Below are 72,089 nucleotides of genomic sequence, written 5' to 3' on the forward strand. Positions count from 1 at the left end.
GGTTGTTGCTCCAATAATCAAGAAGGCCTAGTGCCTCGCTACGACCTGGAAGCTGAAATATTGAAATAAAATATTTAATTAACTTTCGGAAAAAGTATTAAACTTAAATAATATTTTGAAAGTTTTTTTAAATTTTTTTTAAAAATTCTAAAAATTCATTTTAGTTTGAATTTTTTTTTGGAAAATTCTAAAAATCATTTCTACTTAGAATTTTTTTTAATTCTACAGTTTACTGAGAAATTATTTTTTTGGAAAATTCAAGAAATTCATTTTAGTAAATTCTAAAAATCATTTCTGCTTAGAAATTTTTTTTAAAAAAAAATTCTACAGTTTACATAGAATTTTTTTTAAAAAAATTCATTTTACACAGAAATTTTTTCTGACTTAAGAATTTGCTAAATATTATTTTTATCCTGTTTTTACTGTGATCAAAGGGGGAGAGAAAAAGGTACAAGTTTAGGGGGAGTTAGGAAAATGGAAAATTAAAATTTTTAAATATTTTTCTAAACCGAGGTACAATTTTATTTATTGCAAATTTATGCTTAACATGTTAGTTTAGTAGTTTTCTTTAAAATTACTTTTTGTCTATCTTGACCCTAACTTGAACTTGGATTGATGCACATCAAAAAGGGGAAGATTGTTGGACCCCGTGAGTGTTTTGATGTGATCAACCAAGTTGGTTAGGTTCTGCTTTGTGTTTGATCCCTGTGTTTGAGTGTGCAGGAGCTTAGGAGCATATGAAGTCGAGCGGAAGACGCAGCTAGCGAGAAGGACGGTATGGGAAGGGAGCCGACGAGCTCGGTGCGTCCGAAGGACGAGAGAGCTGCGGAAGAGTACACCGGTGGGCGAGAAGAACGTGTGCGGCGTTCGAGGGACGTTAAGCTGGGGAGGAAGGATGCTCGAGGAAGGCCGGAAATTGGGTTCGGGTGAGCCCTATTTCGGTTGGCCAAATCACCCAAACAATCGGAGCATCGGAAGCCAACGCAATGGAGCTGGAAAAGAAGCACAAGATGGAAAACCAGCTTGAAGGCGCCTTCATGAAGCATGAAGGCGCCCTCAACATGAAGGCGCCTTCAAGCTTGATGAAGGCGGCTTCAACAGGTCAGATTTGACCGTTTGCGCTACGGATACAATTTTATCCGCTGACCGAGCTGGAGGCGCCTTGGACCATCGGGATAGAACATCCAAGAACTATATAAAGACCCTTGGACCTAGGAAATATTTATTCAACTCAGTATTAGATTTCCTAGCAACTGTTGAGCTTTCTAAGTGTGTAAAAGGTTTCTCCGCCTTCAGAGAAGGAGTTTTTCTTACTAGGTTTTTTCATCGCCTTGGATTAACAACCGTCTTGGTTGTAACCAAGTTAATTCTGGGTCTTCTCTATTTCTTTCTTCTTAATTGTTTTATTTTATTGTTGCTATTTTTGAGTTGAAAGTTTGAGGAGAGTATAATCTTTATTTGCAGGCAATTCACCCCCCTCTTGCCTGCCGCCGCTGCACCTACATATACTTCTTCCTTAATAAACCTATTCAAAAAGGCTGACTAGACATCCATTTGATATAATCTAAACCCTTTATGTGCTGCATAAGCCAGTAGCATCCTAATGGATTCGAGTCTAGCTACTGATGCATAGGTTTCGTCATAGTCCAAACCCTCAACCTGGCTGAACCCTTTGGCTACTAGTCTTGCCTTATTTCTCACTATATCACCTTGATCATCTAATTTGTTCCTAAATACCCATTTGGTGTCAATTATGGACTTATCTACGGGTTTAGGTACAAGTTCCCAGACTTGGTTTCTATCAAATTGGGCTAATTCTTCCTGCATGGCAATGATCCAGTCTGGGTCAGGTAGGGCTTCTTCAATGGTCTTAGGTTCAATTTTAGAAATAAGGGCAATCTGACTCTGGTTTCTATAGGAAGATCTGGTTCTGACTCCTAGGTTTGGATCACCCAAGATTTGGTCAGGTGGGTGAGAAGTACTTACTCTTGTTGGTCTTATATTTAGGTCAGAGGTTTGTTCCTCTGGTTTATTAGAGTTAGATTGAATTTCATCATCTTCAATAATTCTTGGGTTAAGATTTTCTGTATTATCTTCATTTGTTATTTTATTATCTTCATCAAATATTACATTTATTGTTTCTTCAACTTTTAGAGTATGTTTGTTATACACCCTATATGCCCTACTGGTTGTTGAATACCCTAAAAATATTCTTAGAGTTGTTTTTGATGAAAATGTTCCTAAGTAGTCTTTAGTGTTTAAAATGTGTACTTTACATCCAAAAACTTTTAAATAATTTAGATTAGGAACTTTATTATAATATATTTCATAGGGTGTTTTGTTATGTGATTTGTTAATTAAGATTCTATTTTGGATATAACATGCTGTATTTATCGCTTCAGCCTAGAATTGGTTGCATAGTTTGTATTCATTTAACATAGTCCGAGAGGCTTCTTGTAGGGTTCGGTTTTTACGTTCTACTAGGTCATTTTGTTGGGGGGGGTAGTAGGGCAAGAGTATTCATGTTGATACCCAATTTCACAAAATTCAGTAAAGTTATGATTTTCAAATCCCCTCCCCCCCTGGTCACTTCTAATTTTTTTTATTTGGGTGTCTTTTTCATTTTCTATTAGTTTACAGAAGATTTTAAATACTTCAAAGGTTTCACTTTTGTTTCTTATAAATTTTACTCAAGTAAATCTTGAGTAATCGTCGATTATCACTAAACAATATTGATTTTTACTTAGTGACTTGGCTCCATGTGAATCAAACAAGTCTAGGTGAAGGAGCTCAAGTATTGAGGTTGTTCTATTAAGGTTGGTTAATTTATGGTTTGCCTTAGTTTGTTTACCTTGTTGATAAGCATTACAAGTTGAGTTTTCAATAAATTTTAATTTGGGTAAACCTCTAACTAGACCATTTTGACTCATTTTTGCAATGAGTCTAGTGTGAGTGTGTCCCAGTCTTCTGTGCCACAACTCACTTTCCTCTTGTTGTGTTAGAAAATACTTTATTGAGGATGTTGGTAGGTTAATGATGTAGACATTATCTTTCCTAGTGCCCTTAAGTATGATTTCAGGATTATCAATATTTTTAACTATACATTCAGATTTTGTAAAGTGAACTGAATAACCACTATCACACAATTGACTTATACTGAGTAAATTAAAGTTAAAGTTTTCAACTAGTAACACTTTTTGAATAGTGAAATCAGATTTGAGTTCGATGTTACCTCTTCCGATTATCTTAAGTTTGCCGTCGTTGCCGAATGCAACAGACCCTAAACTCTTTAAGTTGAGCTTTGTGAACTTTAACTTATCTCCAGTCATATGTCTGGAGCATCCACTATCCAACATCCACTGATCCAATTCTTTATGTTCCTACACATAAAGTGTTTGAATTGGACTCTATTTGATGAAAAGAAAGTGAGGTGATTGAGTAAGTATTAGGATTGTGAAAGATAATTAAATGTTGAGGACTAATTAAGTTGATTGAGTTTGAAAATGAGGTTGATTAACTTTTTGAAAAATATTTAAGTTAAATTAAATTTTTGAAAAATATTTTAAGTTAATTAAATTTTTGAAAAATATTTTAAGTTGATTAATTTTTTTTTGAAAAATATTTTAAGTTAATTAAATTTTTGAAAAATATTTTAAGTTGATTAAATTTTTGAAAAATATTTTAAGTTAATTAAAATTTTGAAAAATATTTTAAATTTTTGAAAAATATTTTAAGTTAATTAAACTTTTGAAAAATATTTTAAGTTGATTAAATTTTTGAAAAATCTTTTAAGTTGATTAAATTTTTGAAAAATATTTTAAGTTGATTAAATTTTTAAAAAATATTTTCAGTTGATTAAATTTTTTGAAAAATATTTTAAGTTAATTAATTTTTTGAAAAATATTTTAAGTTAATTAAATTTTTGAAAAATATTTTAAGTTGATTAAAATTTTGAAAAATATTTTAAGATAAGTAGGTTAATTAATTTAAAGGATAATTAAGTTAATTAATTTAAATTTTAATTATGACTTTTAATTTCGAATTTCGAATTTCAGTTCGAATTTTGAATTTGAATTTGAATTTCGATTTTTTTTTTAATTTGAATTTAATTACGAATTTTAATTTCGAATTTCGAATTTTAACTCGAGTTTTGAATTTGAATTTCGAATTTTGATTTTTAATTTTGAATTTCAAATTTGATTTTCTTTTAATTTCTATTCCTTAGTCATCTCACCCGATCTAAATTTTCAATCAGGGAATCCTATAATTTTCGTGAGATGAATTATGGTTCAATTTTAGGGTTTGGTTTAACTTTGTGTTAGATTCAAGTTTAGCTTTGGGTTCAACAAGTAAGCATTCTTTGAATAAACTTCTGAGCTATGGTGAGTCACAAGGACATCATTAAAGTAACCATGCCTTCGAGGTTTTCCAAATAGTCATACACATTGAACTTAGTACAAAACCTTGGTCTAACTGGTTAGGATCCATAAAGGGTAGCTTCGGTCAGTTCCACTTAGCCAAATGCACCAGGTCGAAGTCATATCTTCCTAGACATGCGATGACTAAGCTTCCCCAACGTACTATCATCCAATACTTCACCAGTACCGTGAGTCAAGTTAAACCTAGCCCATTTTGTTCTAACCTTAATTACCCTACCAGGTAGACTATTCTTGGTTACCCTTATCGGGTGGATTAAGTTCGGAGGTGCCATCTATTTTGGAGCCTTCCCTTGGATTTTAATTTGATTTAATTTAAATTTAATTTAATTTAATTTAATTTTATTTAATTTGAATTTTAATTTGATTTAATTTAATTTGAATTTGAATTTTATTTAATTTGAATTTGAATTTTATTTTATTTTTATTATTTTTCTTCTAGCTCCCCCTGGATCATAGCCTCGATAAGGTCTGTCGAGGTAATGTATTTGATCCTTAGGGACCCAATATTGACTAAGTCCAACTTGATTAACTAGGTTGGACTTGGGTACCCATGCTTGGACTGATTTATTATTTTGTCTATTTACTAAGGACAGGTAAGATCTATATTTTCTTTTAGTTTTATAACCTAGCCCAGTTTTGTTGTAAACGACTCTTTATGTCCCAAGAATTAGGTTAAGCTTCTTGGAGCCCAAAGAGAACCATTCTAATGTATTTTTTAAATCCTTAACCTGAGTTTTCAGACTGGAGTTTTCTTCCTCAAGTTTTTGAACTTGAGTTGAATTTCCAGTTTGAACTGGGTCAGGCAAGGTTTTGGAGCTAGTCACTTCTTTAAGGACTGCTACTTCCTTTAGAAGTGACTTGACTTTAAGATTTGATTTTGCTAATTTGCGTAATAAGTAATTGACTAAGTTATTAAGTCGAGGAACACTTATAGCGGGGTCTGGCCCTTCAAAAACGGATACGGATTCGTGGCTTTGCTCGGACTCAGCTTCCAACTAGCTCTCGCTCTCGGACAAGTTGATCTGGTCCCGGGCCATCAGTGCAAGTAGACTCGTCTAATCGAGTTCGTCATCGTCGTCTTCTGAGGAAGATTCGTCCCATGTCGCCTTTAGCACCTTCTTTTTCCTCTGCTTCTTTGCATCCTTCTGACTAGGGAAGTTGGCCTTGATGTGCCCTTTCTAGTTGCATCCGTAGCAGATCACTTCGAGCTTGACTTTTGAACTGGATTGAACCTCCTTGGATTGTACTGCCATCTTTAGATCTCTTTTGTTGAAGTCTTTCTTTTTCTTGTAAAGCTTCTTCACTAGGTTCATGAGCTCGGAGGTTAATTCGTCGTCTTCAACGTCTGAGTCGGGTTCGTCTTCCTCCTCTGGTTCAGTTCTTCGCCGTGATCTTGGTTCGCGTGTTCGACTGGTACCTACAACCAAAGCAATGCCCTTCTCGGTTGGCAGTGTATTAGTCTGTTCATGCAGTTCGAATTCTGAAAATAATTCATATAATCTAATGGAAGATAAGTCCTAGGAGACTTTGTAGGCATCTACCATTGATGCCCACAATGTACTCCTCGGAAAAGCGTTGAGTGCGTACCTTATGATGTCACGATTCTTGACTCTTTGCCCGATCGCATGGAGGGAGTTGAGAATGTCTTGTATGCGAGCATGGAGTTGACTTGCTGTCTCTCCGTCCTACATTTTTAGATTATACAATTTATTAAATAAAAGATCTCTTTTACTAACCTTGGTGTCGGAGGTGCCCTCGTGGAGTTCGATCAGCTTCTCCCAAATCTCTTTTGCGCTGGAGAACGGTCCAACTCTGTTGAGCTCCTCCTTGGTCAGTCCGCACTGGAGGGTGCAGGTCGCTCTGGCATCAACTTCCACCTTCTTGATTAGGGTCGGTTCCCATTTTTTGCAGGGTGTCGGCTTGCTGTCTTCGTCGGTTGGCAGTTGTATTCTAGTCTTGATAATCATCCAAGTATCGAACTGGATCTTGAGGAAGGTTTCCATTCGCCCCTTCCAATATCCGAAGTCTTCTCCGATGAAGAGCGGGGGACGAACGGTGTTGAATCCCTCTTGTTGGGCCATTGATAATATGCAAAAAGAAAAAAAAAACAGAAATGTCCCAAGACTAGGTCTTGGATTAGCAGTGCGAGAAATAAAATTAATATCACGAACTCGAGTGGTGTTGCACCAACTTCGAGCTAAAACCGATTCGAAAAAATAATTAAAATGTAGCTATTAAGCTAGATTCTAATTGACTCCATTAAAATTGAAAATACCACTAAAAAATTGTGCGATTGGTGGTTGCACCAGATCAACGCGACCCCGCTCTGATACCAATTGTTGGATCGAGAAGCGTTAGAGGGGGGTGAATAGCGCTCGTGGCTATTTCGTTCCGGAAACGTAAATCGTTCGAGTAATTAAATGCTGCGGAATAACGAAAAGAAAATAAAGCAACACAGATTAAGTAAAGAAAAGAGCACACGCAAACACAAGTAGTTACTTGGTTCGGAGCCTGTGGCGACTCCTACTCCAAGGTCCGCGATCGTTGATTGCTTCCGGTGAGCAACAACTATAAGCTCGAATAATAGTTACAAAGTTATTACAATCTACTTGAAATGAAAAAGTATACCGACAACAAGAATGTGTAATTTTGAAGCTTCAGGTCATCGGGATCTCGTTGCAGCACTTCGAGATTGTCTCGGTAGCAGTTTGTAGCAGAAAGATCGCTTGGAAGTTGTTGTTGCAAGCTGCTGCTCGAGTCCCTCTTTTAAACAGTGTTGGAGGTGCCTCCAAGCCTGTCCGAGGCGCCTCCGGGCCGCCAAGTCGCACGCGTGGATCAGCTCTGATCTGGTCTCACCTTATCCCATTGAAGGCGCCTTCAAGCTGCTCCAGGGCGCCTCCAACGCCTGGTCCAAGGCGCCTTCAGCTTCCTCCGAGGCGCCTCCAGCTTCTCTGGATAGCTAGCTTCGGCTAGCACACGAGGCACCTCCAAGCCCCATATAAGCGCCTTGGACACTGTTCATCCGAGGTTACATGTGCTCCTTTTGTTCCTGCGAAATGTGTTAGTCCTAAACACAAACCCTCCAAAACAAAGTTAGTACAGAAATATGATAAATAATATAATCGACAGTCATCGGATTGTCCGGGTCTGACTTCGGATTTCCAACCGGAAACCCTAGGTCGACCCGACGCCTACTGTTCCCTCTACGGGGAATGCGTCCTCACCTACTCCACTCAGGAGATTTACCTGTTGCCAGTGCGATCCTCCAGATCGACTGGACTTTTGCTCAACGTTCAAAGCTTCTGAACTTTCTGCTGGACTTCCGCTTCCCGGCCCGTCCAGTCTTTCACCTGGTTCGCGATACCATGACTTTCCATCTAGGGTTACCCCCCTAGGACTTTTGCCTGAAGCTCTCGACTCGCCAAGACTTTCCGCATAAGGTTACCACCCCCTATGACCTAGGGTTACCACCCCCTAGGGTTTTCCATCTGCCTAACCGCAGCTAGGAATCATCGAATACCTAAACCAAAAAAGATTTTTGTTGATCACCTTGGATGGATAACCAAGGTTATCAAGAATGACCCTGAACCAAACGCACCCTTAGGGCTTTCCTGCAAGCTCCATGAACTTGTTAGATCACAACACTACTTAACTTTGAACCCTTTGCCATTATCAAAACTTGGGTTCGATCGTCTAATGCTTCCCGCACCAACATGAAGGGGGAGCGACCTCAGATGAATGCAACGAAACAGGGGGAGAGTCAGGCTTCAAGTCTGATATGGTAAGTGAGATATGCCTCTTACCTCCTGATCAACTTTATTTTGGTATTAAGACTGTGGCTAAATCCATGTATAAATTATAAAATAAAACAGACATAAACCTAGAACTAAAACTTAAAAAAATAAAGGCTAATAATCCAGGGTGAGGCTCCAGAATAGTTGGCACATCCAAAAATAATTTATCCGATAGGGTAACCAAAACCAACCTACCCGGCAGGGTAATTAGCACTAGAATAAAAAGTGACAAGGTTTAACTTGACCTACGATACTGGCGAAGTTTTGGATGACAGTACGTTGGGGAAGCTTAGTCTATGCATGTTTAGGAAGATATGACTTCGACTTGGTGCATTTGGCTAAGTGGAACTAACCGAAGCTACCTTTTACTGATCCTAACTAGTTAGACCAAGGTTTTGTACTAAGTTCAGTGAATAAGACTATTTGGAAAACCTCGAAGGCATGGTTACTAAAATGATATCCAGGTGACTCACCATAGCCCAGAAGTTTATCCAAAGAATGCCTGTTTGTTGTGTCCAAAGCCAAACCTGAATCTAACACAAAGTTAAACTAAACCCTAAAAATTTAATCTAACTCATCTCACAAAATTAAAGGATTCTCTAATTGAAAATTTAGATCGGGTGAGATGACTAAGGACTAAATTAAAATTAAACTAAATTATATTAAATTATTTTCTTTTAAACAATTATTTTTTATTTAAAAAAATCTTTTAAAAAACTTTAAAAATCACTTTAAAAATAATTTTAAAAATTCTTTTAAAAACATTAAAAATCATTTTAATTTTTTTTAAAAAACTTTAAAAATAATTTTAAAAATTCTTTTAAAAACTTTAAAAATCATTTTAATTTTTTTTAAAAAAAACTTTTTAAAATCATTTTAAAAATCATTTTAAAAAAATATTTTAAAAACTTTAAAAATCATTTTAAAAATTATTTTTAAAAAATCTTTTAAAAACTTTAAAAAATTTTAAAAAATACTTTTAAAAATTTTAAAAATCATTTTAAAAATTCTTTTAAAAAATTATTTTTAAAACTTTAAAAATTATTTTTAAAAAATTCTTTTAAAAGCTTTAAAAATCATTTTAAAAATTATTTCAAAAAATTCTTTTAAAAAAAAATAAAAATTCATTTTAATAATTTCTTTTAAAAACTTTAAAAATTATTTTAAAAAATTCATTAAAAAAAACTTTTAAAATCATTTAAAAAAATTCTTTTAAAAACTTTAAAAATTATTTTAAAAATTCTTTTAATAAACTTTGAAAATAATTTTAAAAATTATTTTAAAAACTTTAAAAATTATTTTAAAAGATTCTTTTAAAACTTTAAAAATTATTTTAATTTTTTTTTAAAAAAACTTTAAAAATTATCTTAAAAATTTATTTTTAAAAAACTTTAAAAATCATTTTAAAAATTATTTTTAAAATTTATTTTGAAAAATTTTAAAATTATTTTAAAAAATTTTAAAAATCATTTAAAAAATTCTTTTAAAAATTTTAAAAATCATTTTAAAAATTATTTTAAAAAAATCTTTTAAAAAGTTGCAAAATTATTTTAAAAACTATAAAATCTAGCAATTAAATAATAGAGGTTATTGGACGAATAACCTTAACGGAATTTTTAGAAATTTCCTGGGATTTAATCGGAGCTCGTATGACAAGTTCAAGGAGATGAATCGGTTAAGCCTAGATAAAGTCTGTTACGAATACCGGGAAGTGGGAGTTGATTAAGAAATCAACTTAGCGTTTAATTGTACTAAACCTAAGTATAGTTATAAAAAACTCCTCCGTGCCCTGAACCCCTCACGCGGCGCCGAATTCTCTCCTCCCCCGATCCCTCGCCTCGCGACACCGCCGCCCTCTCCTCCTTCGCCGGACCTCTTCTCCCCAAACCAGCTGACAGTCGCTGGCCTTCTTCCCTCTTGAGCCACAACCGCTTGCCCTTCTCCTCACGCCAACACTAGAGACGCCGCACCACTGCCGATCGCGACGAGCCCCAGCCGCCAGTCTCTACTCCCTCACGCGAGCAGCATGGCAGCCGATCGTTCTTCCTCTTGCGAGATCTCACAGACCACAGCCGGTGATTCTCTTCCCCGAGCTCTCACGTGACCTCCTCTCTTCCTCGCGCGAGCACCACAGCACCCGCCAGTCTCCTCTCTTCCAGCTGTGCCCTAATTGATCCAGCAGGTATAATACCTCCTGTAGGTATGGATGTGTACTTCCTTCGGTAGTTTCTCATAGGGAATTAGATGTTGTTCCTAGTTTCCCACGAGAGTTTGCTTGATTTTCTATTTTGTTACGAGAGATTGTAAAGGGTTTCGGTGATTGCATTGCGTTCAGGTAGTGGTTTTGGATTTACTGGAATGGATTTGGGAGTTGGATAACCGGTTTTGGTTCTTGCACTGCCTTTCGAATGAGTTTCGAATGATGAGGAGTTTCAGATGGAGAGATTTGGATGCAATGGAGCTTTGTTTTATTTTTCGACCAGGTTGTGATGTGGTGGATAGATATGATAAGTTGTAGTGAGGTTCTAATGGTTTTTATCCTTGCGATGGTTTCAAATCTGGATAATTTTGAAATTGTATTTTTGACTTTCATTTCATGTTCATGCTCTTGCAATAGTATCGGATCCGGACAGATTTGAAGTGGTTATTTTAATAGCTTTTCATTGTGCTTTTTCTTTGGAGATTATGAGGGGTGGATTGGATTTCGGTGTTTTGAACCGAACCGGGTGTCTAGGTTTGGTTGCTTGGTGCGTCTACTTCGTGATAGGCTGAGGGTTTTGAGGGTTGTTCTAAGATTGGGTTAGATATGGTTTGAGTACTGGTCTTAGCGATTTGACTCATATGAAAATAGCTAATTTGCGTGCGTTGGTGCAGGACGTTGATTGAGACGGTTGATGTGACGGGGCGTGATTTGGTTCAGAATATATATTAAAGGCGGGTACTTATTACTTTGATTCTTTAGTTCTTTGAACTTAGTGCATAAGCTAGTTTGGATAAAATCTGTTTTACCTTGACTCCACTCGTAATATTTCCTGTGCTTGATACTTCCTCTCAAAACCTTCGAGATATTCATTTTTATATCCATACAGTCTCTTGTTGCTATCAGTGATATTTAGCAGATATTAGATACCAACCTTGTATGCTTTGTTTGTTGTTACTTATGTACCGTATTAAGCATGTTAGCTTCATGTAGCATACCGCATACTTGACTTTTTTTGCTTATGTTTGTTTATATGATAACTGTTGCATTTGGCGCATCATATCATTGCATGCATGTCAACGACAAATTCTCCCTTGCGGTCGAGAGAGTCGTTGACTAGGGTCGCATCCTCGGCCACTCGAGAGAGTGGTAGCTGGAGTAGATGCCGCTTGTCCTGTCGTGCCACACTCGACCACTCATGGTTAGTGGTAGTTGGAGTTGCGAGCAGTAGGGACCCCCTTCGCTTTGTAGCTAGATAGCTACTTAGCACCTGTCCATCCGGTCACTCGAGAGTAGTGGCGGCTTTTAGGTGGTACAGTTGTCATCGATCCGTCCTCTCGACCATACAGGGGTCGTGGTGCAGAGAGGTGGGCGGGGTGACCATCCGTGCATACGCTGTTATTATATTTGTTTGGCTGCTGCTGTTTATATATGCTGTTGTTGCTTACTTATGCTGCTATGGTATACTTATGCTACCATCGTTTACTGTTGTTGTTCACTTATGCTGATATGCTTACTTGTTTAGATAATGATTTATTTATTGGAAATTTGTATGTACCTTACCTATTACCTCTGTAGTTATAGTAGTACTATAGCAAGTTTGTGCCACCCCTGACCTTCTATTGTTAGCCTAGGATATGACTTCAGGTATGAGCAGTTATTGTGATTTTATTTTAGTATCTGTTATTTCCTTACGAGACTGTATACTGTTGGCTCCTTTTCTATTTGTATATTATGTTCATGCACTATCTTCTCTTTACCTGCTGAGTTCCAATACTCACCACCCCAAACTGGTTTTTCTTTCGCCAGGTAGCAGGTAGATGTATCATGGATGCTTGGAGAGTCCCGACTGCCAATCCTGTGTCATATTCGAAGAAAGATTTTGGTTTTGTTCCTCTTCACTTGCATTTCTTATTTCGTTGGATTTGATGTTGTGAGAATTAGCTATGTTTTGATACTTGTTTTGTGGATTTTGCATTTGCGGGTTTTCTTTCCGTTATTCCGCTGTATTTTCAGTGCAGCTGTGTGGGCTGTTAGCATTTATTATACTGCGTGGGTGTTGTTGTTTTGTTCCAGCTGAATAGGTTTTATTATATAAACTGCGTGGTTATGTGTGTTTCAGCCGTGTGGGCTGATGAATATGTTGTTATGTTGTTTGGTTATGTATTTATTGCTTCAGATTGTCATCAGTATAGGGGAGATGTTATCAAAATTTTTTAGTAGGAACTCCTCTGGAGACATGATAACTTTTTGTATTCACTATTTTATTTAGTTTACTGTTAGACTAGTTGTTTTTATACCAGTCTATAGGAAATCCTGATTAAGTGATTTATCTTGCATTTTGTATTTCTGTGGAGAGTTATCCTCTTCATAAAAAAAGAAGGATGAGGATGAATGCATTAGACTGTGACAAGTGAAAACCGTGTCCTTTCCTCCAATTGGTTAGTAATTGATTTGAGGCCGCTTCGTTCCACAAGCACACATGAGAGGGTGTCTAATTCCGACAAATCCATTTGAGTAGAGAGGAGTCCCCTCACTTTAAAAATCAATTTAAAAATTATTTTAAAAATTCTTTAAAAATCATTTTAAAATCCTTTTAAAAACTTTGAAAATTACTTTAAAAATTCTTTTGAAACATTTTTCCTTTAAAATTATTTATTTTAAAAAAAATAATTTAAAAGTTAGGTATTTTATGAAATGATTAAATCACTCAAAATTTAAAATTTAAACTTAATTAAGTAATTAATAAGTAAATAAGTAAAACTTAATTATTTAAGTCTAACCTTATTTGAGAATTAAGGTTTACTTGATTAGGACCTAGATTTAACCTAATTAAAAACATTAAATTTACTCTTAATGACTCTACTTTAAAATATTAATAAAATTTTTAACTATTTTAAATTAAAACATAATTAAAAATTAACTTAAATTTAACCTTAACATTATTTAATTTTGTTTAATAACTTTAAGAAATTAATTCTAATGTTTGCAAGTCCTAAGTCAACGTAGCTTAAGTTAAATTTAATTAAAGCATAAGTAAATGAAAAAGTAAATTGTAACTAATATTTTCAATCAATTAATATGAAATCAATTAATACGAAATTTAATGAAATAAGTCAAGGTAATCAATAAACCATTGATAAAGATTAATTATTGAGTTAGTAACAAATTATTATGTAAACAAGTCAATGAGTAATTGATTATTGACTAATTTCAATAATCTTGCTTTAATCAGATATTTATACCAAGTATATAAAAATACTTATACGATTAATATACCTGATAAACATAAGTATTACTAACCCTAAATCCCCTAAATACTTAGGTAAAAAAAAATGGTGTTATGGCTTTGAACGTTAACATATCCAAACCGCAGTGTTAACTTAAGGGAGAGTAATAAAGGGAATATCAAAGTCAGGGGATATATAAATTAAGGGGGAGATATAAGTTAAGAGGAAGTATCAAATTCAGGGAAAGAATCAAATTGTTTTTAAATGTTTACTCAAACGGGGGAGGGTTAATTCAACTTATTTTCATACTTAGTACTAATTTGTTTTTCTGCTTTAAAAATATTGTTGAAAAATATTTCCTTAAAAATATTCTAATGTTTTCTTATTTTTTTAAAAAAAATCTAACTTTATAAACTTATTTTTGCAAAATCTAATTTGATAAACTTATTTTTGAAAACTAGCTTTTTTTTATAATCTTTTGTTTCTTAAAAAATTAACTTGTATACAAACTAACTTAGTTTTGAAAATTGATTTTGAAAATTAAATATTACAAAATTAGTTTTAAAAATTGGATCTTACTTAGTTTTGAAAATTGGATTTGAAAATTAAATTTTATAAACTTAATTTTGAAAATTGATTTTATCCAATGAGTATTGAAATTTGGATTTCTATGAACTTAACTTTGAAATTTAGAATTGGTGTACTTGCAAATTAGACTGTATAAAACTTATGTTTCAAAAGTGTTTTAAGTTTCCAAATTCATTTTGAAAGTTAAGTCAATTTTGTAAATTTTGTCTTTAAAAAATTACTCTAGATTTTTACAAAGTTAGTAAGCTATCTCTTTAAATTAGCTATTTTTTAACTTAGCTATTTTTGAAAAAGGTAAAAGAGGAAGTTTAAAACAAAATTTTCAAAAGTTTTAAACTCTCCCAAGTCAATCTGACTTAAAGTTTGTATTATTTTTTTAGTCATTTATAATTATCATTTATTCTATGTTTATTTTTTTATGAATATCAAAGGGGAGAGTTAGGTGGTTTAAGTTAGTTTAACAATAAAAAATTGGTGACAATACCAAATATAAAGACTAACTTAAACACCTTATAAAATGCTTGTTTTACTTGCATATTTTCACTAACTTAACCCAGATTGTCATTGCATCAAAAAGGGGAGATTGTTGATGCAGTTAGCACTAACGGTCTAACTCAAGTTTTGATGAATGACAAAGAAGGTTAAGTTAGTTTCATTGTTATCTAACACTCTGACTGAGTGTGCAGGCGAAGCCTAGCTAGGTCGACAAGCCGACCGGATAGCTAGCACAAAGCCTAAACAGGTCGACGGGCTGACCGGATGTCTGGCACGAAGCCCAGCTAGGTCGACGGGCCAACCGAATAGCTGTCACGAAGTCCAAATGGGTCGAAGGGCTAACCAAGCGTTTGGCACGAAGTCTAGCTAGGTCGACGGGCTGACCGGATAGCTGGTACGAAGTCCAGACGGGTCGATGAGCTGACCGGACGTCTGGCAGGTAAGTTGAGGTAAGTCACTAGCGGGGAGTGACTGTGAGGACACGTTCTGGGAAGGGAACTTAGGCACCGATCCAACTTAGAACCATTTCAGAACTCTAAGTTGAGATCTTGACTAGATTCCGGTCTCGGTGAGACGGAATCTAATTACTATTCCTTTTTATAACTATACTGTGCTAACACTTTATTTTGTAGGGTAGTTTGCATTTTACCTCGGACTAACACTTTTTTGTAGGTTGTTGGAAATGTGGAGGTCCGGGCGCCCGGAAGGGATCCGAGCGCTCGGAATGCAAAAGTTATCCTTATCGCACGTCGACACGTGGAGCTCGCTGGCTGGCTGCACTACGTTAGAGTCCAGGCATCCGGAAGGGATCTAGGCACCCGGAGCCTCCTATATAAGGAGGGTCAAGGCTGGAGCAAAGCACAATTCACTACAATGCCTTCCAACTCTTGCGCTGCTGTGCTGTGCTCCTGCGACACTTCTCCGACAAAGTGCTGCTGTTTTCTTTTTCTTATTGTCGGTATTATTTTCTTAAAAGCAATTGTATTTTCACTTGTAATACTCCTTTTGAATTGCTAGTGGATTGTCCAACGAAAGCACTCAACGAGTGTGGGCCTTAGAGTAGGAGTCGACAAAGGTTCCGAACCAAGTAAAAAATTACTTGTGTTAGTGTTGTTCTAATTTCGCTTTTTTCGCTGTGCACTCCTCGATAAATTTTTTAATCGCTATTCACCCCCCCTCTAGCGAATTCTCGATCCAACAAGTAGTAGATAAGGCAACACAATGTTATTTTCTACTAAACCAACTGACAAGTGATGAGCCAAGTAACTGACATCCACCACTTATACTTTTACGGTCTACTTTACAGCCAGCATAGTCTTAGTCAGAATAACCTATAAGTTCAAAATTGATTGTTCTAGGATATCAAATTCCTACATTTGAAGTTCCTTTTAGATATCTGAAAATTCTTTTTACGTTAGTTAAGTGTGATTCTTTAGCACAGATTTGGTATCTAGCACACAAACTAAATGCAAATAAAATGTCAAGTCGATTTGCATTCAAGTATAGAAGGTTACCTATGACACTTCTATAGTATTTTAGGTCAACTAGTTTTTCATTTGGGTTATTATCTAGGATTGTGTTAATTGCCATTAGAGTTTTTATTTCTTTGGTGTTTTTCATTCTAAATTTTTTAAGTAATTTCTTAATATATTTTTGTTTGTAGACATAATTTTCTTCATTAGTTTGTATAATTTGTAGACCTAAAAAGTAAGTTAGTTTACCTACTAAGCTCATTTCAAATTCTTGTTCCATAAAGGTTATGAATTCTTGTAAGAATTCTGAATTAGTTGACCCAAAGATTATGTCGTCTATTATTACTAGGCAATATAGACTTCCATTTATTGATTTGATCCCATGGGAGTCAAATAGGTCTAAGTGTAATAGTTCTAGTATTGAATTTGTTTGAAGTTGATTAGTTGATTTGTGAGTAGACTTTGTTTATTTTCCTTGTTAACAGACATTACAAATTATTGAGTCTAAATAAGGTAACTTTGCTAAGTCTCTAACTAATCCATTTAATTTACTTAGATTTCTAAAGTTTGTGTGTGATATTCTTTTATGCCATAACCAAGTTTCTTCCTTTTGTGTTAAATAACACTTAATTGAGGAAGTGATTAGGTTAATTACATAGATATTGTCTTTTCTAAACCCTTTTTGACTTATAGAAGAGCTATCTAAGTGCTTAATTAGACATTTAGAGGATAGGAACCTAACCTTATATCTAAAATCACACAATTGACTAATGCTAAGAAGGTTGTACTTGAGATTTTCAACAAGTAATACTTTTTTAACAATAAAATCATTTTTAAGTTCAATATTATCTATCCCAATTACCTTAAGTTTGTCGTTATTTTCAAAGGCAATTGTTTCTAAGCTTTTGTATGTTAATTGAGTGAACTTGGTGTGATCCCCCGTCATGTGTTTTGGAGTAACCACTATCCAATATCCACTTGATTTCCTACAATAGGTCGAAGTCATATCTTCGTAGACATGCATAGACATAGTTTTCCTAACCTACTATCATCCAAAACTTCACCAGTACTTTTGTCAAGTTAAACTGTTGTCCCTATTTTAGCTAGTTCTAATTACCTTATCGGTTAAGTTATTATTTTAGAGGTACCAACTAATTTGGAGCCTCCCTGAATTATTGAACGTTTTAAGTTTTGAGTTTATGTCGATTATTTTTATAATTATAGTATATTTGATTATATATTTTTATTTTGTATTTATTTAAGTTAGGTTTAAATAATTTCTTTTGTTTTATTTTTGAAGATTTAACTTTAGAGTTTAAGGAAGAGTCTTTTGATCTATTTTTATTTATATAATAAATTTTATCTTTAGGTATGTAATATTGATTGAGTTGAACTTGCGTGGTTAGACACGCTTTTGGGACCCAAGCTTTAATTTGATTTTTATTTTGGTTAACTAAAGATATAAAAGATTTGTTGGTTGAGCTGGGCTTATATCTGAGTCTGGACTTGTTGTAAATAGCTCTTTGTGATCCAAGTATCATGTCAAGATACTTGGATCTAGTTGTAAATTTTCAAGTAATTCCTTTAGTTTAATTATTTCATTTTTCAATATGAAATTATCCTCCTCCAGTTTTGCAACTTGAGTTGGAATTTCAGTTTGAATTTGTTCAGTTGTTGAGTTTAATTCAAATTGTTCATTAAGTTTATTATTTTCTTTTGTTAGTTCTTTTATTTGATTTTCATAAACAGTTAATTTCCTATTCAAGCATGCAATAATTTTAAAGAATTTTTTATTTAAACTAATATATACCTTATCGGAACCTTCATAAATGAGTGCAAACTAATGGCTCGATTCAGGTTTGACCCCGTGTTCCGATTCACTTTTCAATTCAGGTCCATGGGCCATCTGTGTGAGGTAGTTGGAGTGCTTTGGTTCTCTGTCGTCTGATTCATCTCCAGATGATTCGTCCCACGTCGCTTTGAAAGCCTTCTTCTTTTTCAGATTCGGGCAGTCAGTCTTGTAGTGCCCCTTCTTGTTGCATCCAAAGCAGGTCACGTTCTTGTTGTTAGAGTTGGAGGTGGAGTTGGTCTTCTGCAAGTCCTTGTTGGTGAAGTTCTTCTTTCTCCTGGTGAATATTTTTCTTACCAAGTTCACCAGGTGTTCTTCATCATCTGAGTCTGAGTCAGACTCGACTTCAGGTTCTATCTTGGATTTGGACTTGTCTTTTGATGACCTTGCAATAAGAGCAAGACCTTTCTCAGATTTGGCGTTAGTCTGTTCGTGTAGTTATAGTTCACAAAATAATTCATCTAATTTTAATTTTGATAAATTCCTTGAAATCTTATAGGCATCCACAATGAATTCCTATAGTGCATTTCGAGGAAATGCGTTTAAGGCGTACCTTATCAGATCCCGGTTCTCTAATTGGTAGCCGATTGTGTGGAGTCCATTTAGGATGTCTTTTATCCTCGCGTGCAGCTGACTGGCAGTTTCACTTTCCTGTATTTTGACATTAAATAATTTATTTAAAAATATATCTCTCTTTATTACCTTGGCGTTCCCTCGTGTAGTTCTATTAGCTTGTCCCAAAGTTCCTTTGCGTTTTCATGTGGGCTTACGCGGTTCAGCTCTTCTTTTGTTAGAACGCGCTGAATTGTATTGAGAACTTTGAAGTCGATCTGCACCTTTTTCTTCATTTCCGGATTCCAATGTTCTAGGTCTATTGGGATTTTGGCATTATCAACTGGAGCCTTGTATCATCTGGTGATGTTGAACCACTAGTCGAAGTCGGTCTTCAGATATACTTCCATCCGCTTCTTCCAATACGGGAAGTCGTCACTGTTGAATAGGGGAGGACAGACGGTGTTGTACCCTTCAAGTTGTGCCATTTGACAGCTGTAGAATAAAAACTAAAATAGGGTACCAAGACTTGGTCTTGGATTAGCAGTGTTTTAGATATATTTAAAATGATTCAAATACAATGCGAAAAACAAAAAAAAATCTAAAAATGATTCCCCCGGCTTGATTGGTGGTTGCACCAATTTAGAGCATAAATTGTTTTGATACCACTTGTTGGATCAATTACGCATATGAGAAGGGGTGAATCATGTGGTTTTCAAAAACTCATTTTTTTTTTCATATTTTGAAATCAAGGTAAAGTACGCAACAGAAAACTTAAAAACAAAAATCGAATCACCAGAAAACTTAGGTAGTTTTACTTGGTTCAGAGCCTTCGACGACTCCTACTCCAAGACCTAGGTCCTGCGGACCTATCGATGGGTAATACACTAAAATCCTCTTCTGATACCTCCGGAAGGGGGAATCGAATACAGAGAGAGTTCGGAGAAGTGTAACAGACTACACTTTCCATTTGTAGAATTTAAGTACAAATAGAAATCTTGTTACCGACACTTTAGGAATTTATGTGAAGGTGCTCATGTGTCAGAGTCGGTCTGCTGGTCACGATCGAAAGTCCTCGGAGCAGTCGTCGGACACAACAACTTCATAGCAGAGTCATAGTAGGAGCCTGGGGCAATTGGAACCTCAAAAGAACGCGTAGTAGCTCGTATAGTAGTTATTCTTCAATGCCTCCTCGAGATGGCCTTATAAAAGGCATGGAAGGCGCCTCCAATGAGGCAAGATCGATCCCGATCAGCCCGGTGCTTATCCATGACTTCGACCAACATTTATCTTGTGGAAGGCGCCTTCCATAGCTATGGAAGACACCTTCTATGAACAGTACGAAAGTGTCTTCACTGCTTGAATGCACCTTCGTACACTGTTCATCCGAAGACAATTTTCTTCCTTTTGCCCTGCAAAATAATGTTAGTCCAAGATACCCTGCAAAACAAGTATTAGGACAATTTAATAATAATAAATAGTATTATTAATTAGTTCCTGTCCTCCCATGACCAGGAACTAGTCAAGGTCTCAGCTTAGGGATCCCAAATGGACCTAAACTCCCTTCAACCGGGACGCACCCTCACTTGGTCACTCTCCTCCAGTGACTTACCTTAACTTACTAGTTTGTCAGACATCTGTCTGAACTTCGTACTAGCTATCCGGTCGGCCTGTCGACCTAGCTGGACTTCGTACCAGCTATTCGGTCAGCCCGTCGACCTAGATGGATTTCATACTATCTATCCGGTCGGCCCGTCGACCTAGCTAGATTTTGTACCAGCTATTCAGTCAGCCCATCGACCTAACTGGATTTCGTACCAGCTATCCAGTCGGCTTGTCGACCTAGTTGAATTTCCTGCACACTCAATCAAGTGGTTAGATCACAATGGAAGCTAACTTAACCTACTTGTCATTCATCAAAACTCGGTTTAGACCATTAGTGCGAACCGCACCAACATGTTGTCGGGTAGCGATTCAGTCATCTTATCTCGGCTGATGACCTTGTTTGTCAGAGTGGTCAGGATGTAACCATTGTCTTTCAGCTGGTCGAGGGTCCCGTTGATGGAGAGATTGAAGAGACAGAGCACCCGGTCGGTAAGCTGGTCATTGAAGGCGTCCGAGCGGAGGTAGTCCTTCTTCATTAGCTCGAACCGGCTGGACTCAGCACCTTGATAAACTTCAAGGGTCGCTCATGATGCTTCCATGTCCACCTTCAATCTAACTAGCTCTTCATCCTTTGTGGCAAGCTAGGCCTCTGCGGTAGAGTGCTCAACCGACCGACTCTTCCACTCGACGATCATGGTGGCCTCCACCTCCTTCAGGTTCTGAGCCAACACCCGAAACTCTATGGTTTTAATTTTCAGATCCTCTATAGCTTGGAGCTTCCTGGTGTTGGTCGAGTGGACCTTTGCTTCGAAGGAGTCAACTTGCTTGTTGAGTCGGACCAGCTGAGTTGCCTGCTCGGCACTCTTCCCCTTCTCCGCCTTGAGTAGCTCGGCACTCCGCTATAGGTTAAACCTTAGTTGGGCTGCTTCAACGCTCATTTGCTCCAAGCGCTCCTATGAAGCATTGGCCACTCGAAGCCCACAGCTGCTAGACTTCTTGCTCCAAATAGGCGAGTCTATGGCACATGGCCAGGCTCTCTACCCAGAACTACATCAACAAGAAAGTGGTAAGTGTCGAACGGAGGAAAAGTAAAAATAAGTGCAGAAAGTGTACATACCCCAGTTGACATTTGGGTATGACTGTTGATGAGCTCCCTCGGACTGATGACCGCCGCATGAGCCCGGACATCGACCCATATTTGTGAGAGCAACCCTTGAATCCTTATTTGATGCTTAGGAGTAAGGGTTGTTGGATCATCCATACTTCGATACTCGTCCATCGGTAAATTATGCCTCTGGCTGCTCAGGCTAGAGGGGTCTGAAGTCGCCCTACCCGAAGACAGGATGTTGGAACTGGGCGGATTCATGACACTTGGGTCGTCGGTAGAGATGGCGGATAAAGGCGATTGACGACGCGCAAACCGTCCCCTTGAGGAAACGCAGACAGCGACGATGTCCGATCGGATGATGTGGAAGCAGGGAGTTCTGTGACTCCCTACTTGAGAGGGGGAATAAAGGTCTCACCCCGCTCGGAAGAAGGTTGGGAGATTGCCGGTGTTGGGGCATGCAGGGCAGAGGTCGCAGATCTAGAGGATCCTTCCACTCGGCGCCTTTTGCGTTGTCACAGAGGTTCGCCGGAGGTAGCTGACTCTGAGGTGACCACGATAGGAACCATTGACGGTCGTTCAAGAGGAAGGTCAGCAGTAGTTGTCGCCCCGCTAGCTACCATATGGTTGGCTCCACCCCCGCTCTCCATCACTTGTGTTCCCTCCTCGTTGCCGAGGGGATCCTCATGTGAGCCTACCGGCTGCAAACTGAGGCTCCCCAACTCGGCCATGGTCACAATGTTGATCTCTGCAACCGTAATCTTGCACTTGTCAGCCAAATGCGCTCGCAGCATGATTCGAGCTGCACAAAAGGAGGAAAAATCAATTAGATTCAAAGGTTGGGAGAAGAAAGAGCATACCTAAGCTAGTCGGAAGCTTCGTGCGATCAGGCTCAAGCCGAACACGTAGAGGATGCCTATAAAATATCGAAAAATGACGAATAATGATAAGGGAATTTTCTAAAATTTTTGGAAATTTTTCTGAAATTTTTCGAAAATCGTATGGACGAGGTTACGGAGATAAAAACGGGGCCCCGGAAAGCTTGTTTAGGCTACCCCATTTAAACGAGGAAAAGTTAAATTATTCCTTTTTGCTTTTATTTTCTTATTTCTATTTCTTTTTTAATTTTTTTTCTTCTTCCACGCCGTGCCTGATCACTTCCCCAACTTCTCTTCTCTTCTTTTCTCCTCCCCTCACAGTTTCTTCTCTTCATTTTCCCATACCGTCGCCGCCGTCAGCCCGATGGCGCCGCCCGTGACACCTTGTCATCTCCTCTCCCTCTGCCCTAGCGACGACAGCCGGCCGACTTCCTCTCCCTGGGCACGCATCACCGCCGTCCGTTTCGACTGATTTCCCGTGCCCTAGGTTGGATTCACAGCCAGCCACTGCCACCACCGTCCCTGTCCGTTGCCGCCTCTTACCGCTGAGTGCCACTGCCGAGCGCGACTTGCTTCTTCCCTCTATTCTCGGCGTCTCGGCCCATCTACTCCTCTCGGCCTCGATCACGTTGGTGTCGAGGCTCTTCATCGTCGGCGCAGGGCCACCGCAGCCACATCCGAGACCTTCCCTTGTGCCCTAGTGCCGGTTGTCTTCTGATCTGCCTTGCCTTCTGGTCTGCCCTGCCTTCTGATCTGCCCTATTTCTCCACTGCCGAGCCACCTATTTGGCCGAGATTCTATAGTCGGGTCTTTCTCGGTCACTTCTTCAGACATTCTCAGTGAAGTCTCCGGCAGAGGAAGAAATTGGCAACACTTCAGGTAAGGCATTGTATTCGGTAATTAGGTATTTTTGATTTGTGATCTCATCTTGAACCGACAGTGAGGGAGAATTCCAACAGGACTTGCTGTGGTACTGGAAGTGTAATCGTAACGTGAAGTAAGACTTGCTGTGGGGTTGCTCTTGATTCTGGCAGCAACCATCTGGCTGTGGATCACAGTAGTAGTTTGGTGAAAAGAAGGTAAGGTGCTCAGGTTATTTTGGAAGTTTGGTTACCGAATTGGAAATGATTTCTTGAGTTTCATTTTGATACGGACAGTGAAGTGCAGGTTATTTATTGGGTTCCAGCAGTTAATCTTATTCCAGCAGTGGCATCCTTAGCAGTGGATCATTATTAGGGACTGTGAGATTGAGGTAAGATATTTAATTGGGTTGAATTAGGTATGAGTTGGATTGAGTAATTAGCTATTTATGTGTTGATTAGGGTTTTTGCCCTGATTTAGGGTTAGCGATTTTATTTAGCTATTTATGAGAAATTTAGCTAAATAAAATAAGTATATATATTGGTGACACAGGACTTGACGTGAGACGAGCATCTCGACGTCAGATTTGGACCGGATTGGACCTTCCTATTGGAGGCGAGTACTTTGACTTTATGTCATTTGATATGCATAGTAATGTCTTTAACAAATAACAACGATTGTGTTTTCTTATCTGCTTCGGTTGATCACTACCCGATCTGTTACATGCTTGTTTGTTTATTTGTTATGCACATCATGTTAGTACTTATCTGATTATACATGCTTATAGGGGTAGTGACACATTCATGTTATATATTATGTTCAGGACGTAGGGTTTTTGATACCTTATCTGATCTGTGTACGTTTGATTTGATTCATTGTCCTATGATACACATTTTATATTTATATATGGATATTGCTATACTGTTAAGGATATTGCCATGTTTAGTGTCATGCATCATCTCGCATGATTGCATGCTGTGCGATAGTCTGCTCCATTATTGTTGAGCATATTGCCAGTTACATGTATCTGTACACACCACCACTCATGGGTTAGTGGTATATCAGACAGGTGTGTGGCAGTTCTACTGTTTGGCTCCGTTGGTCCGGTGACTCAGCGTGGTAGCCGACAGACGGTTCTGCTCTGTTTGGCTCCGCTAGTTTAGTGTAGCAGCGTGGTAGCCGGCAGGCGGTTGGACTCTGTTTGGCTCAGTTGGTCCGCTCATGGGTAGTGTGATGCAGCGTGGTAGCCGGCAGAGATTCCTCCCCGTTATCGTGTACCGGGAGATGAGAGCATTGAACTCCCCCATTTATGATTTGGGGTAGGAGGATAGGTGTACTCCGACAGCATCCCGTCCACTCGGTCACTCATCAGGAACAGTGATGGTAGAGTGCATGGTTGTCACAGCCCTACCCACTCAGTCTCACCATTGTGTGTGAGATGGCTGACTAGCGTCAGGGGTGACCATGATATTTGCATCATATGCATGATGCATTTATTGCTTGTGTTTGCTGCATTTACTTGCTGCATTTATATGGATGCATATGATTGACATGCATACAGGATTTATGACACTCTCAGTCTGACGACCCTGTTGTACTTATACCCTGGTCCTGGTTAGTACAGTTTTCTCCTGCTTATTTCAGTCGCATTTACCCTTCTTGTATCAGGAGACTGTACGTATGATTAGTGCTGGTTGTTATTTTCTTTATTATGCATATCAATTGTTACCCGCTGAGTGTTGGACCCACCCCCCCAATCGCTTGGAGCATCTTGTCTGCCGGTCCCCACATCACATTAGAAGACCTGTCTCCGTTTTTATTTGTTTGCATTTTGGTATATGAAATTTCTGTATTTCGCTTTGTGTTCCAATTATGTTTCTGGAGTGTTGTTTTGTTGTGTGGTGTAAGCCTAGCCGGCTAGCAGTCTTTTATTTTAGTTTGTATGTGTGTCTGTTGTATTTCCGCTGTGTTTGATTCTGGTACAGCCGAGTGGGCTGTTAGTTTTACATATAACTGCGTGGTGATGTTTTTATTGTATCAGCCGAGTAGGCTGCATATAAACTGTGTGGTTGTGTGTTTATTCCAACCGTCTGTGGCTTAGGTATATTGTGCATGTAGAAATGATTCAAATTATCAGCCGTACAGGGGAGGTGCTGCCGAAATTTCTTCGGACAGGGACTCCCTCGGGGCGTGACAACGCCTTCCAACAGTAACTTGTGGATGTGGTACTTTTGACTGGTCAAGCTTGAAGCTGCATAGAGGTAGTCTGATCGGCTCTTGTACTTCTTGAGCTCCGGAGGGTTCGACACCTCTAGCTGCCAGTTGGTCGGGAAAATTGGCCGCATGGGAAAATGTACGAAGAAAAAGTAGTCTCTCCAATGCTTGATGGAGGATGACATCTTATCAAAGAAGACTAAGCCCACTCGGGCTTGGAAGAGAAAAGTCCCCAGCTCGGATAATTTTGGATAATAGAAATAATGGAAGAGCCGAGGAGTCAGAGGAATGTCGTGCTGGTGGAACAGGATGACGAACCCGCACAGCAGCCGAAAGGAGTTCAACACTAATTGATGGAGAGAAATGCGAAAATATTTACAAACTGCGAAAAAAAGAGTGGACCGGTAACTGTAGACCGGCGGTGAATTGGTCCCTAAAGAAGCATAAAAAGCTCGACGGTGGTTCATGCAGCAGGTTGAAAGCAGAAGGAAGAGAAATTTGATATCTATAAGGAAATTCATAAGCAGATCTCAAAGCCTAGAGACGAAGGTGGGGGGTTGTGAGGAGCTTGCCATTGAAAAGAAGGATGACGAAGAACGACGGAAAGATTCGATGGACAAGGCGAAGAGGCTTACACGAGGGATCACCGGAGAGGCAAAAGAAGCGAAACGTCACTGAGATGCTCAAAGACGAAGAAACGTGAAGTGAAGAAGATAGCAATGCACGTGGGGTTTATAAACCTCGCAGTTGATCAACTTAAGTCGTCCGATCCAGGGTTATGAAAAACTAGGAGAAGATCCAGCCGTTAAATTTAAAAAGGTGCATGTCACATCGCCAGCAAATATCCGCCTGTCACGTCAAACGTGCTATGGCAGAAAGAAGGACATGTGGCGCTCAACCACTAGACAACATTAACGAGGGTTAATTAAAAGGTATGACCGTGTGATTGGTTATAATGATTAGAGATTTGCACGGTCTTCAAGAAATCTGGATAATGTCAGGGTGCTCGGCCGAGGAGTGCAAGAAAGGGAAAAGGAATTTTTTCATCAAAGTGTTGTCGCCCATTACCCGAGCAGCACATATAAGCGATTATCACACAGTAGAACGATCGAGACATAGCTTGCTTTGAAAAGTTCGGGACAAGTGGCAGTTATATACCCGGTCCAGCAATGTGAGGCCGAACGACAAAAGCATGGGAGCCCTCGAAGACTCTATTGGTCCAGTCAATTGAACTTGCATCCTCCTTCGACTAGATTTAAAGGGGAGGTTTGTGATGCGGCGATAGAAGGGGGCCTACCTGGCACGGGGTCAATTGCCAGGGTGGAGGCAATGTCAAGGTGGTTAATGCCCGAGTGCCAGAGGGCCGAACGAAGGACAATGACAATGGCTGGTCGGATAGTCAAGGTCCGATCGGTGGGAGAAATGTCCGAGCAGACCACCTGTCTAGCTCGGGGATGACACGTGAGATAGCCGACTCTCAATACGGCGTAGCAGGACGTCGAGGGAGACAGGATAGCTGGTCCAAACTGGGAAGGACATGTTACTACAAAACCACCGCATAAAAGAACCACCGAGGTTGACAAAGCGAAGGGGCCCTGGCCGAGCGGCTACCCCACTCGGCCAAAAGTGGGACCTGGACACAGGCGGAATGAAGTCCTAGCTGCAGGCGTAACGAAGTCCCGGTCGAGCGGCTACCCCGCTCGGCCCAATAATGGGACCACTGATTTACCTCTCGACATTCTATTGGGAGGTAGTGCCGCTGATACGAGGCATGGTCGACAGGCAGATCGTACGGCGAAAGCTTCTACTGTCTTATCAGGGATATGCAAGTCTTGTTAAAGTATGGTGTCAGAGTTATTTTCTTGACAGACCCTTTCATGAACACATTGGAGAGCATGCCCATGCCTCGAGAAACATGTACATCGCCCACTAGGGCTCTATATTAAGAGGGGTCTATCACCGGCGGAGGTGCGCATTATTCTTGAGTTCTATTATTGCTATTGTTGGTCCGCTTTTCTTCACATTCCGGTGACTGACTTAAACATTGAAGGGTCAATGCCAGGAACTCCTTCCCTAGCTCGGCACTGACGTCATTTGTTTTGTAGAGCGGAGCGAAGTCCACGTTCGGTCAGCAAAGCCGCCACCTCCCAGCTTTCCAGCTTCATGCTTTTGGATATGATCATTTTGTAGTGTCGCTGAAAAGAGGCATGGTCGATAGGGGATCGTATGACAGAAATTTCTACTGTCTTGTCAGGGATATGCATGTTCTATTAAGGTACGGTGTTAAAGTTACTTTCCTAGCAAACCCTTTAGTGGAACACTGTATTGGAGAGTGTGCCCATGTTTTGAGAAGTGTGCACGTCGCTTACCAGGGCTCTATATAAAGAAGGGTCCATTACCAGCGGAGGTACGCATTATTCTTGAGTTCTACTGTTGCTACTATTGTTCTTCTTTTCTCCATATTTCGGTGACTGACTTGAGCATTAGAGGGCCAACACTGGGGACTCCTTCCCTGCCCTGACACTGGTGTCATTTGTTTTGTAGAGCAAAGCGAAGTCCTTGTCTGGTCAGCGAAACCGCCACCTCCCAGCTTTCCAGTTTTATGCTTTCGGACAGAATCATATATAATGTCATGTTATTTGGGGTGCAAAATTTGGGTGCCCAGTCGGTGACACTCATAGAAGTGACAATCGATGATTATTTTTTTTTTTTAATTTTAATTATGTCAATAAAATTTCATCTTTAGAATTATATATATATATATATATATAAAATTTTCTTAACCTCTATATTCATTTATGAGCCATTCCTAAGCACTTAATGTTAATTATTTTTTTTAGAATTTAGGTTTTAGACTAAATAAAGTGAATTATTTTTTAAAAAAAATTAATACAAGTTATCCATGGGTTGTTCAGAATAACAAAATCAGCATCGTACTCGTTTATCACCATCTGCATTTTTGACGCACAAAAGCAAAATAAACCGAGCATTTTTGGTTGATTCTTAGTGGATGTGGAAGCCCCATGGATTACTTTATCCTCTGTCATTGTTGCTAGGCGAACTGAACCATTTGGAATGAATGTTATCACTTTTTGCCATGTAAAAATAGAATTAGAACTCACGAAAGACACACAATTTACATTCAAAACAGCATACATGAACATTGGTTGATCATCCATTAACGAAAACTATCAAATTTGTTTAAATATTCAATCCCACGCTGCAACAAATTAATTGAAGAAGAGAGAACAGATGATGAGATTCTGAAATATTATATAGATGGCCAATTAAGAGCCACATAGACTCCGATCGCCTTTAGATAGTAGTCGTGCTGGCCAAAGAATCCAACAATTCGACCATCCGTGACCGGAATAGTGAACTCCTTGCCGCCTCCTCCCCCAAAAGGCCCGTGCGTATTTCCGAAGTTGGTCTTAAAATTGAGCTGAGAGATGCAACTTTCGCCGTTATACTCGCCGACGAACCCAACCATCGAGTTGATATATTCGCCAGGATCGAGTGTGAACTGCAAGAACGATCGATCGATATAACGATGTTTACTATCCATGTAGAGTGTTGGTCACTTCACGTACCGAGTGATAGCCGCCGCCACCGCTGGTGCCTACTCGCTTTGTTTCGACATTTCCCCCGTCGACAATGGAGATCTCCAAACTATCGACGATGTATCCTGCGTGGAGTGTGACCTTTGTGATTTGGGTTGCAGATCGACCAATGTCAAATTTGCAGTCGCCGGCGACTCCCCATGGCCCAACCTTGATGGTGTTTTGAAAATCTAAAACATATATAATTTCATTATTGAATTGGCGTGGAAGGATGTAAAGCATTAAGAAGAGAAACGGTATAGGAGAATTGATGCTTACTGATACCTGTGAAATCCTCAAAGATAGAAACTACTTGGCCTTCCAATGACTTCAGGTCGCGCTGCCACTGCTGGGTTTCCTCACTTGCAAGTCTTCCCTGGCGCTTGGCTTCTTCGATCTTACTTTTGATATCATTTCGTTCAGCTTTAAGCTGTTCCATTTCTATCTTCAACTTCTTGATATCGGTTTTGGGCTGCCCACCGGATTTCCATAACCCGCCGAACCAATTGTTGCAGATTACGGTGAAGTTTAAAGTGGGACAAACCATGGCTAGCTAGCTAGCAGCCGGCCGATCGAGGCTTTGGTAGCGATGGAGGATTGACAAGGCTAGAGGAGAGACATCTTTTTTACAGACTCAAGAGACAGAGAGACAAATGCTCCCATGGACCGATGCAGGGAGAAGAAGAGGTCTACCATTACCATCGTTGGTTGAATCAGTCAGAGTCCTTTTAAAACCGGATAAACAGAGTCAATACAGTCCAAATAGAACACATTAATCAATACAGTCCTCTCTTTCTAGTATTATTATTATTTTAATATCTCTTCTCTTTCTATTATTTTAAATAGAACATTTTAATTGCACTGACCCATTATAACTTCCTAATTTACTTTTTCACATATGATTATAAGATCAGTCATGTGAAATTGTTTGATAGCAGATTTCATTGTTGACTACCATTTGTATATTTATCCAAGGGTTTACTTATTTGTTTGTTAAAAATAATTTATTTGTGGAAAATCTTTACCCTGTATAGATAAATTTAGTGATATCACTACATAATCATTATCGTAGCACCTTCTTGATCAATGCCAAGGCTAATACAATTATATATTGCATCTAATTAATTTAATGACAACTAGAGTGAGAACATAATTAAATTAGAATGGTCAAAATGGTCATATTATAATATGAAGGATGCTTAGTGATGACATAGAGACTTTTAATTAAATATTCAAAACTTGTCTCGAAATATCTCAATTATGCATTCACATCCTTAAGCACCACTTTCTCATTCTCATACCTCGTTGGGTGTCTTATTCTATTCATGCAAAGGACCATTACACTAGAATAAAATATCATTCATGATTTATCTACCTATTTCATATAATGGGATCAACAATATTAAATCATTTGAGATGAGCGATATCATCTTCTGTTACTCCAACTATCTCATCTCATAATTAATTTTTTAGCCTACAAATTTTCCGCAAGTTGAATGAGATGCCAAGGAGGATTTATTGCAGAAGACTTAACCTGACAACTTTAGATCTACTCAATCTATCTTCTTTCGCCCATTTTATACTTCATGGCACTATGAGAAAAAAACAGGATTAACGATGAATAAAAATGGCCGGTAATCCAATTTATCGGCAATAAAATTTCACCAGGACTTGATGATAATCCATGGTTGGTAAATATTTTAATTGACTATTATTTTGGCCAGATTTGTTTTTAAAAAAATTACAAATCAAACAAATGGCTAGTAGACTATTTTAAAAATAATGATCAAATATATATTTAGTTGGTAATTATTTAAAAAATTACTAGCGAAATATATATTTAGTCGACATTTTCAATTTTATTACCTGATAAAATATATTTGGCTACTAAATTAAAAAAAAAATAGACTACTAAATCATTTTTATAAATTTATCAACCATTTCTACAAATAATGATACTGAATAAGATTTATTAATTGAAGAAAACAATACGCTTAACACTTTAGATCTACTGAATCTATCTTCTTTCGCCAATTTTATATATACTTCATTGCCCTATGGAAAAAATGGGATTACAACTAATAAAAATGATAGGTAATCCCATTTTTGATTGGCAATCCATGTTACCGGCCAAAATAATTCATCAAGATTTGGTTGGTAATCCATGATCAGTAAATATTTTATCTGGACAATATTTTAGCCGGTATTTTAAAAAAATATATATCAGCAAGATAACAGCTAATAAACTATTTTAAAATTAACTGCTTGGTCGATAATTTTATAATATTTTTTAATTATTGGTTAATATATATATATATATATATAGAGGTTTGATATTGTGCGCGACACGCACAGTGCGCGTCGTGCACAATATCAGCGTTTTTTGTTTTTTTTTTTAATTTTTTGAATTTAAAAAATTTAACATTTCCTTATTTAAAATTTAATATATAAATATATCCCCTAAACACATTACAATACTCAATAAATACTTAAATTAATTTTATTTAAATTTTTTTTTTAAACCAAACACTATAACCTAATTGGAAAGTCTAAACCCTATAGGTAAAATCTAAAAAAAAAATAGCTTTAACACTATACCCAAAGCCTGAACCCTATAAATAAAATCGTAAAGAAATTTTTTAATTATTTTTTAATTTACAAATTAAAAATAAAAATTAAAAAAAAATAAAAAACGTTGATATTATGCGCGACGCGCACAGTCGCGCACTGTGCACGTCGCGCACAATATCAAACCTGTATATTGTTAAAGCTATTTTTTTTTTTAGATTTTACCTATAGGGTTTAGGCTTTCCAATTAGGTTATAATGTTTGGTTTTAAAAAAAAAATTAAAATAAAATTAATTTAAGTATTTATTGAGTATTGTAATGTGTTTAGGGGATATATTTATATATTAAATTTTAAATAAGGAAATGTTGAATTTTTTAAATTCAAAAAATTAAAAAAAAAACAAAAAACGCTGATATTGTGCGCGACGCGCACAGTAGCGCACAATATCAAACCTCTATATATATATATATATATATATATATATATATATATATATATATATATATATATATATATATATATATATATATATATATATATATATATATACATGATTTTGTTATACTGCGCGACACGCACAGTACATGACTATGCGCGTCGCGCAGTATATCATGATTTTTTTGTTTTTTTTTATTTTGATTAAAAAAATAAATAAAATATATTAATTTTGATTAAAAAAATAATAAAATATATTTTTTAAGATTTTATTAGAAGGATTCAGGCATCCTAATTGGGATATAATTTTTCAGTTAATTTTTTTTTAAGATTTTACCTCTGGGGTTTAGATTTTCCAATTGGATTATAATATTTAGTTAAAAAAAATTAAAAATGAATTAAATTTAAGTATTTATGGAGTATTGTAATATGTTAAGGGGATATCTTAACGTCTTAGCTGTTATATAAAGAAATATTGTTTTTAATTCAAAATTTCTGTGTTTTGTTTTTTTTTTTATAATTAATTTTTGAATTAAAAATAATAATTAAAATATTTTTTAAAAATTTTATTTTTAGGGTTCAGATTTTAGGTTATAGTATCAAAGTTTTTTTTTTTTTTAATATTTTACCTCTAGGGTTCAGGCTTTGGGTTATAGTATCAAAGCTATTTGGGATTCAAGTTTTGGGTTATAGGGTTATAGTATTAAAGTTATTTTTTTTAGATTTTACCTCTAGGGTTCCGGCTTTGGGTTATAGTATCAAAGCTATTTTTTTTTTTAGATTTTACCTATGAGGTTCAGACTTCCCAATTAGGTTATAATGTTTGGTTTTTAAAAAAATATAAAATAAAATCAATTTAAGTATTTATTGAGTATTGTAATATGTTGAGGAGATATATTAATGTATTAAAAATTTATATAAGGAAATCTTTATTTTTTTTAATTGATTTTCTTAATTAAAAATTTTAAAAAAATAATTGATATCCTGCGCGCGTGCACAGTCGCACACTGTACGGACGCGCAGGATATCAATCATATATATATATATATATTTATTTATTTGGTTAGTATTTTCAATTGATACTATTCAAAAATACTGGACTGTTTTTATAAATTTACCAATTGTTTCTAAAACAATAATAATCTATAAAATTTAAAAAAACTAATTAAATAATAGGTAACATGATAAATTTTACACAAACTATTAAATTATCAAAAATGACAAAAGAAAGTACATGTCAAATAACTAATAAAAGGATATGAAGAACTATTTAGACAATCTTCTCGTTCTTGTGGGGGTTGGTTTAATTTATTTATTTTTTAATAAATGCCAGGATGACACACATGATGGATCAATTGGATTCAAGGCCGGCTTTAAGGTCTAAGCATAGGGCCCTAATTTTTATTGGGGCTTATTATTATTTTTTGTATTAAATATATTTTATGTGTGTGTTTTTTTTAAAAAAGAGAATGGAAAAGAATGTCAATGTGATAAAAGATTGCACAATTTCATTATATAAAAATTGGGGTCATTATTTTTTATATATTAAATATATTTTTTTAAGAGAAGAGAAAAGAATAGTGTTGATGCAGGAAGTATCCGACGATCGAACCTATATTTTGATTATGTCAAAGAATTCAAAGTTAAGGTGTTTTGTTATCTGATATGTTGAATGAGCTTTGCAGGAAAAGTCCTAAGTGTACTTAGGAAAAAGTCTTAGCTGCGATTAGGCAAGTGGAAAACCGTAAGGGGCGGTTACCCTAGGTCCTAGGGGGTGGTAACCCTAGGCGGAAAGTCTTGGGGGGTCGGAGCTTCAGGCAAAAATCCTAAGGGGCAGTAACCCTAGGTTGAAATCCGGGTGTCGCGAACCAGGTAGAAGTCTAGACGGGTCGTGGACCAGACGTCCAGCATGAAGACCGAAAGCATCGGATGCTGAGCAAAAGTCCAGTCGGTCTGGAGGACCGAATTGGCGAAAGGTAACTTCTCCTTATTGGAGTAGGTGAGGACGTGTTCCCCAGAAGGGGGAACAGTAAGCGTCGATTCGATCTAGGATTTCCGATCGGAAATCTGAAGTTAGAACCGGACAGCCCATGACTGTCAAACTTTCATATTTATACTATTATTGTGTGCTGACGTTGGTTTTGCAGGATGTATTGTTGTTTTGTCGACTAACACATTTTACAGGGACAAAAGAGCGCAATTTACCTCGGATGGACATTACCCGAGGCACCCTCATGGAGCTTAGAGGCGCCTCGGGTCCAAAGGAGCAGAGTTTGTGTGCAGTGGAGCTGGAGGCACATTCATGGAGGCTTGAGGTGCCTCGGACAACATTGAGGGTGCCCTCAAGGATCATGGAGGCGCCTTCAACAGGATGAGCGATGAAGGTTTCAGTGCTCATCCACGCGGCTGACTCGACACCTTGAAGGCGCCCTCAAGGGGATTGTGGGCGCCCTCAGCAGGCTTTATAAGGGGTCTCGACCAGCAGCTTTGTATCAACGAATTCCAAGACATCTTTGAGCTGCGTATTGCTAACGAGACGATCCGGCTGAGCTACGACAAGACCCCGACGACCCGAAGCTTCAAGATTGCTATTTTCATCGTCGGTATAATTTGTATTTCAATTTTAATATTGTACTTTAAAGTTGTAACCTTTTGCGCAATATAGTTGTTACCCAAAGTAAACACTCAACGAGCGTGAGCCTTGGAGTAGGAGTCGCCCTAGGCTCCGAACCAAGTAAATACTTGGGTCTTTCTGTGTTGTGCTTATTTTAATTTCCGCTGCGTTACTCGAGTGTTTTCGAATCTGAAATACGTGAAAGCCACGAGCGCTATTCACCCCCCCTCTAGCGCTTCTCGATCCAACAATTGGTATCAGAGCGGGGTCGCTTCGATTTGGTGCAACCATCAGTCAAGCAAATCTTTTCGTGGTGTTTTTCAGTTTTTTCGGAGTCGATCGGAATCGGTATTTTTGCCGTCTTCCGATCTAGTTTTTCGTAATCAGATTCTTGTCTGGAAGTTGGTGCAATATCACTCGAGATCGTGTTTTATTCTTATTTTAAACTGCACTGCTAATCCAGGATCAATGCCTGAGACAAGTTTTTGTTTACTTTGTGTGCAAGTTTTATCGCAAGTTTTAAATGGTCCATCAAGAAGGCTTCAGCATAGTCTATCTGCCACTCTTTTCCGGCAAGGACTTTAGCTATTGGCAGAACAGGATGAAATACCACCTCAAGACACAAGTCGAGATGTGGATCATTATCCAGACCGGTCTCGAGCTTCCACGTGACGACACTAGAGAACTAGTCTCATGCATCAACTGGGATGCTAGCATAATGAAGAAAGTTAAAGTTGATGCCAAAGCAACCTGTATGCTACAATGCGGGCTGACAAAAGAAGAACTGAACAGAGTCGGACCATTCTCAAGTGCGAAAGAGTTATGGGAAAAATTGATCAAGCTGCACGAGGGCACTCTCGACACGAAGGTAAGCAAGCGTGATTTATTGTTTAATAAATTGTATAACATAAAAATGCAGGAAGGAGCGACGGCGAGCCAACTTCATGCGCGCATCCAAGACCTGCTGAACGATCTTCACACAATCGGCCAAAGAATAGAAAATCGCGACGTAATAAGGTACGCGCTTAACGCTTTTCCGAGAAACACTTTGTAGGCATCCATGATTGATGCTTACAAAGTTTCCAAGGATTTATCTGAAGACCAAGCCTGAACCTGAAGATGAGTCCGACCAAGATTCTGAAGATAAAGAGTACCTGGTGAACCTGGTAAGGAAGATGTTCACTAGGAGGAAGAAAAACTTTAGCAAAAAGGACCTGCAGAAGATCAACTCCCCAACTGAACCAAGGAACGTGACTTGCTTCGGGTGCAACAAGAAGGACCACTACAATCACGGGTTCCCGAAATTGAAGAGCGGCAAGTCGAAGACAACCAAGAAGAAGACTCTCAAAGTAACATGGGATGACTCGTCTTCAAAAGAATCGGAGGATGAAGATCAGAAGCATCAAAGTCACCTAGCGTTGATGGCCCGTAAATCAGAATTGGAAGACAGGTCCGAACCCAAATCGAGTCATGAGTCCGTACTCGTTTTCGAAGGTCCCGAAGAGGTATACCTTAATTTAAATAAGAAATTTTTTAAAATCATTGCTTGTTTAGATAAAAAATTAACTGCACTTAAAAATGAAAATAAATTACTCCTTGAGGAAAACCAAAACCTCAAGGAACAAATCACAAATTCTAATCCAACTCAAGACTTAACACTTGAGGAGGAAAATTTAACACTAAAAATAGGAATTAATAAATTAAAAGGACTTTTAGAAAAATTTACAATAAGATCTAAGAATTTAGATCTTATTTTAAATAATCAAAAGACAGTCTACAATAAAATCGGACTTGGCTACAAGTCAAGTTCAAATAAAACGTTTAAATCACTAATAACCCAACACAAACAATAAAATAAAGCTTGTGTTCCGAAAGCGTGCTTAACTATGCAAGTAGGAATTAACCAATATTATATACCTAAAGATAAAATTTACTATGTAAAATCTGATCAAAATTCAAAACACAAACCTAGATCAACAAAATCAAAATCAAAGTATTTTAGAACCCAACAAAAATCAGACTATCATAAAGTTAAATACAATTATAAAAGTAATAGACATAAACTTAAAACTTGAAAATATAGGCCAATAATTCAAGGGGAGGCTCCAGAATAGTTGGCACCTCCAAAACTAACCTACCCGGCAGGGTAATTAGGACCAGTTAAAAAGGGACAAAAGTTTAACTTGACATACGGTACTCGTGAAGTTTTGGATGATAGTAGATTAGGAAAGCTTAGTCTATGCATGTCTAGAAAGATATGGCTTCGACCTAGTGCATTTGGCTAAGTGGAACTAACTGAAGCTACCTCTTACGGATCCTAACTAGTTAGACTAAGGTTTTATACTAAGTTCAGTGGATAGGACTATTTGGAAAATCTTGAAGGCATGATTACTCTAATTATGTCCAAGTGACTCACCATAGCCTAGAAGTTTATCCAAAGAATGCCTATTTGTTGAGCCCAAAGCTAAACTTGAATCTAATACAAAGTTAAACTAAACCCTAAACCTGAACATAATTCATCTCACAAAATTATAGGATTCCCTAATTGAAAATTTAGATCGGGTGAGATGACTAAGGACTAAACTTAAAAATTAAAATAAATTAAATTAACTTAAAATAATTAAATTAAATTAAATTAAATTTAAATTAAATTGAATTAAACTAAATTAAATTAAATTAAAATTAAATTATATTGAATTAAATTAAATTAAATTAAATTAAACAAATAACTTTAAAATTATCTTTTTAATTCCTTTAAAAATTATTTCAACTTTTAAAAATATTTTAACTTTTAAAATTATGCTTAAATTCAAAAAAAATTATTTAAAATTTATTTTTTACTTTAAAAGTTATTTTAAAAATCTTTTTAACCTTAAAATTATTTTAAAAAATTTATTTTAACTTAAAAATTATTTTAAAATTTATTTTAACTTAAAATATTATTTTAAAATTATCTTAACTTAAAAAATTATTTTAAAAATCTTTTTAACTATTTTAACATAAAAATTATTTTAAAAGTCTTTTTAACTTTAAAAATTATTCTAACGTAAAAGTACTTAAAAATAAATATTAACTTAAACATTATTCTTGACAAAACAACTAAAGAATCATTTTAAGTAAAGTTAGAATCAAATTCAGACTAACCTTAACTTCTACCTATTGTAGGAAACTAAGTAGATTTTGGACAGTGGTTGCTCCAAACATATAACTGGAGATCACACCAAATTCACTCAACTTACCTACAAAAGCTTAGGAACAATTACCTTTGGGAACAACGAGAAACTCAAGGTGATTGACATAGGTAATATTAAACTTAAAATTGACTTTATTATTACAAATGTATTACTTATTGAAAATTTCAAATATAACCTTCTCAGTATTAGTCAATTATGTGACACTGGATATAAGGTTAGGTTTTTATCTTCAGAATGCTCAATCAAGCACTTAGATAATCCTACGATAAGTCTAAAATGGTTTAGAAAAGACAATATCTATGCAATTAACCTAACCACTTCTTCACTTAAGTGTTATTTAACACAAAAAGAAGAAACTTGGTTATGGCATAGAAGAATGTCACACACAAACTTCAGAAATATAAGCAAATTAAATGGATTAGTTAGAGGATTACCAAAATTATCTAACTTAGACTCAATAATATGTAATGCTTGTCAACAAGGTAAACAAATAAAATCTACTCACAAACCAACTAATCAACCTCAAACCAACTAAATACTAGAACTTCTACACTTAGACTTATTTGACCCCCATGGGGTCAAATCAATAAGTGGAAGTTTATATTGTCTAGTAATAATAGATGACTATTCTAGGTTCACCTGGGTAAAATTTTTAAAAAATAAAGATGAAACTTTTGAAATTTTTATAAATTTTTGCAAGCAAGTTTAAAACGAAAAAGACCCTAAAATTAAAAGAATTAGAAGTGACAATGGGGGTGAATTTAAAAATAATAATTTTAACAAATTTTGTCTTGAAAATGGATACTATCATGAATTTTCGTGTCTTAAAACACCTCAACAAAACAGAATTGTAGAAAGAAAAAATAGAACTCTACTTGAAGCCTCTAGGACAATGCTAAATGAATATAATCTACCTAAATATTTTTGGACAGAAGCTGTTAGTACAGCCTGTTATGTGCAAAATAGAACAACACTAAATAAAATACATAACAAAACCTTCTTCAAAATATATTATAATAAACAACCCAATATAAAATACTTTAAAGTATTTGGGTGCCTAGCCTTTATACTAAATACAAGAGAACACTTAGGAAAATTTTCCTCTAAAATTGAAAATAGAATTTTTGTAGGATATTCACTAAACAGTAGAGGTTATAAAATATATAATAAAGTTACACTAAGGATTGAAGAAATCTCAAATGTGAAATTCGAGGAATCCAACCAAAACCTAGAATAAACTTAAATTCAGCCAATTGAAGTTATTCAAGGCAACAATAATCAAGAAGGAACCAATGAATATTTAAATCATGAATAGGAAGAAGAACCTCAAGAGAATCAACCTCCTAGAACCATAATAGTTAATCCAAATCATCCAATTGACCAAATAATTGGTAATCCAGACCTGAGGGTTCAGACTAGGTCATCCTTTAGAAACCGAAGTCAAATATCTATGATTTTAAAAATTAAACCTGAAACCATAATTGAATCCTTACTTGACCCAGACTGGGTCATAGCTATGCAATAGGAACTAGCTCAATTTGAAAGAAATAAAGTTTATGAATTAGTACCACCACCCAAAAATAAGAAGATAATAGAAACAAAATGGGTGTTTAGAAATAAATTAAGCAAAATTGGAGAAATTACTAGAAACAAAGCTAGGCTAGTTGCTAAAAGGTTTAGTCAAGTAGAGGAACTTGACTATGATGAAACTTATGCCCCAGTAGCTAGATTAGAGTCTATTAGAATGTTACTCGGTTATGTAACCCATAAAGGGTTCAAACTTTATCAAATGGATGTCAAATTCACCTTTCTAAATGGATTAATAAAAGAAGAAGTCTATATAGGACAACCACCTGGATTTGAAAGTCTAGACCACCCTGACTATGTCTTTAAGCTAAGGAAAGCCTTATACGAACTTAATCAAGCACCTAGGGCATAGTATGAACGGTTAACCTCTTACCTAATATCCAAAGGGTTCAACCAAGGTCAAATCGACCCAACCCTATTTGTTAAATCAATAAAAGATGATATTTTTATAGTCCAAATCTATGTAGATGACATAATTTTTTGTTCAACCAACTCAGAATTTTTAGAAGAATTTACAAATCTAATGGAACAAGAATTTGAAATGAGTCTAGTAGGGAAATTAACTTACTTTTTAGGATTACAAATTAAACAAACAAATGAGGGTAATTATATTTATCAACAAAAATACACCAAAGAATTACTTAAAAAATTCGGGATGGAAAATACTAAAGAAATAAAGACACATATGGCAATTAACACAATCCTAGATAACGACCCCAATGGAAAACCAATTGACTTCAAATACTATAAGAGTACCATAGGTAGCCTACTATACTTAACTGCAAGTCGACTCGATATTTTATTTGCAGTTAGTATGTATGCTAAATACCAAACTTGTGTAAAGAATCTCATTTGACTCGAGTCAAAAGAATCTTTAGATACCTTAAAGGAACATCAAATATAGGAATTTGGTATCCTAGAACTAATACTTTTGAATTAATAGGCTATTCTGATTCAGATTACGCTGGATGTAAATTAAATCGCAAAAGCACAAGTGGTGGATGTCAACTACTAGGTCATCACTTGTTAGCTAATTTAGTAGAAAGTAACACTGTGCTGCTCTATCTACAACTGAGTCAGAGTATCTAGCTATAGGAGAGTGTGTTGCACAACTACTATGGATGATGCACACCTTAAAAGATTTTAATTTAAAACTTACAAATGAAAAGTATTAATTGATAATATTAGCTCAATTAATTTAATAAAAAATCTTGTGCATCATTCAAGAACCAAACACATTGAAATTATGCACCACTTTATCAGGGATCATGTCACTAAAGGAGATATTGAACTCAAATACATTGAGTCCAAGTCTAATTTGATTGACATATTTACCAAACCCCTCCCTGAAAGTGAGTTTAGCAATCTACGTCGAAAATTAGGAATGTGTTTAATAGACTAGGATTCTTAAAGTTTAAAATTGTTTTCAAAAATGGTTGTTTTTAAATTCTAGGATAAAACTTTTATATTTTAAAAAAAATTATTTTTAGAATTTCAAAAATTAATTTTAGCCTTAGAATAGATCAATCTCTTAGAAAGTATGCTCTTGTAAGGCTAGTACTTGAGCATCTCACCAACACACTGGAATTACCTTGTTTGTGATTATTGAACATAGAAAGGGGTGAGATGCATAGACAGATTGCCTGGACTTAAGATGCTTATCTCAGTGCATCAACCTAAGTCTGAGCGTTAAATACAAAACAAATATCAATCATGTTAAGTTATTCAGCTTAGTCAAACACTAACTGATTACAAATGATTTAACCTGACTAATCAAGTGAAAGCTGCTATCCTCTGATAGTCAGTAAGTAACTAATTGATTAGACATTTATTTTTTATGTCAGGTTCAGGGGGAGGATTAATTATTTTCATACTTATTTTCCCTTTATTAAAAATATTTTAAAATTAGTTTTTTAAAAAATATTTCCTTAAAAATATTTAAAAATCTGATCTATTTCTTTTAAAATCTAATTTGATAAACCTATTTTTAAAAATTAGCTTTTATAAAATTAAGTTCTTTTAAATTTGGATCTTAAAAAGTTTACTTTTATATAAAAACTTAGTCTTGAAAATTGGATTTTAGAAACTTAATTTTGAAAATTGAGTTTATCCACTTAGTGTTGAAATTTGAATTTACTTTTGTAAATTGGTATACTTGTAAATTTGCATTTATAAAACTTATGTTTGAAAAGTGTTTTAAATTTTGCAAGCTTATTTTGAAAATTAGGTTAATTTTGTAAAAGTTTATCTTTCTAAGTTATCTATCTAAATTAACTATTTTTCAAACTTAGCTATTTTTAAAAAGTTAAAAGATAAAATTTAAAGCAAAAATTTTAAGATTTTCCTTATTTTCTACTTTAAACTCCCCCAAGTCAATTTGACTTAAGTCTGCATTTTCTATTGCATTTTCACTTAGCCATTTATACTTATCATTTCTATGTTTTTTTTTATGAATGTCAAAGGGGGAGGGTTAGGTGGTTTAAGTTAGTTAAATAACAAAATATCAAATATAAAACAAGACTAACTTAAAAACCTTATAATTGCTTGTTTTACTTGTATTTTTTCACTAACTTAACGCAGGTTGTCATTGCATCAAAAAGGAGGAGATTGTTGGTGCGGGTAGCACTAACGGTCTAACTCAGGTTTTGATGAATGACAAAGTAGGTTAAGTTAGTTTAATTGTGATCTAACACTTTGATCAAGTGTGCAGGGGAAGTCTAGATAGGTTGACGGGCTGACCTGATGTCTAGCACGAAGTCCAGCTAGGCCAAAGGGTCGACCTGATAGCTGGCACGAAGCTTAGCTAGGTCAAAGGGCCGACCTGATAGTTGACACGAAGTCCAGACAGGTCGACGGACTGACTTGATGTCTGGCACAAAGTCCAGCTAGGTTAAAGGGCCGACTTGATAGCTAGCATGAAGTCCAGACGGGTCGACGAGTTGACCGGACGCCTGACAGGTAAGTTAAGGTAAGTCACTGGAGGGGAGTGACAGTGAGGACGCGTTCTCGGGAAGGAAACTTAGGCGTCGATCCAACTTAGAATCATTTCGGAAATCTAAGTTGAGATCGTGACTAGATTTCGGTCTTGAGGAGACGGAACCTAATTACTGCTTTTATTATTATAAACTATGCTAACACTTTATTTTTCAGGGTAGTATAGTTTGCATTTGCCTCGGACTAACATTTTCTTGTAGGTAGTTGGAAAATAGGAGTCCGGGCACCCGGAAGGGATCCGGGTGCCCGGAGGTCCAGGTGCTTGGAAGGATTCGGGCGCCCGAAATGCAAATTTTATCACCTTATCGCTTCACCACGTGGAGCTCTCTGGTTGACTGGGGTACGTCAGATTCTAGGCGCCCGGAAGGGATCCGGGCGCCCGGAGCTTGCTATATAAGGAGGGTGAGCCCTGGAGCAAAGAACAACTCACAACAACATCTTCCAACGCTTGCTCTACTGTGCTGTGCTCCTGCGATGCTGCGATGCTGCGAAGCTTCTCCGACACCGTGCTGCTTTCTTTTTCCTTAATTATTGTCGGTATTTTATTTATTAGCATTCCTATAATTTAATTTTGTAATCATCTTTTCGAATTGCTAGTGGATTACCCAACGAAAGCACTCAACAAGTGTGTGCCTTAGAGTAGGAGTCGACAAAAGCTCTAAACCAAGTAAAACGATTTTTGTTAGCATTGTGACTTTATTTTTCCGCTGCATACTCGCTACATTTTTTTTTTAAATCGCTATTCACCCTCCTCCCCCCCTCTAGCGAATTCCTCGATCCAACAGCTTGTTGCGACGAAATTCGGAGAGAAGAATATATTGAATGGAGGAAGCAGCCTCTCGCTGTCAAAAGAGCGATCACAAAATCGGAAAGCTTCCGCAATTTCATAAACTAAATCTCACAACCTCGGATGTTCTTCTATGTGAAAAATGAATCTCACATTCACAACTCCTCTCTTTATCACCCCGCCCCCAATTGAACCACCCTTGAACACACCATTTATAATGAGAATTTTCCCAGAGGTAAAAGATACTTTTTTGCCCCCCAAAGAAAGTGGGCATGCCCACGTTCCCATTCCCTACAGGGAGAGGGAAAAGGGCAATGAGATTTGGGAATTGAGGGTTTGCCAATTGAGTGAAAAAAAGTCACAGTGAGATTAGATGTTTAAACACATGGGTATCCGAGCGTGCTTTTTCTACACGTCGTCGTTAATAATATTAATAAGTATTAACTGCACTCTACACATCTTCAAATATTAAGTTTTCTATTTCATATGAATAAGGAATGAAAATAACCTCACAAGTTTCTTGTGGTCAATAAATTTTTTGTCTTTGTTTCTGCCATCCAAAAGAATTCCATGAGATACTTTTTTATGAGGCTCTCCAATGATTGAGCTAAGTTATATGTTGGTGGTAATGACTCTAGAGAGCAATTGATGTAATTTAATTTTTTTTTCAATTTATACAAATTTATAAATATCTATTCAATTTATATAAATTTAAAAAGAAATTTTTTCTACTTATTTTTTTAAAAAAGTTTATATATATATATATATATATAAGACCAAAATCTCATGGTCAACACCATAAAGTACCTCGTCAACTTCATCATCAAATATCGATTCGCCTAGTGCTTCGATCTCCTCTTCGTCGTAAATTGGATCACCGAATAATTTGATCTTGTCATCATCTTCGTTGCCTCCTATGATTGGATGATCGAGAGAGCAGGATTAGTCGCACTCAATGTTGTCGAGGTCTGCATCCTTATGGTTGTCTCCATCACCGTGAGAGGAAGGGGGGACGTAGAGGTGCTGGGGAGTCGGCGTTCTCTCGAAGTTGTAGGTCGTGGAGTGGTTGAACCCGTATTTCTCAGAACCAAACTTGTGCTTGGACAACTCTTCTTGATTGGAAATTAGAGATTTTTCAAAAGGGGAATAAAGGAAATTACGATCTTTACGTTCTCATGTCGCTAGACGTTGAGATAACTTTGTGACTTGTCTCTATAGATATTGAATATCGTCTTAGGTGTTACGACCACGATGTGAGGCTTCCTCAGCCGGAACCTGCCTTTCACAATCATGACCACCTCCACGACGACCCTCCATTGGATCTTAATGAGCTCTGATACCAACTAACGCCAAGCAGAATATAAATTATCCTGGGGCGTGAAGTTACAGAGAGATTAAGAAGAAAACAAGAGAGAAATAACAAAATAAGAAGTAGCTCAAGATAGGTTTTAAAAACCTTCTTGAGAAAATAAGAGCGGGAATAGAAGAACAAAAGATATGTAGCTGTAACGTGGCTTAAGCGAAACCAATTAATTCAATATCAAAATAACTTGTCCTAAATATCATATAAGCATAGGTTTATATAGCTCTCAAACCCCTCAAAAAAATCTAAACAAAAAAATAACCAAGTAGACTTATTCCCTAAGGTTTAGCGAAAAAATAACCAACTAAACTTATTCGCTAAGATTTAGGGAAAAATATCTAATTAGATTATTCCCTAAGATTTAGGATAAATTAGCTATCAAGACTTAGTTCCGAAAATTTAGGATAAAATTAAATATAATTAAGAAAAATAAAAAATAAATTAAATTTAATTAATGGATAACTACTTACAAAAAATCTAATTTGGATCCTCTCTTCTGCATCAATAGCCCAATTAGGAAACCTAAACATTAGAGGTACAATCTTAAAAAGTTTTAGCTTAAATACTATAATCCAATTAAGAAACATGAACTCTAGAAATAAAATTTTAAAAAAACATTTTAATTAATTTTTTTAATCCAAAATTAAAAAAAAACAAAGGAAACGTAGATGATATCCTCTACACGCAAAGTCACGTACTATGCAGTGCGAGGGCACCCATTGTGTTTTGGACACCCCGAGTGCATTCAGTCGTCCATGCTAGGCCCCATGGGGGTGCCTAGCATAACATATATTAGATATCTAGTTTTTTGAATTGACTAAATTGATCAATCTCATCCCACAAAATTTTCCATTGACGACTAAAATAAATTCGGGAGTGTGAATGATGCGTTGCTCTGTATCCAGCATCCCAAGGTTATTTTCCCACTTGAGAAAATTAATTCACAGTGCACCACAATTTGGAATTGATTCATGGGTATTTGATTAAGTGCGGAAGTTTACTACCATTACATCGAAGAGAACGAATAGCTATCAATTATAAAAAAAATATATGAAACTATCACATCAGTTACCCCTAGAGTCAGTCTTATGAATATAGAGGAAGGTAAATACAGTAAAAAGTGATGAAATCTCCGCCAAGATTTGACCACCCCTGACCTCTATGATCATCACCCATACACCCAGCAGTTAAGTCAATCCTAAGGACGAATAAGCTATTAATTATATTACAATAGTACAGTAGCTAATTAATTATAGGACTGCTCTATTATTAATAAATGTTATAATACCTAATTAACTATTGTTATCATAATTTTAATATGAATTTGACTATAGTAAAATGATTCTAATGCATGTGCATAACAAATGAGTTGAACCGAGAGCAAGCAAATGAGACGATCTACCACTTACATAAAACTACTAGCTACAAGCAGTCCAGATGGATCAACTGAATTAATTATTGTAATGTGCAAGTCAAATTTCTCATGCATAATGATTCGAGTACTTGCATGCTATTTTAATACCTTCGATCATAACGTTATCTTTTATTCTTCTTGCTCCTCTTCACATGATGAAGAGACAAGTTTAATTAAGAGGTTGGTTCGTGTTTATCGACAAAAAAAAAGATACATAGGTAAAATTAACTCAAAAATCGCAATTATTAATTAAGTTAATATACATACAGTCATTTTAATTTGATTTTCTGAACACTAAGTCCATAAATGTCTGACTATTGCATCCACACTCGTACCATCTGCCATGTGATTGTACCGGTTTACAGCTAGCAAAAGGGCATATGACAAAAAGACCATTAGTTCATCCCATTTTGATAAAATTTTAATTTATCATTTCGGCTGTAGCGGTTGCTTTCGTGCACCCCATGTTAAAAGCCGTCTTCCGGATGAGAAAGACGACATCCTATTATTTACTTTTGGTTCTCATAGTGCATGATTCAAGTTACATGATTTTAATACTTTCATAAGGTTATTTTTTATCCTTCTTGTCCCTCTTAGTATGCATGATGACAATTAAAGGTACATGCCATGAGAAGAAACTAAGCAGGATGCAATAATAATAATAATAATAATAATAATAATAATAAAAAAGTAAGTAGTGTAAGCAAATGATAGTCGATATCTCAGACAGGCTTAAAATTTAATATTATAAGAGTAGAAAATTAAACTGCTCTTACCACTAGAAAAATGATTTTTCTAATGAAGTCATGCCATGTGATCGCACCAGTAATTTATATGACAACGTACCTAATTCCATTAGGTCATCTAATCTACGCCGTTCACAGGACGTCACCTAAGTTAATTAATCAATCAATTCCAACTTAATTAATTAATTAAAAGCATAAGAGCGAATAAGACTAAATATTTGTTGTATTTCAAAAATATAGGTCTCGTTGATGATAGGGTTTGACATGAACTTGAAATTTTTGAATTGGATATGGGTGAGTTTTTAGGAAATAATAAAGTACAGTAAGGAAATCATATGTCGACATGCTGAAAATTTGATATTAAAAGAAGAGAAATGGTCTTTACCCTTAGAAAAACTCTTTTTTTTTAAAAAAAAAATAAATGCCCGAATGGCACACAAGATGAATCAATTGGATATTGTCTGGGTAGATATTGGAAAAGTCAATGCGATCCACTAGGATCATTATAAACTTTCAATTATGAAAATAGTTATTTTTTTAATGGCAAATCAAGTCAATTATTATCAATATTACATATAGAATCGATGAAGCTGGATCGCTTAAATTACTGCAATGCATGTTCATCCCGCATCAGCCTCACTAACTCTTCCGCATAATTAATATTTGAGCCAATAAATTATCCACAAGTTGAACCTGATGCCAAGAATTATTTAATGTCTAAGTTCACAAATTCCCATGAGATACGGAGAAAGATTCCGTTGGGAAAGACAACACACTTGACAATTCTACATCCATTGAATGCATCCCCTTTCAATTTTCATCCCAGATTTTGTGCTCCATAAATATATCATCACTTTATTGATCGTTAGATTTTGTTATGAATCTCTAAGGGTGTATTTGGTTCAAGTCATCATGTATAATTTTGGTTATGTGATTACCAGGTAATCACATAACCAAGGTTATAGGGAATAAAACATAACCAAATGTTGTTTGGTTCAACTTAGGTAATGCAACAAAACCTTGTTTGTTTGAAGGTTTTAATAAATACCCTACTTTAATATTTTACCGTATTACCCTCAGTTACAAAACTAACTATACATAATAATAATAATAATATTATTATTATTATTATTATTATTATTATTTATTTATTTATTTATTTTTTAATATTTTTTTACTTTTCTTTTATATTTTTTTACTTTTTTATGTGTTTTTTTATTTTTTAATGTTTTTATATTTTTATATTATTTATATTTATATTTTTTATTTTTTTACATTTTTTAAATTTTAATTTTTATTTATTTATTTTATTTTTAAATTTTTATAATTTTTAAAAATTTTTAAATTTTTTAAAAAATTTTAAAATTTTAAAATTTTAAATTTTTTTAAAATTTTTAAAATTTTTATAAATTTTTTTTTAACATTTTTAAAATATTTATTTTTTATTTTTTTAAAATTATTTATTTTTTTAAAAAATTAATTTTTAAAATTTTTTAAAACATTTTTTTATATTTTTTTACATTTTTTTTTTCATGTTTTTTCTTATCGGAGGGTATTTTTGGTAAAAAAAAATCGTTAAACCCGGAATCAAGAAAAACCTTAGTTTTATGAGGTTTTCCGATTCCGGGCTGCATGACCCTTTTGCTGACGTGTCGGGTATGGAACATTACTTGGGAATCATCGAATACCTAAACCAAACAAGGTTTTTGTTGATAACCTTGGATGGATAACCAAGGTTATCAAGAATAACCCCGAACCAAACGCACCCTAATAATTATTTCCTTATTAGTTGTAAGTTAATTGCTGAATCAAGAGACTTAATTATGTTAAGATCTTTTCTTATCAACCAAGTCCAACTTCTTGTTGTGTTATATATATATTTTGGTAGTAGCTGTCTCCAGGTTCAAATCGATATATTATCAACTCGTCTTCCTTAGTATCCGGTTGATCTCAACATACCAGAACTTCCTTCATCATTAAGTATTTGGTCAACTTTTATCGACTTGGACTTCGCTTTTCATGTCAAGTGTCCGATCATTCATAATCCACTTGAACTTTCCTTCACATTTCAAGTGTTTGATCTATCGTAACTTACTTGGACATTTCTTTTCATGTCAACTCCCTGTTAAACTTTTAATCACAAGTGTTCGGTCAACCATGATCCACTTTATACTTTTTCTTTTGCAAACTCTTATTTGGACTTTCCCATCGTTAAGTATCTAATCAACCCTGACTTATTTGACATTTCACTCAACCAACTATCATATTGCTCACACATACTCACCAAATTGCACAAACATGTGTTAGTGCATGAAGTACTAGATAATGTTCCCTTGGGGCCGTGCGGTGGTTAAGACATGGGGTATTGCCACATGATGTTCTAATTATAATTTTACATAGTAAAAGGTGATAATATTCATTCCCATTAGATACAAATAGATAAATTACGAGATATTTTGTCTAGCAATAGTAGCACATGCAAAGGGTAAGATAATCTACTGAAAATCAACCAAAAATGGAAGGTTTATTTTGCTCTCATTTAATATCACCTTTTTAAAAAATCTAATATTTTTAAATTTTATAATTGATATAATATATTTGATTAAAAAAAATCAATCAAAATTGTTGCATAAGTTTCCTTAGAGGTTGGATATAAGAACCAACAACTACACTTGCAATTTATGATAAATGAAGGGGGGAAAAGTGACAAGGCACTCTATTTGATGGATCTAGTGGTGAATTCCATAGAGGGTACATGAAAATTTGGTACATTATAGCTAATCAAACTTTACAAATGTCTTAACCATCGCACCCCCGAGGAGACCACAATTTACATTCAAAGCACTATACATGAAACTCTCAAAAAAATTTTAAATATTCAATCCCACGCTGCAACAAATTAATTGAAGAAGAGAGAAGAGATGATGAGATCCTGAAATCTTATATAGATGGCCAATTAATTAATTAAGAGCCACATAGACTCCGATCGCCTTTAGATACTTGTCGTACTGGCCAAAGAATCCAACAATTCGACCATGCATGATCGGAACAGTGAACTCGTCGCCGCCTCCTCCCCCAAAAGCCCCATGCGCATTTCCTAAGTTGGTCTTAAATTTGAGCTGAGAGATACAACGTTCGCTTTCATAAGCACCGACGAACCCAGCCATCGAGTTGATATATTCGCCAGGAACGAGTGTGAACTGCAAGAACGATCGATCGATCGATATAACGATGTTTACTATCTATCCATGTAGAGTACGTGTTGGCGACTTCACGTACCGTGTGATGGGCGCCGCCACCGCTGCCGCCTAGTCGACGTGTTTCAAAATGTTTCCCGTCGACAACATAGGAGATCCCCAAATTATCGACGATGTATCCTGTGTGGAGTCTGACCTTTGTAATTTGGGACGCAGATCGACCAATGTCAAAGTGACAGTCTCCGACGACTCCCCATGGCCCAAGCTTGATGATATTTGGAAACCCTAAAACATATAGATATCAGAATTTAACAACTTGTCATTAATTACTGTAAAAACAAGTTAATTAAGATATATAGGAGAATTAATTAATTAATTAAAGCTCACTGATGCGTGTGAAATCCTCCAAGATAGCAGCCACTTGGCCTTCCAATGACTCCAGGTCACGCTTCCGCTGCTTGGCTTCCTCACTTGTAAGTCCTTCGCGATTGTCTTCTTCGATCTTACTTTTGATATCGTTCCGTTCAGCTTTAAGCTCTTTCATTGCTATCTTCAACTTGTTGATATCAGTTTTGGGCTGCCCACCGGATTTCCATAACCCGCCGAACCAATTGTTGCAGGTTACGGTGAGGTTAAAAGGGACAAAAACCATGGCTGGCTAGCTAGCAGCAGGCCGATCGAGGCTTTGGTAGCGATGGAGGATTGACAAGGCTAGAGGAGAGACATCTTTTTTACAGACTCAAGAGACAGAGAGACAAATGCTCCCACGGCCTGATGTGCAGTTGGGTATAGATCTATCTATCAATAGATAGATCTATACCCAACTTGCATATTTTATAGAAATATATATATATATATATATATTATAGATTCAAGAGCGGTGAGACACAGACCAAACTAAGAGAAAGTAGAAGAGGTCTATCATTAATTACCATCGTGGGCTGAATCAGTCAAAGTCTTTTTAAAATCGGATAGTTCAATTAGATAAACAAAGGCAATACAGTCCAAATAGAACACTTTAATCAAGTTTTTCTCTTATTATGATTTTTTTTTGTAAATATCTCCTCTCTTTCTAGTATTTTTAATATTCTCAAGCGCATGAATCTCTGGCAACCAAATAATATATTGTTTCCTTCTCTTCGATTTTTCTTTAATTTCTATTTCTGTTTTTCGTTCCTCCCCTTTCTCTTTCGTTTTTATTTCTTATATACCTGGATCAACTGATATGATTCACTGGGATCACTAAAACTTCCAACTAATTCTAAAAATATTATTTAGTTTGATTCAATTGCTATTAGTTTCCTTTTCTCTCACGGTGATTCAAGTTCCTATTCAATACTGCTGTAACATTATCTTTTATTTTTCTTGTTCTTTCTCTCTCTTTCTCTTTCTCTTTCTCTTTCTTGCTATAATGTTTTCAAATGAACACCTAAATAAATATTAATAAAAAGATACCAAGCCGAGTATTAAGGAAATGATAGCTGAAGATTTAGGGGGTGTTTGGTTGATAGGTTTGAGAATGAGGGAATGGAATGATAGTAAAAGATAGTGTTTGGATTGTGGGTTTGGGAATGAGATTTTGGGAATGATTACTAGATTTATGAGAATCTACCAAACCCATATAATTTGATGGGTTTCATTTCCATTCCTATTCTCATTCCATCCTACTATCAAACTCATACCCATAGTCATTCCCATCATTTAACCAAACGCCCCCTTAATTTGATGTCAAGAGAAAGAGAAAATGTCCTCTCTTTTTTTTTTTCTAATAAATGAAGTCAATTATGTGCGCAAATATGAAAGACACCTCTCAACTGATTCTTCGAAAATGCCCATTATGTTAGGTTGGCAGCAATAGGTTGGTTGACTGAAACAATAACGTGCATGTTTGCGTAAAATCTTTAACCCTCCTCTATCTATGGTACATTTGTATATTTAATATAAGGTGAAAATCGTCATCCCAACCATTTCACAGAGTCAATTCCACAACCCTCCTTTATCTATGCCCACAAATTTGAGTTAATTAGTACGAGATAGAGTTACTATTATAAGACAAGGGTTTGAATCTCGATAAAATTAAGAAGTTACTACTATAAGACAAGGGTTCGAATCTCGATAAAATTGAGAAAAAAATCCTCTCCACGCTAACTAACTACAATTTTCCGATTTATCTTTTCACATATAGTTGTAGAGTCGACTGTGTTAAAACTAGCATTGTGCTGATAAATTCTATCTTTTGTTACCATTTGTATATTTATCCCCACGTTTAATTATTTGTTTGTTAAAAATAATATATTGTGGAAAATCTTTATCAGTCATATCACTACATAATCATATCGTAGCACCTTCTTGATCACTGCCAAGGGTAACACAATTATATATTTCATCTAATTAATTTCATGACAACTAGAGTGAGAACAAAATTAAATTAGAATTGTCAAAATGGTTGTATTATAATATGAAGGATGCTTAGTGATGACATAGAGACTTTTAAATATTCAAAACACAAGTTGCTTCTCGAAATATCTCAATTATGCATTCAGATCCTTTAGCACCACTTTCTCATTCTCGTACCTCGTTGGGTGTCTTACTCTACTCATGCAAAAGATCATTACATTAGAATAAAATATTCTTATTTTCTTTATTCGAAGTAAATATTATACTCACATGACTTAATTAGATCATGACTTTTGTGCACAGTCGACGGTTAAACTTTCTGGCAGTCCGGACTCTAATACCACTTGTAGGATCATAATGAATTTAGATATCTTCACAATTGTATGATATTGTCCACTTTGGACCTAAGCCTCATGATTTTACTCTTGGACTCTACCCAAAAGGTCTCAATGGAAATATCTTTCTCTTATAAACTCATGATCTTTCCTATGTATTTTATAATGTGGGACTATATTTACAACCTTACAAATTCTGATGAATAAAAATAACCGGTAATCCATATTACCAGTAGCAAAATTTCGCTAGGACTTAATCGGTAATCTATGATTTGGTAAATATTTTACTTAGACTATTATTTTGCCCGGATTTTTTTTAAAAAAATTACCAACCAAACAAATGACCGATAAATTATTTTAAAAATAACAGCCAAATATATATTGTCGTTAATTTTTTTAAAAAAATTATTGGTAAAATATATATTTGATCGGTATTTTTAATCTTGTTACATGTCAAAATACATTTGGCTTAATTTTAAAATCAGACTTCTAAACCATTTTTATAAATTTATCAACCATTTCTACAATTAATGATACTGAAGAAGATTTATTAATTATTGAAGAAGACAATACGCTTGACCACTTTAGATCTACTAAATCTATCTTCTTTCGCCAATTTTATACTTCATTGCCCTAGGGAAAAAATGGGATTACTATACAACGAATAAAAATGACAGGTAATCCCGTTTTTAGTTGGCAATCCATATTACCAGCAAAAAGAAATTATCATGATTTAGTTGATAATCCATGATTAGTAAATATTTTAGCTGGTCATTATTTTAGTCGGTATTTTTTAAAAAAAAATTATTGGCTAACAAATAGACAATAAACTATTTTAAAATTAACTGCTTGGTTCATAATTTTTTAATATATATTTTTTAGATTTACCTGCTAATATATATTTGGTTAGTATTTTTAATTGAGATACTATCCAAAATATTTTTGGCTGCTAAATTTTAAAACAAGATACTTCTTATAAATTTATCAATTGTTTCCAAAAATTAATAATCGATCAAATTAAAAAAAACTAATTAAATAATAGGTAAAAAGATAAATTTTACACAAACTATTAAATTACCAAAAAGGACAAAAGAAAGTACACGTCAAATAACTAATAAATGGGTAGTAAAATAAAAGATCTAAAAAAACTAATAAATGGGTACTAAAATAAAAGATCTAAATAGGGTATTAAGATCTATTTAGACCATCTTCTCCTTCGTGGGAGTTGGCTTAGACCGTTGAGTAATCCAGTAGGTTAGTATCGAAGAGTGAGATACTTAAGATCAGATTATGGAACACATCAAAACTTGTCAATCTCTTAGTGACTTTGAACTGGACCTGATGGTTATTGATACGGTGCATATTTTATGGGGTCGATAAGATGATGTGGCTTGAAGTCAGGCCAAGGTAGCTGGTCAACAATCCAGCTGACAAGGGGGTCAAGAAGGTCAGAAGTCAGGCCAACGTGGCCGGTCAACAATCCAGCTGACAAGGAGGTCAAGAAAGTCAGAAGTCAGGCCAGCGTGGTTGGTCAACAGTCCAGCTGACGTGGATGTCAAGAGAATAAGAAGGAGCTTAGCCCTAAGTAGTAAAAGGGTTCAGGGGCCACATACAACTACAGATGGGGACTACCGGCAGGTCTGCTTACAGACCCAGCGTGCAGGTCGGAACGTTCATGCCATGGATAACAGCGAACAGACGGATTCAGGTCAGGGAGCGAGCTCAGCATGCAAGTCTGGATGTTCACACCATCGATAACAACAGATGGACACAGATCAGAGATCTGACCCAACGTGCAGGTCAGGATGTTCACGCCATGGATAACAACAGATGGACATAGGTCAGAGATCTGACCCAACGTGCAGGTCGGGATGTTCACACCATGGATAACAACAGACGGATTCAGGTCAGGGAGCGAACCCAACGTGCAGGTCGGGATGTTCACGCCATGGATAACAACAGATGGACATAGGTCAGAGATCTGACCCAACGTGCAAGTCGGGATGTTCACGCCATGATAACAACAGACGGATTCAGGTCAGGGAGCGAACTCAGCGTGCAGGTCGGGACGATCATACCATGGATAACAACAGACAGATTCAGGTCATGGAGTGAGTTCAGCGTGCAAGGCGGAACGTTCATACCATGAATAGTAGCCAACAGATGCAGGTCTGGGAGCCGACCCAGTGTGCAGGTCGGGACCTTCATACCATGGGCAACAACAAACAGATGCAGGTCAGGGAGCTGACCCATCATGCAGGTCGGGAATCAGTAGATCGTCGAGATGTACATACTTCGAATGACACAGACGAAGGTGGGTCATAAGGTCAGACACTACTTGACAAATAGGTCTGCAAGGAATCGTAACCACCTGTCAGAGAACAATCATCACATGTCAGGGAATATTCTAACAGTGAGAGGCTCATACTCCTCTTGGTTCCTCTGCCGGCCTATAAGAGAAAGCCACGTGTCGACCATTGCCAGACAAAGCCTTATACCCGACATTCCCTGACATTCGCCAGGTTTCAGAAGCCTCAGGTGCAGTATAAAAAGGGATGCTTTGTCTCTTACGAAGGTACGCTCACTCGTCATTTTCTTACCAGTTTCTTACTTTGCTTTCCGTCCTTTCTCTGTGATTTCTGGAGAAAAAGTACCTGACTTGAGCGTCGGAGGGCCTGACCCGGGGACTTTTTCCCTGGTTTTTGGGTCTCTAACGACCGGTGGACTTGTCTGAGTGTGTGCAGAGTAATAGCGTCGTCATCCTGATCATTTCTCTTCGTAAAACCGCCCGCGCGAAACTTTCCAGGAGGATATCTTGCTGACTCATCATCTCAACGACTCTCCGTCACCTTTAGTACAACAAGACCCGCCTTCATCCGACTCAGCTTCCTGACGGGATAAGTTATTGTTTCTCCTTCGGCTCAGGCTCCTCCTCCCCAAAAAGCAAGATCGACTCCTTGATTCATAAGATCCAATCAATGCCCAGAGATATAACATAGATTAAAGCTTGGGTCGACTTATCGGTACCGTTCTTCCGACGTTCAAGTCAATTATCAATCAAAGGAGAAAGAAGAAGACTAAATAAGAAGATAAACAAGAAGGCTAATGGGAAAGAGTCACCTCTGTCAGTAGAAGAAACTGAGAACTCACCTCCCACTTGTCTTACCTTCCCACTGCTTATATACACTTCTTAAAGGAATCTCCAATCAACCACCTTCGCACGCCTTTCTATTGCCTTCCGCCTAAATGAGTAGAAATGAGATTTCTGGCGGTCCGTTATCGCTCTTCCACTTGTTGGTTGCCACGTAAGATGAGGAAGGGATCAAGTGAACCGCCTCTGACCTCCATCACTTGTTCTCCGTTCATTGATTGTCACGTATTGATAAGATGGGATCAAAGAAATCGTCTCTAACATCCATTACTTGTGCTCCATTAGTTGGTTGTCATGTGTGAGTAACTGGAAGCTTCGACTTCCTCCATTTGGCAAAAAGGCGAAATCACTCACCCCTAGTGTCCCCGTCGCACCTGACCCAAGGTCATCACGAGGGAGGTAAATCATAGCATCCTGAGCGAGCATGTGGCAGGTGGGGTGAGTTGCACAGGGACCGGAGATTTACGCTCCGACTACTTTGAGTTTCGACCCCACGACCTCATTTGACAAGCATCCCACCACATACCAACTCGGATGACCCGGTGGGGTCAGCTTCGACTTCTTCCATGTGACAAAAGGCGATTCGCTCACCCCCAGCGCTCCCGCCAACCTGTCCCTAGGTCAACACGGAGGAGGTAAATCACGGGTGGCTACTAGCCATTAGTGCAAATGATCAAGACATGGGGAAAGTTATGCTCAGTCACACCGAGTTTCGACCTCAAGACCTCATGTGACAACACCCTATGTCTTAATCATCGCACCGTCCCAAGGGAACGCTTCGACTTCCTCCATGTTTTGATGCTTGGTTGGTCCTACTATTATTATCATAGAAGAACCGAACCATACTACTCAGAAGAATCTTCACTATATTGCTTGGAGGAATTCCGCTATATTGCTCAGAGGAACTTTGCTATATGGCTTTAGAGGAACTCCACTGTATTGCTCGGTCATTATATTGCTTGGAGGAACTCCGCTATATCATTCAAAGGAACTTCATTATATTGCTTAGAGGAACTCCGCTATATTACTATATGAGGAAATTCATTGTAGTGGTCGAAGGGACTTCCCTATATGATTTTGAGGAACTTCATTATATTGCTCGGAGGGACTTTACTATATGGTCTGGAAGAACTCCACTATATTACTCAGAGGGACTTTGCTATAATGCTTGGAGGGACTTTGTTATATTATCAAGAGGAAGGATGTTGCTGATACTCAAAGAAAAAACCCTCCCAAAGTTCAGCACAAGGAGCTCCCTATTTTTAGGAGGCAAACCCAGCTACCATCAGAGTGGAATCAATGAATTGACCTATGCGGAAAAGGGGATAGCAATCTTTAGGACAAGTTTTATTCAAATCTCATAAATTTACACAGACATGCTATTTTTCGAAAGGTTTAGAGGCTAAGATAACATTAGATAATCAAGTAAAATACTGTACCTCTTTCTTGAATTCAATCCAGGCATCTGGATTCAATTTTTTTTTTTTAAAAAAAAATCAACCTTTAAGGAATACTATACTTCGTGAACATCTAAAATTTTTGATCTTGAACACTATAATCCAAAAGGAAAACCTAAATCATAGAGGAAAAATCTTATTAGCTTAAACTCATTATAACCTAACCCGTAAATCTTATAATCTTAAATCCTAAATATATATAATGTACTCCGTGAGTATCTTTTATATATATATATATATATATATATATATATATATAGGGGTGCCCAATGTGGACACCAAAGTGCACTCGGGGTGCCTGAAACACTTTCGAGCACCCCACGTGCACTCAGTCGTCCACGCTAGACACCCATAGGGGGTGCTTAGCATAACATATATTAGGTATCTTATTTTTCGAATAGACTAATTTGATCAATTTAATCCTATAAAAATTTTCCATCGACGACTAGGATATATTCAGAGGTGAGAATGATGCATTACTCTATAGCTAGCATCCTAGGGTTATTTTCCACTCGAGAAAATTAATCCATAATTAAGAATTGATTCATAGGTATTTTATTAAGTGTGGAAGCTTACTACCATTGCATCGTAGAGAACGAAGAGCTATTAATGATAATGTGGCATAAGACGATTCGTTTATCCTAACGCTCCTATCAATTCGTCTCTAGACTAACACGGAGGAGATAAATCATGAATGACTACTAGCCATTAGTATAGTGGCTAAGGCATCGAAAAAGATATGCTCGGATACGTAGAGTTTTGACTCATGACCGAATAACTATTAATTATAGTACAGTAGCTGATTAATTGTAGGACTGTTATATCATTAGTCAATGTTGTAATACCTAATCAACTATATATTGTTATTATAATTTTAATATAAATTTGACTATACTAAAATGATTTTAATAAATTTTAATAATTTCAATAAATTGATGATTGTTTAATCAAATTGAATTAATTTAATTTTAACAACGAGTTGTTTTATTATTTTTTTAAAACCGCTTTTATTGAGGTTTTATTTTCGCCCTGAATTTGCTTAGTCATATAACATTTTGAATATATCATTTCCATTGTAGCATTTAGCATTTCGGCTGTAGCGGTCGCTTTCATGCGCCCCATGTTAAAAGCCGTCCGGTCCTGCTTCGGATGAGAAAGATAACACCATATTAATTACTTTTTAGTTCTCATTATTGGTAGAATCAAAGTTTCACCCTAAAAAATATGGAAAAATTTATAAGATATTTGCTGTGATATTTTTTTTTACTAGATGTGTAAATTCTTGTTTGACTCAATAAATGATATTAAATAAATGGTATTAAAGTCATAGTCCAAACTAGATGTTATGTGAGATGACTATGAATAAAATTACGATGATGCCCGAAATAGGTCAAGATAATCGTATACTTAAAATGGGGTTTAAAGCAAGTCAGGCTGACTGAATGCTTATGGAGAGATGTAGAACATGTCAGATCATATATTTATGGAGAGGTCCGGAGCATATTACAATAATCATATATTCACGGGAAGGATCGGAGGAGGTCAAAAGTGACCGAATATTTGTGGAGAAGACCCGAACTATATCAGAATAATTGGATGCTCACGAGAAAATTTGAACTATAAAAGTAATTGTCGTCTTTCGTTTGAAAGGAAAAATTATTGAAGATACAATTAAAATCCTATATTTAAAAATATAAAAATATTATAAATATAAAAGATATAGGTAGAGCAGAGCTAAAAATAAAATTGTAATAGCTTAAGTTCGATTTAAACAATATTATGTTATTATAAAAATATATAAATTTATTTAGACTCAGACTCCTCCCACCCGCTCACGGATGAGCTTAATAAAAAAGTTGAATAATTTTAATACTTTCATAACGTTATCTTTTATCCTTCATGCCCCTCTTCGTATGCATGATGACAACTAAAGGTACATGTCATGAGAAGAAACTAAGTATGACGCAATAATAATAAAGTAAGAACTGTAAGAAAACGATAGTCGATATCATTAAATGACAGGCTGGAAATTTAATATTAAGAGAAGAAAATTAAACTGCTCTTACCTTGAAAACCTCTTTTCTAATGAAGTCATGCCATGTGATCACCAGTAATCTGCCTGTACAGGTAGTGTCTCATCTTTCACATTTGAATGATGGGTCTAATCATTAAGATCAGACTCTCTATTTCTAAAATTATATGTTCCCGTGGCTCACTCATTACCTTAGTAGATAATTCATCGTCAATCGCCGGAGGCCGTTGTCTCGATCAGTATTATATAAATTATTATTAAAGATATTTTAATAATATCATCTCTATATATTAATTACATATATACATTACAATTCATTTCTGGCTAGTCATATTCTGGCTAATAAGATTTATCGTATTTAAGGATGATACTAAATGATTAGAATCTGAATTCATTCTATAAGTCATTATTAAGAATATTTTAAAATCAATCTGATCCACTTGGATCATTATAAAATTTCAATTGTGAAAATAATTATTTTTTTTAAGGGCAATACTAAATGACTAGAATATGATCAGTCAGAATGCATTTTCTAAGTCATTATCAAAGGTATTTTATTACTATCATCTCTACATATTAATTACATGCATATATTATTATTCAATTCTAACCCGCTGCCAAACATATATTATTTACCCTTTTTTATGGTGAATCAAGCTAATTATTGTCATTTAATATAGAATCGATGAAGATCAATTAAATTATTCTATTGCATGTACATCACGCATCAGTATCACTAACTCTTCGGCATAATTAATTTTTGAGCCAATAAATTATCCATAAGTTGCATCTGATGCCAAGAAAAGTTTAATTTCTAAGTTCACAAAAAAACATGGAACCGTTACATCAGCGACCCCTAGAGTCGTTCCCACGGATATGAAGAGAGGTAAATGCAGGTACACAGCTGAAAGTGCATGGCCGGGACGCTAACTCCAAACAATGACACCCCGAGGGTCGAACCCTGGACCTTTCAACCACGAAACCGTACGCCCCTGCTACGCCCTGGGACAATGTCTAAGTTCACAAATTCGCATGAGATGCGGAGAAAGATTCCGTTGAGAAAGACAACACACTTGACAATTCTACATCCATTGAATGCATCTCCTTTCAATTTTCACCGCAGATTTTGTGCTCCATAGATTGATCATCATTTTGTTGATCGTTAGATTTTGTTATGATGATCTCTAATAATTGTTTCCTTAGTAGTTGTAAGTTAAGTGCTGAGTCAAAGAGACTTAATTATGTTAAGATCTTTTCTTATCAACTAAGTTCACCTTCTTGTTGTGTTACATGCCATTATTAACAAGAAATATATATATGCTTAAGATACGGACAATGTACCCGTTATTCTCCGAAGATTGTGGGAAAGTGACCGTTCTGTCCAGAAGAGATGGACAACATCGCCATATATTTTAGGAAAAATGGGTAACACACACGGGAATATGGGGACATGTGTAAAACGTGAGAGTAAAGCCACCACTTTATAAAAGATTGTCCGTTCCTGCGAGCGCAAGTACGTGCACACACATCCACAAATCTTAGACTATTATTCTTCTTTTTCATCCTCTATCGACAATTTACTCGAGCGTCAAAGTGGCTCTATTGGAGAACCCCCGGTTGTCATTCTAATCCTCTTCTTCTAGTTTTCATCCATATAGGCTCCGACGGATCTCTCCACAAATCCTTACTTTTGCTAGGTGATCGATGACTAAGTCAACATTGTGGTCAACTCACCGATGGCTCGTTCATCGACGTTCTCAAGCTGAATTAAATTGGTGTCGTCTATGAGAAAACTGAGTTAAGAACTAAACTGAGACGTTAAGATGGATGACACCGGAAAACCTAATGTCATCGTTATGGCAACCGATAATTTCAACAAATTGGTTGTTGCGATGGTACAGGTGGTGTTACAAGGACAGCTCCATCAGTCAACACTGCATGCGCTTAATCCCTCAACCGAGGTGCTGCCCCAATCGGTTTAAGTGCCTCGTTAAAAGTCAACCCCCACAGGAACGCCTCACGTTGCGTTCCCACTCAAGTTAATGCGTCGTCTGTGAGAAAACTGATTTAAGAACTCAACTGAGATGTTAAGGTGGCTGACATCGAATGACCTAACATCATCGTTAAAGTAACTGACGATTTCAATGAATTGGTTGCTGCTACGGTACAGGTGATGTTACAAAGACAGCTCCAGCAACCAGCCCTGTCGAACTCCTGCAACTTTCCATAAGCATTTAGAACTGTTGCATTCATCTCTGAGTTAGGAAAGTATACCTCTGATCTCAACTTCTCAAAGACCTCTATCACGTTGGTGTGTTTCCTGTTCCTGGAGAATAGGTCGATCATGCACCAGAAAACAAAGATATCCTTGACCACCCCAGTGTTGGCTGCTTGCCTAAAGAGCAAAGAAACCTCCTCCAAATGGCTGCGTTGGCAAGTATCTTGATGGTCGTCTCCTTAGGGATGTTCTCCCGGTGTGTGAGGTCATGGAGCAAATGCCTTGCGTGCCCGACGAGGCCAACCTTTTTGTATACCACGATTATTGTTTGATACAATATAGGATCGATTTCGAGTCTTGAACTCCTCAGCTTCTGGAAGAGTTTTGCAGCCCAATCGAGCTTCTCGGCCTCAGATAGAGATGATGGTGGAGTATGTGATGGCATTGGGCTTGATTCCCTTCTTTTGCATTTCTTGGAACAAGTTGCTAGCTTTCTCGTGCTCTAGAATTTTTCTGTAGATCTTGATCATGGTTGTCACGTCCCGGGAGAGTTCCTGCCAAAAGAAATTTCGGCAGCATCTCCCCTGTACGGGTGACAATCTGAAACTTTTCTACAAATCCTCTGGGTCGCACAACCCTCGGCCAACACAGCCGGAACCATAATAATAACATACCACGCAGTTTAATAGTAAAACTAAACTAATGCAACGATAAGGAAATCATTTCAAATATCCTACTCAACTACACCCATAAAACTCAAAACTTATTCTTACTCCACTACACCCATAAAGCTCAAAACTCAACGACGCAAATAAAGTCAACTTACCTCTTCTGCCGTCCAGGCAGACATGTAGTAGAACATATCCAAATAAAAATCCATCGACAAATAAAAGACCATACAATATCCATAGAGCAAAACCAGTACAAGTCTAAACCGTAGTCTAGATAGTATAATAAGAAAAATCAAAAGTCCAAACAAACATCCTTGCGATTTGCAAGGGGACTAGCGACTGGAACTCCTCCGGACAGGCTCATCCTGAAAATAGTAATATCAACGGGGTGAGTCAACTCCTCAGCGGGTAACTATTGACATGCATAGTAAGAAAAATAACAAATAACACTAATTATGCGTACAGTCTCTTGATATAAGAATGATAAATACAAACTGAAAGGAATAGGGAGTATCTGTACTAACCAGAAACTGGTGTATGGATAATAGATCGCAACGTATAGAAATCCTGTATACATGTCAAGCATATGCATCCACCAAATATGCAACAATTAAGTGCAGCAAACACAAGCAATAAATGCATCAATGCGTATGATGCCAATGACATGTCCTGATCACCCCTACTGTCAGTCAGCAGTCTCACACACGATGGTGAGACTGAGTGGGTAGGGCTGTGACAACCGTGCACTCTGTCATCACTGCTCCTGAATGACCGAGTGGACGGGATGCTGTCGGAGTACACCTATCCTCCTTACCCCAAATCATAAGTGGGGGAGCTCAATGCTCTCATCTCCCTGAGCCAGTCCAGAGGAGGGATCCCTATCCTACTACCACGTTGCGTCACACTAACCCATGAGTGGACCAACGGAGCCCTTGACAGAGCAATCTGCTGTAACACACCCTGCCTGATAAGAACCACTAACCCATGAGTGGTTGTATGTGAAAATCCATGTAACTGGCGATGTGTTCAACAATAATGGAGCCGACTATCGCACAACATGCAATCATGCGAGATGGTGCATGACACTAAGCATGGAAATATCCTGATCCTATCCATGTCTACATAATATGTATCATAGAACAAATGGATCAAATCAATGGTCTATGTACACAGATCAGATATGGTATAAAAACCTAGATCCTGAACATAATAAGGCATGGTATGTCACTACCTCTATAAGCATATATAATTAAGTGGGTACTAACATTAAATGCATAACAGGTAAGCAGAAATAAACATGTAATAGGTATTCGGTAGTGACAAACCGATGCAGATATGAAACATAATCATTACTACTTGTTAAAAACTACTATGCATATCAAATGACATATCTAAAAAGATAAGTCAAAGTATTCGCCTCCAATAAGAGGATCGTATCCGAAATAGGTCCCTCGTCGAGACACCGTCTCGAATCAAAGTCCTGTGATATATATATATATATAAATTCATATGGATAGCTAAATAAAATCCCTAAGACTAAATTAGGGCAAAACCCTAATCAACACATAAACTTAATTCAATGCATTTACCTATCTAACAATCATCTACATCATGTATCAAAATCCCTACACATAACTCAAGCTCAACCCCTTCTGTTGATCCACACAAAGAAATGTTGCTACCAGGAAAGGTAGCTGCTGCTGGAGCCAAAGAGAATTCACAGAACAACAACCTACTGGATTCCACTCCACTGTTCGGATCAAGAAAAGGAGATCACGGATTCAACCAAGCATTCCAACAACAACCTAATTCAAGAAAATAATCTACTCATCTTACCTCAACCTCTCTAATCCCGTGACCTTAATCAATATCAAGGCAGAGGAGATCCAAGATCCGATCAAGGGAAAAACCAGCACGAGTCTAATCTAATTCCTTTCCCAAACCAAAACAAGAAGAGTAAATGCTGAGAAGAACCCTAATCTAGCTAAACCTTTAATCAACAATGATCCGACGAAGCCTTACCTCTCTGGATCACCTCCCGATGGTGTCGCTGTCCAATTCCAGCAAGAAGGGAGACGCGGATTGCTTTGTGAATGACTCGAGGAGAGAAGAGGGAAGGTCTACCGGTTGGAGACGATGCAAGATCTGGCTCCTCATCGTGCCCTAGCCAACGATCATCGACGATTGGTCGCAAAATCCGCCGAAGCAGAAACCCCTCGGCCAGATTTGGCTTGGACTTCCTCGGCACTGTCGAGCTCCGGTGACTCCGCTGGTTTCCGTCGAGCTCTAGTAACGAGTCTCCTCTTGCCTCGGCGTCGAGTCATCCACGAGAGAGGCAGAGCGCGTGCGCAGAGGGAGTCGACGTCGGTTGTGGGCGACGCAAGGAAGAGGTCGGGAGAAAGGAAAAGGCGAAGCTTTCCCTTGGCCGATGGCTTTAAATGTGAGGTGTGCAGCGGTTTTGCGGCGTCGGTTGGGAGCGGTTAGGGCACGGAGAAGATGAAGGAAAGGCGACGTCGGGGAACGGCTCGGCACGCGGGTTCGGTGGGGGAGAAAAGAGAGAAAAACAAAAGAAAAAGAAAAGAGAAATATAAAAATCAAACATTTTCTCATTTAAATGGGGTAGCCTAAACAGGCTTTCTCGAGAGCCAATATTTGATTGTAGGTGCAGCGGAGGCCGGCAAGAGGGGGGTGAATTGCCTGCACAAATTAAAACTACCCTCCTCGGATCTTTCAACTAAAAAATAAAGCAACTATAATAAAATTAAAAAGCAGAAATAAAAAAGAGACAGAATTTTAACTTGGTTACAACCAAGACGGCTGTTAATCCAAGGCAGTCGAAGATCGCACTAGCAGAGTCTCCTTCACTGTAGGCGGAGAAGCCTTGTTACACACTTAGAACGCTCACTAGTTGCTAGGAATGACTACAGAGTTGATTGCTTGAGTTGTTGAATATTTCCTATCTCCAGGGGCCTTTATATAGCTCCTGGAAAGTCTATCCCGAGGGTCCAAGGCGCCTCCAACAAGCTTCAAGGAGCCTCCAGCTCGGTCTGCGGATAAAACTTTATCCGCAGCGCAAACGGTCATTTCTGCCAGTTCCGAGGCACCTCCAACAGGCATTGAAGGCGCCTTCAAGCTGGAGGCGCCTCCAAGCCTGATGGAGGCGCCTCCAAGCTGGCTGGCATCTTTTTCCAGCTTGCTTGATTCTTTGCTTCGTCTTCCGAAGTTCCGTTCTTTTGGGTGATTCCTGCCAACCGAAATAGGACTCACCCGAACCCAATTTCCGGCCTTCTCCTCGAGCAGTCTTCCTCCCTGGCTTAACGCCCCTCGAACGCCATGCACGTTCTTCTCGCCCACCAGTGTACTCTTCCATAGCTCTCTCGTCCTTCGGACGCACCAAGCCCGTCGGCTCCCTTCCCGTGCCGTCTTTCATGCTAGTTGCATCTTCCGCTCGACTTCCTGAGCTCCTAAGCTCCTGCATACTCAGACACAGGGATCAAACACAAAGCAGGACCTAATCAACTTGGTTGATCACATCAAAACACCACGGGGTACAACAATTGATCCCCTTAAACTCGTCATACGAGCTCCAAAAAATTCCCAGAAAATTTCTAAAAATTATGAAAAATTCCCTTATGGTGATTCACCCATTTTCGGTATTTTACAATGGTGTTGTAGGGCACCACGTTCTGCTCAATGTCCTTACACTACATGAGGCGGAAGAGGTGGATTGCCTCGCCGAAGAGCTCTACGTCGCCATAGACACGAAGCATGGTGATGTAGGTGTTGGACAATCTATTGCCGGAGATAGAGGAGAAGTTTAGATGAAATGAAATTACACAAAATCCATTCTAATTTATCTGTTGAGATGACTTGAGCAAATAATCTCAGGTTGTCAACCTTGAAAGTCAGGCCGAGCTGAGTCCAAGTGTAGAGTGGAGACTCCCGAGTGCAGACTGTCTAGTGCATACTCCCAAGTGTAGACTATCAAGTGCGGACTCCTGAGTGGACGTCGAGTTGGAAGACGCCAAGCGGAGTCGGGAAGCCGAGTTGTCGAGTCTGGAGATGTCGAGAGGAGTCGGGAAGCTGATGTTGGTGCAGTTAGCACCAATGATCAAACTTAAATTTTGATGAATGATAAATGGATTAAAGTTAGATGTTGTGTTGTCTAACCTTGTTAAGTGTGCAAGACTTGATGGATCTGGAGGACCTGACACTCGGTTAAAATCCAACTAGATTTCTTGGACCTGATAGCTAGTGGGAAGTCCAAATAGGTCAAGGAGTGACTCGATATCTGATGAGAAGTCTGGCTGGGTCTGCGAGACCTGACAGTTGGCCGAAATCCAGTTGGGTTTACGGACCTGACAACTAGCGGAAAGACATGGTGGGTCAAAAGGTAAATTAAGCGATTTTACATGGTAAATGAGGTAAGTCACTAGAGAAGAGTGATCCAGTGAGGATGAGTCTCAATTAGGGACTTTAGACATTGGTCTAGCTTAGATTCATTTTAAAAGTCTAAGTTGAGATCATAACTAGATCCTGGTCTGAAGGACAGGATCTAATTAATAATTTTATTAAATTGTGCTAACTCTATTTTGCAGGTTAAATATTTTTTCTGTTAGACTAACATATTTTTGCAAGAGCAAAAACAAAGTAAAGTCTCAGATGAACAGAGTCTGAGGCGCCTCGGAAGATCAAGGAGGCACCTCGGAGTGGTGCGGAGGTGCCCTTGCATGGATGAACTTCGAGAATAAAGTTCTCGTGGTGGGGAGACATCTTGAAGTGCACTGGAGGCACCTTGGAGTGCATTGGAGGCTCCTCGGAGCACTTGGAAGGTGCCCTAGCGAGGATAGAAAGTGCAGTCTGCGGAGCTTATCTAGTCTAAAGCTTGGGGGATCATTTTTACTGTTGAAGGTTTATCTAGTCTGAAGCTTAGGGGATCATTTTTCCTGCTGAAGGTGCCTCGGACAAGGCTGGAGGCGCCCTCAACCCTCTATAAAATCCCTATTCGACTAGCCATCTATACATAACTTCAATACGAGCTACTACGACTCTTCTGCTGCTTCAACTATGCTCTACTACTGCGCTACTGCTCCGCGACATCCGACTGCTACCAGCAGATCAACACCAAAACACTAGCATCCCACATTGACATACTTTGTGATTGGTAATAATTTACGTAAAGCTATTTAATTTATTGATAAGGTAGTGTAGCCTATTACATTGTCCTTATTTTGTGTTCCTATACTCGATTCACTCTTTAGGCAGTTTTGAAAGAGGTCTTTAGTAGATTGCCCAATGATACGGTCTAGAGGGTCATGGGTCTTGGAGTAGGAGTCACCGAAGGCTCCGAACCAAGTAACCGACCTTATCTTTGTGTGTTTGTTCTTTCGATTTCTATCTTTCCGCTGTATACTTTGCTTTGTACTTAGTTTTAAAAAGTGGAAAAGAACAAAGTTTTTAAACACACTAGCTGAGTTACTAAGTCAGAAGACGGAGTTATTGATCGGCAGATGTCGAGGTCTGCTTTTAAACAGTTTCCTTGAAACAGATTTGTCCCACCTTCGGCTGTGCTTTGAGATTCTCTCAAGTTATCTATTTTCCAGGATAGAATAATGAACTGAGAATACACCCGAGTGCTATTATGAATAGTTCAGCTGAGCAGATTCACGACTGAGAGGAAAGAATTGGGGAACAAAAATGAAGGAATTCTCTTGCTATTACTTTAGCTTCATTATTTGCTCAAGATCAAGCCTTCTTATATAAAAGGGCTCACCCCTAGCTGCAATAAATGACCGAGTTATGGTCATTCAATGCTGGGTTTAATGTTGGTCATTATTGCCAAGATATTACGGAATCGTCATTAATGAATTTAATGTCAGTTATTATTGTCAAGACATTATAGAATTTCTATTAATAGATTTAATATTAGCTATTATTGCCGAGACATTATAGAATCATCATTAATAGATTTAATGTCAGTCATTATTGCCGAGACATTATAGAATTACCATTAATAGATTTAATGTCAGTCATTATTGTTGAAACATTACAGAATCGCCATTAATAGGTTTAATATTTCTGTTACACTCTTTAGCAAATAGCAAAAAGAGATTAAAGTGGCAAAACATTGGTTCATTCACTTGGGTAAATTTTTCCTCGGCTGGTCCGACATTCGACGTGCGTAGGTCGTGCTCGTACATGAGTCAACTTGGTTCACACAGAAGTGGGAGAAATAGGTATAAGGGGAGATAGGATATTTTTTTTATCCTTGTACTTATTTTGCAAAATTCTTAACTTAGTTAATTCATTGTATTGTAATCGTTTGTTATAATTGCAATTTACTTTACTTAATTATGTTATTACATTTTGGTTTAACACTAACTTTAACTTAAGTTGATGCACATTAAAAAGGTGGAGATTGTAAGTACCGTATGGTAGTTTTGATGTGGTCAACCAAGTTAAGTTAGATCTTGTTTGTGTTTGATGCCTTGTGTCTAAGTGTGCAAGAACATAGGAGCACAAGAAGTTGAGCGGAAGATATAGCGGACAAGAAGGATGGTACAGGAAGCGAGTCGATGGGTATAGTACATTCGAGGGACGAGAAGATGCAGAATAGTACATCGGTAAATGAGAATGACGCGTACGGTGCTTCCGAGGGATGAGAAGCCGGAGCGGAAGGCTGCTCAAAGAGAAGGTCGGAGTTGGGTTCGGGTGAGCTCAACTCCGGATTACCGGAGCATCACCCACGCGAAGAAGATCAACTAAAAGGGTTGATCTGCCTCATGGAAGGCGCTTTCAATGACTTGGAAGGTGCCTCGCATGAACAGTGTCGAAGGTGTCTTCCAACCTTTGGAGGCGCCTTCAATAGTCGTTAGCCGAAGATAAACTTTTATCTTCGACGGATAAAAGTTATCATGTTGGAGGCACCTTGGACCTACTTGAAGGCGCCTTCCAGCAGTAGATAGGATTTTCTAAGGTCTATAAAAAGACCCCTAGAGCTAGGAATTAATCAACAACTTCAGTATTCATTTCCTAGCTAATACCTGAGCTTTTCAAAGAGTGTAAGAGGCTTTTCCGCCTTCAACGAAGGAGATAATTTTAATGGAGCTTTGTAACTATTTTGGATTAATAACCACCTAGGTTGTAATCAAGTAAAAATCCTAGCCCTCTTACTTATTATTTTTATAAGTTGTTATTCCTTTTATGTTAATTGTTTTTGCTTAATTAAATTGTGCATCCTTGCTAAACAAAAGCAAAAGATTATTTCTAACTCTTATTTCAGGCTATTCATCTACCCTCTAGTCGGTCGCATCGAGACCAACAGTTTATTTGCTTAGATAAATTTTAATTACCTCAACTGGTTCGGCATTCGATGCGCGCAGGTTGTGCTTGCACACGAGTTAACTTGGTTTAGTGTAAATTCAGGCCCTGTATTTGCTCCCTTGGACACCCACGACTGAAAGAGAGCCTCTCCCCATGCATTTATTCATGACATCAATGCATGTGCAATAATTTAAACCAACAATAAAGCTAAGAAACACCCAGCATATGAGACTAAGAAACATCAATGCATACACAATAGAGTCTTTTCTTCTCCATTTATTTATTTCAGTCACATTTCCAACATTTTTTACCAATAAATTATTAAAGTTAGGACTATTAGCAACCCTCTCCCTCTCCTGTTAATGAACAAATAGCCCAACGAATTAATGACAATAATGGAAATAATTTCTAATTGATTTCAATCAATTGAGATTTATTATATTTGGCATCACAATTCATATCGACATAAATCAAATAGGAAAAATAATATTTCCAAGTCTATTATATTACTATATTTATAATTATTATGATTGTATGCCTTATTTAATCTTTCCATTATTATTTTAGACAACTTGTATAAATAAGTCTATTGACTCTAGTAATATAATGATCAAAAAGCTTTATATTATTTCTTTCCTCTACCTATTATTTTTTACATGGTATCAGAGCCATAATCCTTCATTTTTTTTAAACCTCCTTTTTTTTTTTTTCCTTTTCCTTATCTTCCCTCAAAATTTAACTTTTTTCTTCTTTAATTCCTCTTCCAGCACCTCAATTCCAGCACCAGATTTTTACAACATTAATCAGCAACAACGTGAACATCTTGGAGCAAAACAACAACTTGGAACAACCCAAAGATCAGCGTGCTCTAGCACCATCTTGTAGTTCCATCGTCGAAATCAATTAGAGATTTCGGCACCGACATCTTTTACTGCCGATTTTGATGTCGACATCCTTTGCTGCCGATTTTGACGCCGACATCCTTTGCTGCCGATTTTGATGCCGACATCCTTTGCTATCGATTTCGGCACTGACATCCTTTCCTGCCGATTTCGGCGATGACATTCTTTGCTGTCAATTTCAGTGTCGATATATTTTTGTTGCCGATTTCAGCGGTTACATCCTTTGCTACCGATTTTGGCATCGACATCCTTTGCTACCAATTTCGGCACTGACGTCCTTTACAGTCGATTTTGGCACCTACAACTCGGGGGTTCCATCACCGCTACTTTTCATCCTTTTCGATGTCAGATACTCAACGACATCAAGATGGCCAAAAGCAAAGTTTAGACCGATGTTAAATTTGTCACATCATTGGTCATACTGGTGTTCATTGCTCTAAACGATTTGATTAGTCTTATAGTCAGAGAAGATGTCAAATTTATCTTATAATTAGACATATTGATATTCAATGTCCTAAAAGATTTGACTCAAATTTTACTGGTGGTCCTGCAGCATTGAGACAACCAACTATTTCACAAGGAGAGCATGCATTTTCAAATCAACCACCACCTTTTTGGCATTCTACAACCCAGTCATCTCATTCTGGAGCATTTTCATATTCTATCTCTCCTAATATAGTTTCATCGACTCTTGAAAACCCAGGATGACATCCGGATTCTAGAGCAACTCATCATGTTACATCGGAGTATAATATTCCCACATAAGTTTTGCCTTATGATGGACCCGATATGATACAAATAGGTAATGGCTTACGTTTTCAAATTACTCACATTGGAAACACATCTTTTCACTCATGTGGTTAACTTTTCGTATGCACAACATTCTTTATGTTCCTTCTATCACCAAAAATTTACCTTCTGTGCATCAATTTGGTCTTGATAATAATGTGTTCTTTGAATTTCATCCTCATCATTGTCTTGTGAAGGATCCCACAACAGAAAATATTCTACTCCGAGGAAGCATTAAAGACGTCCTTTATCATCTTCAACCCACCTATACTAATGTTTTTGTTGGAGAACGCACTGATAAATTCTCTTGGCACTCACATCTTGGTCATCCGTCTCTATGTGTTATTCAGAATATAATTAACCATTATGATTTACCACTTTCTTTAGCCTCCTCTTCTCATTTATGTGAAGCTTGCATGAAAGCAAAATCTCATAAATTACCTTTTATGTCTTCTTCTCGCACTTCTAGTTTTCCTTTAGAAATTATTCACTCTGATATGTGGGGTCCTGCTCCTATTCTATCTAATCAAGGTTTTCTTTATTATTTTCTTTTTATTGACAATTTTAACAAGTTTACTTGGAGTTTTCCTATAAAAAGAAAGTTTGATCTCTTTGATATTTTTTTGTCGCTTTCAAAAATAAGTTGAGCGCTATTTTGATCATAAAATCCTCTCCCTTCATTCTGATTGGAGTGGAGAGTATCAAGCGCTTCATCGTTATCTTTCTTCCTCTGGCATCATCCATCGAGTCTCTTGTCCCCACACTCCGTAACAAAATAGATCTGCCGAGAGAAAACATCATCATGTGGTTGAAACTGCCTTAGCTCTTCTTAATCATGCCTCGGTTCCGCTTAAATTTTGGGATGATGTCATCCAAACCGCAGTCTACCTTATCAATCGTTTACCCACTCTACTACTTCAAAATAAGTGTCCCTTAGAAAGACTTTACAATTGTCTTCTAGATTACTTCTTCTTTCGTATCTTTGGTTGCGCATGTTATCCTTGACTACGACCTTACTCTAAACACAAGTTAA

At 36.9% G+C, this 72,089-nt stretch overlaps 2 protein-coding genes across 2 annotated transcripts; both read right to left on the reverse strand.

The window, feature by feature from the left end:
- Window positions 1-28,465: 28,465 nt before the first annotated feature.
- Window positions 28,466-29,561, reverse strand: LOC122049695 (mannose/glucose-specific lectin-like). Its single transcript, XM_042611053.1, has 3 exons — window positions 29,167-29,561; window positions 28,873-29,072; window positions 28,466-28,805 (listed from the first exon to the last, which is right to left on the reverse strand). The coding sequence occupies exons 1-3, from the start codon at window positions 29,426-29,428 to the stop codon at window positions 28,554-28,556; spliced, it is 714 nt and encodes a 237-aa protein (XP_042466987.1). The 5' UTR covers window positions 29,429-29,561; the 3' UTR covers window positions 28,466-28,553.
- A 19,926-nt stretch (window positions 29,562-49,487) lies between these two features.
- On the reverse strand, window positions 49,488-50,611 carry LOC122049696 (protein GOS9-like). Its single transcript, XM_042611054.1, has 3 exons — window positions 50,169-50,611; window positions 49,864-50,066; window positions 49,488-49,784 (listed from the first exon to the last, which is right to left on the reverse strand). The coding sequence occupies exons 1-3, from the start codon at window positions 50,431-50,433 to the stop codon at window positions 49,545-49,547; spliced, it is 708 nt and encodes a 235-aa protein (XP_042466988.1). The 5' UTR covers window positions 50,434-50,611; the 3' UTR covers window positions 49,488-49,544.
- Window positions 50,612-72,089: the final 21,478 nt, after the last annotated feature.

The sequence above is a fragment of the Zingiber officinale genome, chromosome 2B (genome assembly GCF_018446385.1).
Source record: "Zingiber officinale cultivar Zhangliang chromosome 2B, Zo_v1.1, whole genome shotgun sequence".
Taxonomy (NCBI): domain Eukaryota; kingdom Viridiplantae; phylum Streptophyta; class Magnoliopsida; order Zingiberales; family Zingiberaceae; genus Zingiber; species Zingiber officinale.

Coding starts and splice junctions, on each gene's coding strand:
- LOC122049695 (XM_042611053.1), bottom strand. CDS start 29,428: ATGGTTTGTCCCACTTTAAACTTCACCGTAATCTGCAACAATTGGTTC. Junction 29,073..29,166: donor TATCTTTGAGGATTTCACAG/GTATCAGTAAGC, acceptor TATATGTTTTAG/ATTTTCAAAACACCATCAAG. Junction 28,806..28,872: donor GTGGCGGCGGCTATCACTCG/GTACGTGAAGTG, acceptor TCGTTCTTGCAG/TTCACACTCGATCCTGGCGA.
- LOC122049696 (XM_042611054.1), bottom strand. CDS start 50,433: ATGGTTTTTGTCCCTTTTAACCTCACCGTAACCTGCAACAATTGGTTC. Junction 50,067..50,168: donor GGAGGATTTCACACGCATCA/GTGAGCTTTAAT, acceptor TATATGTTTTAG/GGTTTCCAAATATCATCAAG. Junction 49,785..49,863: donor GTGGCGGCGCCCATCACACG/GTACGTGAAGTC, acceptor TCGTTCTTGCAG/TTCACACTCGTTCCTGGCGA.